The 72,089-nt window shown below is 41.8% G+C and overlaps 1 protein-coding gene and 1 non-coding gene across 4 annotated transcripts; both read right to left on the bottom strand.

Moving 5' to 3' along the window:
- Positions 1 to 30,139: 30,139 nt before the first annotated feature.
- MED6 (mediator complex subunit 6) lies at positions 30,140 to 50,259 on the bottom strand. Of its 3 annotated transcripts, none has more exons than XM_075531191.1 (8): positions 50,127 to 50,259; positions 41,345 to 41,504; positions 39,340 to 39,431; positions 36,583 to 36,665; positions 35,980 to 36,088; positions 33,417 to 33,532; positions 31,122 to 31,149; positions 30,140 to 30,560 (listed from the first exon to the last, which is right to left on the bottom strand). In XM_075531191.1, the coding sequence occupies exons 1-8, from the start codon at positions 50,146 to 50,148 to the stop codon at positions 30,430 to 30,432; spliced, it is 741 nt and encodes a 246-aa protein (XP_075387306.1). In that variant the 5' UTR covers positions 50,149 to 50,259; the 3' UTR covers positions 30,140 to 30,429. The 3 variants fall into 3 exon arrangements, with proteins under 3 accessions (XP_075387306.1, XP_075387307.1, XP_075387308.1); XM_075531192.1 differs by lacking the exon at positions 50,127 to 50,259 and adding an exon at positions 47,740 to 47,865; XM_075531193.1 differs by lacking the exon at positions 33,417 to 33,532.
- Positions 41,016 to 41,150, bottom strand: LOC142427109 (small nucleolar RNA SNORA13). The gene has a single exon (XR_012779934.1). It is a non-coding gene; the product is annotated as a small nucleolar RNA SNORA13 (small nucleolar RNA).
- Positions 50,260 to 72,089: the final 21,830 nt, after the last annotated feature.

Below are 72,089 nucleotides of genomic sequence, written 5' to 3'. Positions count from 1 at the left end.
AAGTCATTGATTTTGCAAATTCTATCATGTGATTTCCAGCTTAATTTCTCTCACCAAGACCATATTTTTCAACTACTATTTCCAGGTTTTTGCATTCCTATCACCAATAATTATAAATGCATCTTGATTGTATGTTTGATTAATATCAGACTGAAGTCATTTTTAGAATTCTGCTTCTGCATCCTTAGCTTTAGTGATTGGTATATAAATCGGAGTCATAGTTGGATTGATTAGATTCCCTGTGGATAGATATAATCTTATCACAGACAACATTGGACTTCAAAAGTAATCTTGAAATGTCCTTTTTGATGATGAATGTCATGCCATTCTTCTTGATTGTGTCTTTCCCAACAAAGTAAACCATATCTTTTTCTGATTCAAAATGGCCACTACCAGTTTATGTCAGTTCACTAATGCCTAGGATATATGAGGGGGTATCCCAAAAAAAGTTCCACTTGGAGGACCTTTCATAGTACACATTTTTCCCACTAAATGAGCATTGAACAACTTGCTCTGAGTTAATTCACTCAGTGGCATCTCCCAGGAAGATTCTCTCTGGTCACAGTGAATTTTTTTGTAAAAGCACTTTAGCTTGAACCTTGTTTTTTTTGTGATGGCCAATTTAAGAGAACAGAATGTGGCTGTGAAATTTTGTTTCCAGATCAGGAAAACTGCCACAGAAACTGTTGCGATGTTGAACACAGCTTACAGGGACAGTGCTATGGGGAAAATTCAAGTGTACGAGTGGTTTTCTCATTTAAAAAAATGGTGAAATGTCGATTGATGACAAATCTCATTCTGGATGTCCATCAACTTCCCGAACAGATGAAAATGTCAACTCAGTGCATTTGGAGTTTGTTCCATGAGGTCAGACTGTTAATCAAGCTTTCTATTTAGAGATTCTGAAAAGATTACATAATGGTATAAAAAAAGGCCTGATTTGTGGCAGACGGAGGTCTGGGTTTGCCACCACAACAATGCACCTGCTCATGCAGTCATCTCAATGGGGCCAGTTTTTGTTAAAAACCACTGTGCCTCTCTTTCCCCGTACACCTTACTCACCTGACCTCGTTCCGTGTGACTTCTTTTTGTTTCCACAAGTGTAGAGGAACATGAAAGGAGAGGGATTTGCTGACATAGAAGAGGTAAAGGGAAAAAATGAGGGAGGTGCTGTCAGCCATCCAACAAAAGAGTTTGAAAATTTTTTCCAAGAATGGAATTGTAGTTTCAACAAATGTATTGAGTGTAATGGAGAGTGCTTTGAAGGCAATAAGGTTGTTGTTGGTTTTTTTTTAAAATACATAACTTTGAATTTTAAAAGTTCCAGGGTTTGTTTGTTTGTTTGTTTGTTTGTTTGTTTGTTTGGTCGGGGGGTACACCTCATAGATCTTTATGCATCCCATTTTGGTTTTATTGTTTTTGTTTTTATTATACTTCTATTTGGATCTGTTTCATATGTCATACAATATAACCATTTAATTTTAAGAAGATGTGTGCAACCACCATGACAATTGATTCCAGAGCATTTTCTTCTTGTACTTATTGTCATTAGTTCCCCATCTCCTTCCATCCCTCCCTGCTAGATCCCTAGATGATTATCAGTTAGTACAGTTACTATCTCTATATAGATCCATGTATTCTGGGCTTCGTATACAGAATATACAGAATGCAAACAGAGAGAAAACAAACAAAAAACTCAATAACAATGACTACAGAAAACAGAAAAACCTCATTCAAAAAGAAAGCATAAAACATAAAAATGGAAATAACTTTAAAATGGGTCAAAAGGGAAACCAAATCTGCTACACTCAACATGTTTGATGACTTGCAATTTTCCTAGATGTACACCCCATATATTCCAAATTTCAATATTAGAAGACTTTTGTAGCTGTTTCTTCTCATTGTGAGTTATGCCTTCATTATCCAATGAAGGTCCTGGATGTCCTACTCCCAGAACTTTACTCCACTATTGTCATTATAGTCAACTGTAATTTGAGGAGACTGCTCTTCCTCAGTCATACCTTTAGATGGGGATTTCTACTCTCATAAAGAGTTATGACCTCAGAAATTCACAGAAGTGGTTCTCCCATGTCCTGCAGGGTTGCTGAAAGTTGACAGTGGGTTTCGTTTGGTTTTCTGACCTGAAGAGTTCTTTTTCTGACATTGGCATGTCTGGCCCTCTTCTTTAGTCCTTCAGTGTTGACAGTGTTTCCATGCCATCCCTATGGTTTTCAGTTGCTATTTCCTCCAAGTGGACAGCCTATTTCTCATCCAGCGTCCTTTTTTTTAGGCTGGGATCTCCACTGACCTGTTCAATTAGGTGACCCTGTTGGGATTTAGAATACCAGGGACACAGCTTCCAGCATCATAGTAACATACAAGCCACCACAGTACAACCAACCGAAAGACCTAAGCCAAGCTATTTTCAATTGCCTTGTATACATATGAAAGACAGACAACAAAAAACTCACTGTCAGAAGTAGATGCTTACTCATAGCGATTTAGCTATGCTTACTCCAATGCTTACTCATACTCAAATTCACTCCTGTGGATTTCTGAGACTAACTATTTACAGGAGTAGAAAGCCAAGTCTTTGTCCCTCCAAGCTGCTGGTGGTTTCACACTGCCTACCAAACGGATCACGGCCCAAGATGGGTGTAATCGTTATGCCACTGCGGCTCCTTGGAAAATGAGAAGGAAGACTAAAGAATTCTTGCTTTAGAATCATGATGCTGGCAAAGAATATGGAAAGTATTGTGGGCTTGTAGACTTCCAGAAGAATAAACAGATCTGTCTGGGAAGAAGTACAGCCAGAATGCTCCTTAGAAGACTGGATGGTGAGATTTTTGTCTCATATACTTTAAACATGTTATCAGGAGAGGCCAGTTCTTCAAAAGAGACATCATGCTCGGTAAAGTAAAGGCAAGCAAATAAGTGAACAGCCCTCAACAAGATAGACTGATGTAGTAGCTGCAACAATGGACTCAAACATAACAATTTTGAGGTTAGGACAGCACTGGCCAGTATTTCATTCTGTTGTAGATGGGGTCACTATGAGTCAGAACTGACTCTAGTGCACCTCTCAATAGAAACAACATCCTGGTTGGTAGGAATCCTAGTCATCACTTTATGTAGGCCCAGAGTCTCACACAGTGATTAATGTGCACACAGTGGATATTTATTGAATGAATGAATAAATAAATAAATAAATGGCCCCTGTCCTCAACTAAATGTCTCACTTCAGAGTATCATTGTAATTGTTTTTAAGTCAGAAAAATATAAGCCCAGTAAGTCTAATATTTATTGAGCCCCTGCAAGGTCTGTGCTGCTCACTGGAGAGGGATGAACAAAAGTGATTTCTACAATTCTCTTAGAGTTCACAACCCAATAGAGAACCATGACAAATTATATTTATAAGGTACACAAATACTAGGGCTTTTTTAAGTATGAATACTATATTACTTCAATCCTAATATGTTCTCAGCTGTAAGAGACACGATAGTTTCAATAATTACCCATTTTTTTTAAAAAGAAAGAAAATTACCATATTAACAATGAGAGCGAGAGAGTGGGTTCATGCTATTTCACATGCTATTCTGGATACCAAACTATGCATAGTGCTAAATGCCATGTGTGACTCACCAACAGAAGAAATAGTGGATTTCATGGACTTCTGTATGGCTCTAGTCATAGATGATTTGTACCACTCTTTTAATGAACAAAGAGTCATAACGGAGACCTCATACAACAAAGAGAAACATAAGCCCTCTCACCCCTTTGTCTCTCAAAGGTTTAAGTTCTAGATTGAGCTGCTTAGCAACAAGAATCTTTCAGTTCTACAGAAACAGAAACTAACTTTCATACCTACCTTGCTCTGACTCCACCATTTCTGTACATTATTTCTGACTTTATTTTTTGGTGAAGTAGAAGGTTGAGAAAATTAATGAAACCCTCAATAAACAAATTGACAATAGCTACAGCAATTAACTCAAGTCTATCAATGACCGTGATATTGTGTAGGATGGAGAAGCACTTAATTCTGTTATACATGAGGTCACATGAGTCAGCACCAGTACCACGACAACTAACAATATGTGCCCCTTACAGTGTACACTCCCTTATGTTTCATAATTTTGTTCATTCTATTGGCTTGTCCTAGACTATCTAATCACTTTTCACCATTGAATTCAATTATAGTAAATTTGTAATTCAAGATCAAATTTCACCCCCCACTATCATGATCCCAATTCTATTTTACAAATCTGGCTAGACCAGAGGATGTACATTGGTACAGAGAGCAACAGGAAACATAGGGAATCCAGGACAGATGACTCCTTCAGGACCAGTGGTGAGAGTGACAATGCCTAGAGGGTGGGGGGAATGTGAGGTAGAAAGGAGGAACTGATTACAAGAATCTATGTATAGCCTTCTCCCTGGGGGATAGACAGCAGAGAAGAGAGCGGGAGTGTAACATATGACAAAATAATAATAATTTATGAATTATGAAGGGTTCATAAGGTAGGGGGAAGTGGGGAGGGAGGGGGGAAATGAGCAGCCAATATTAAGGGATCAAGTAGAAAGCAAATGTTTTGAGAATGATGATGGCAACAAGAAGGTGAGAGGAGCAAGGGGAAACGGATCACAATGATCTACATAAAACTCCCTACCTGGGGGGGGGGGGCAGACAACAGAAAAGTGGGTGAAGGGAGATATCAGTCAGGTAAGACATGAAAAAATAATAACAATTTATAAATGATTAAGGGTTTGTGAGGGAGGGAGGGAGAAAGGGAGGGATAAGGAGGAGTAAATGAGGAGCTGATACCAAGGGCTCAAGTAGAAAGAAAATATTTAGAAAATAACCATGGCAACAAATGTATAAATGTGCTTGACACAATGGTTGCATGTATGGATTATGATAAGAACTGTATGAGCCTGCAATATTTTTTTAAAAGAACAAAACAGTAGGATTGAAGCAATGGAGTCAAGAATCAGTGATGTCAAAGACAAACCTCTTGATATCAAACTCCAAGAAAATCAAGCTACAAAAATGCCAGAAAAGACTAATAAAACCTTAGAATTCTAGGATACACTATCAAAAAGAACAACATACATTTTACAAACATCCTGGAGCAGAAATAAGAGATATTAACTACAAAGAATATAGTTGATGAAGTATTAAAGGATAGTTTTCCAGTTATATGACAGAACACACTATTCAAGCCCAGAGAACACCAATCAGAACTGATCTCAAAAGAAAATCAGCACAGCATACTAAAGTCAAACTTTCTTTTTTTTGTTTTGTTTTTGTTTTTAAACATTTTATTAGGGACTCATACAACTCTCATCACAATCCATGCACACATCAATTGTGTAAAACACATCTGTACATTCTTTGCCCTCATCATTTTCAAAGCATTTGCTCTCCACTTAAGCCCTTTGCATCAGGTCCTCTTTTTTTCCCCCTCCCTTCTTGTTCCCCCCTCCCTCATGAGCCCTTGATAATTCATAAATTATTATTTTGTCATATCTTGCCCTGTCCGATGTCTCCCTTCACCCCCTTTTCTGTTGTCCAACCCCCAGGGAGGAGGTCACATGTAGATCCTTGTAATCGGTTCCCTTTTTCCAACCCACTCACACCCCTGGTCCTGAAGGTATCATCCTCCCTGGATTCCCTGTGCCTACAGCTCCTATCTGCACCAGTGTACAACCTCTGCTCTATCCAGACTTGCAAGGTAGAATTCAGATCATGATAGTAGGCGGGGAGGAAGCATTTAGGAACTGGAGGAAAGCTGTATTTTTCATCGGTCCTGCATCGCACCCTGTAAAGTCAAACTTTCTAACACCAAAAAAAAAGGAAACAATCCTAAGAGCAGCACATGAATAAGAACAAACACATATAAAGGCTAATCAATTAGGGTAAGTTCAGATTTGCCTATCAAAACCATGCAGGCAAGATGGCAATGGACTGATATATTCAAAATTTTGAAAGAAAAAACTGTCAACCTAGACTCCTATATGTGGGAGTACCTCCCGCCACCCCACAAAAAAGGGAAAAGAGCTACACTGGGCGGAGCCTTCGTAGTACATCTCCTCCCCCTCCCCCCACTAAGCCAGCATAGGGCAACTCGAGTGGTGTCATCTGGGGAGAGTCACTCTGGTCACAGTAAATTTTTTTGTAAAAGCAGTTTTGCTTGAACCTCGATTTTGTGATGGCTGATTTAAGAGATCAGTGTGCGGCTGTCCAATTTTGTTCCCTGCTAGGGGGAAATGCCGCAGAAATTGTTGTGATGTTGAACACCACTTATAAGGACAGCGCTAGGGGGAAAACTCAAGTGTACGCGTGGTTTTCTCATTTCAAAAAAGGTGAAATGTCGATTGATGATAAACCTCATTCTGGATGTCTGTCAACTTCCCAAACAGGCGAAAATGTCGACTTGTAGTGTATTTGGAGTTGGTTCCACCAGGTCACACTGTTCATCAAGCTTTCTATTTAGAGGTTCTGAAAAGATAGCATAACTGTGTGTGACAAAAAAGGCCTGATTTATGGCAGATGGGGGCTGATTTAGCCACCATAACAATGCACCTTCACATGCAGCCATCTCAGTGCGCCAGTTTTTGGCAAAAAACAGTATGCCTCTCTTGCCCCACACACCATATTCACCTGACCTCACTCCATGAGACTTCCTTTTGTTTCCATGAGTTTAGAGGGACATCAAAGGACAGCAATTTGACAACGTAAAAGAGGTGAAGAAAAAAAATGAGGCGGTACGTCAGCCATCCAAACAGATGAGTTTGAAAAACATTTCCAAGAACAGAATTGCAGATTTGACAAATATATTAAGTTTAATGGAGAGTACTTTGAAGGTGATAAGGTTGCTTAGTTAAAAAAATTAAATATATAGATTTGGGGGGACTCCAGTTTTGGGGGGGTACCCCTTTGTATTCAGCAAAATTATCCCACAACTATGAGGGATACATAAAATCATTTTCAGATAAGGAATGTGGTAGTTACATAATTTTGGGTCAACTTGATATACAGAAGTGTGGAGTCTAACCTGTCAATCAGGTCACAGGCCTGATGGTACCTCGGTGTGCATGTGCCCTTAGCATAGGGAGGATCCTGGGAACCTCCTGTCTCTCTCTCTCTCTCTCTCTCACTCTCTCCCTCTCTCGCTCTCTCGCTCTTGCTCTCTCTCTGCCTTCGCCTTCACACCAGCAAGCCACTCTGAGCCCTGCCAGAGCCCAGGAGATGCATCTACCACCATTGGATCCATAAGACTTTGCCCCCACTGGCCGGTGATATTCCAGCATTTGATATCATTGCTTATGACTGAGTGAGTCTGAAGAGGGAGTTATGGATGAGTATCGAACTTATGGAGTTGAGTAGGATTGGACTGAGATGTTTTCCTGACATAAAAAGCTTCCTGATGTAAGGCTCTTTCTTACACATCTATGATGTCTGATTTGTTTCTCTAGTTAACCCAGCCTAAGACAAGGAAACACTAGGAGGAATTCATAAAAACAAAACTACTTTTACAAAGAATATTAAAAGGAATTATTTGGACAGAGAATCAATAACAACCAACAGTAAATTAAAATAATCAGAAAAGACATTATTATGGAGAAAATATACTACTTAATACACAAATAGAACTATACAAATAAAAATAAGGAAGCACAGATAGCAATTCAGCAATGAAGCCAAAAAAGAATAACAACAACAGAGGGAACAGTGTAGGTGGTTATCTATGTACTCGAGTATAAGCTGACCCAAATGTCAGCCGAGGCACCTAATTTAACCACAAAAACTGCATTAAAAATGTGCTGAAACAGCTCGGCTTATCTATAAGTATATAAGGTAATAGACATTGAGAAGATATCAGTCCATTCACAGAGACAGTAAATGGTGTTGAATTTGAAAAGAAAACCACAAAAACAAGCAATGTTATAGAAGCAGCTAAAACCACAACAAAACAAAAAGGAGGGAAATATTTTAAGCAAATTAAGCAATAATTAAAACTTAAAAAAACAAAGAGAGTTTCAATAAGACAACTTACAAACCAAAGGAACATAACACACAAAAAATCAAAACACAGATAATCACCTTAACCAACTAGAACAGAGAGTGGTCATGTAAGTGCCAGATAATAAGCACAGGCGCTCTCATGAGCAGTTACCAGAGAAGACCCACAAGAAGGGCGACCCTGCACTCCCACGCAGTGATAATCAAAGTTACTGCTCAGTAGACCCAAGGTTCTTAAAGGGGGAGAGCAGCACTGCCTGCCGACGCTGACGGACGCACCTTTACCACCCTCCAGCAACTCGCTGATTCACTGAGCCCCACTCCTCGCCCAAGAGCCAATTTTCCTGACCCCTGAGGCAAGCCAACTAGCCAAATCTCTTACCTCACTGGTCTCTATGAGAAAGCGCTGTGTGGGCAGCTTGGTTCAGACATAGTCAGTACTTAAGCTTAACATTTGCTTTGGAATTTATTTTCCCTTCCTCTTCCTTTCGTGTTTTGTTCTCTGGTGTCTTCCCCACACCCCCTATTTGGCACACCTACATGTGGCACGCATGTACAGCACCATCAAAGAACAGGTATCACCACCACACCAGCGTTTTTATTCACTATATTATTTTCCTCCGTTTTTGTACATCTGTCCAACTACAATAATCTCATTATATTTTTGGAGTTCTTTCCAACGTTCCCTTCCAGGGCAGCCTCCCCGCCCTGAGAATACCCATTCAACCCAGGCAAAACCAGGCAGTTCCTTAGATTCCAGCACACCCACCCCAACAGGGGTTTTTGTACCGCCTCCACCCCCAACCCCAGCCACTAAAAGCCACATGCCCACATTCACGCTGTCTTAGCAATAGAAATTAGCACCCACATCTAGGCCACACCCAAGTCTTTTGTCTATTTTGTCCCTCATCTCCCTGGACATCCACCTCTTTCTGCTGTTTTTTCTCATGAAATGTATTTCCAAGGGATTTATTAATTCTGATTATCCCCTCAAAAAACATTTTCCCATGATTTTTACAAATGTGCTGGCCTGTACAGAGAGCCTACGTTATTATCATTAGTTACTTTTATAGTTACTATTAGTTACTACCATTAGTTACTTTATTCTCACTCTTCTTCCTGCCCCTCCCGCACTTTGAGCACTTACCCATCGCTCCCCTTTTCTCCATTTCATCACCATGCATTTCCCAGCACCTACCCACTTCAATAAACAGAGACAAATGCCTCTTCATGAACATCGCACACACAACTAATAACCATGCCATCATGTCTACGAAACAGCAGTCAGCCACAATAAAACAAACAAACAAAAATCGAGAAAAACACAAGCGATGGGAAATCACCCAAACAAAATGAAGTACTGTGAAGATGAGGTCATGAAACGACAAGATTCAGAATTCAGAAAAACGATATTCAGGCTCTTTCGAGAGATGTGGGGAGATACATGAGAACACTGGAAGAAATTGAAAAACTCACCGGGTACATACACTAGACAAGATCACATGTGATGCCACAAGGCAAGCCATCAACAAGTTCAAAAGCATCTGAGATTATAGAATCCATTTCTCAGATCACAACGCTATAAAACTGGGAAGAACATGAACATAAAGGAAATACATAATGACTGAGCAACATACTACTTAAAAAGGAATGGGTAATAGATCAAATAGGGGATGAAATTAAGAAATTCCTTGAAACAAGTGACAATGATAAGGCATCACACCAGAACTTGGGGGGCAAAACAACAGCAGTTATCAGAGGTCAATTTATGTCAATCAACATTAAGCATGATGTCCTTCTCCAGAGACTGGTCCCTCTTGACAATATGTCCAAAGTATATAAGACAAAGGTTTGCCATCCTTGCCTCTAAGGAGCACTTTGGTTGAACTTCTTCCAACCATGATGTGCTTCTTCAGGGACTGGTCTCTCCTGACAATATGTTCAAAGTATATAAGAAAAATCCTTGCCATCTTTGCCTTCCAGGAACAGCTCTGGCCATACTTCTTTCAACACCAGTTTGTCCTTTAGCGGGCCATGTCCAATAATCTTCTTCAGCACAATTCAAATGTATGGCTTCTTCTTTGGTCTTCTTTATTCAATGTCCAACTTTCACATGTATATGAAGCAATTGAAAATACCACGGCTTGGGTCAGGCGCACCTTAGTGCTCAAAATAACATCTCTGCATTGCAGTGCTCTGAAGAGGTCTTTTGCAACAGATTTACCTAATGCCATGCATCTTTTGATCTCTTGACTGCTATTTCCATCGTCCTTAATTGTGAATCAAATGCAAAATCCTTCACAACTTAAACCTTTTCTCCATTTGTTTTATTAACTGTTCATAGATAGGAAGACTTAATATTGTGAAAGTATTAATACTACTCAAATCAATCTCCAAATACAATGCAATTTGGATCTAAATTCTAACTTAATTCTTTAAATATATGAAAAAACTAATTACTAATATTGTATGGAGAAGGAAGAGGTCCAGGATAGGCAAAGAATTTCTCAGAAAGAAGAACAAAGTAGGAGGTCTTGCGTTACCCAATCTCACTACCTGTTACGCAGTCACGGTTATCAAAACAGCCTGGTACTGGTATAATACATAGACAAATGGAACAAGATAGAAAAAAAACAGAAATAAAAGCATCCACATAGAGACCAGTGATTTTCAACAACAGATCAAATAACATTCAATGGGAAAGGGACACTATCTTGAACAAATGGTCCTAGAAAAACTGGATCTCTACATAAAAATGAAACAGAACCCATACCTCATATCATACACAAAAACTAACTTAAGACGGATCAGATACTAAATATAAAACCCCAGTGCTATCAGGATCATCAACAAGAAAATTGGGACAAACTTAAGGGCCCTGATGAAGGGCCTACATGCACCACCAAATATAGGAAAGGAACCACATACAGTGGAATACAAAATAACAGATGACTGCATCTATTAGAAATAAAATGTGTGCACATAAAAAAACTTCCTTTAAAAAAAATAAAGCCGACAGATTGGGGAAAATTTTTAGCAATAACATAACAGGTAGGGGACTTATTTCTAAAATCTATAGAATTCGTCAACATTTCAATAAGAAAAAAAACACACAAATAATCCAAATAAAAGTTGGGCAAAGGACGTGACTAAGCGGTTCACAAAGGATGCCTCTTGAATGGCTAACAGACACATGAGGAAATGCTCATGATCCCCAGCCATCTGGAGATGCAAATAAAAACAACAATGAGATGTCCTCTTATACCCACAATCACAGCCCAACTAAAAACAGAGACCATCTGGAGAGGGTGCTGAGAGATTTGAACTCTTAAATACTGCTGATGAGCTAATTACCCTGATACACTGCTGGTGGGTTGTAAATATGTACAACCATTATGGAAAGCAATATGGAGATACTTAAAACAACTGGTAATAATAGAAATATCATTAGGCCCAGCAATACCTTTGCTGGACATATACATAAGAGAACACAAATGGGCGTACGCTTTCCCATGTTCATTTCAGCACAGTTCAAAATAGCAAGATGCTGGAAATAGTCCAAATGCCCAGCAGTAGAAGAATGGATAAGGAAACTGTGATACACACAATAGAATACTATGCATCACTAAAAAACAGCAATGAAAACATGAAATACACCTCATGACACGGATGGAGTTGGAAACCATTATGCTGAGTGAGGTTAGTCAATTACAAAAGGACATATGTATGTGTCCACTACTATAGAGATAAACACCAAAATGAAGGCAGGCTTCTGCTCCCAGGTTATGTCTTTTAATCTGGTCTACCAAGCTGTGATAGGTAGGTTTATTGTGCCAACCTGGCCATTAGGAACATGTGGGATTAATAGGTCACAATTTGATGGGAGGGCAAAGAGATAAATGGCTCAGCAAGACCCACCCCCATCTCTCTTGCTCTCTGGTGCTCAGACCAGTGTGCAGCGGCTTTAGCTAGTTCTCTGCCTCAACTTGTGAACTATATGACCTGTAGAGTAGCTAATCCATGGATCCTGTTGCTGGAGCTTGAGGTTCCTCTGTGACCTGCTTCACCATGTTGCTGGTGTATACATTGCTTGAGCTTGAGGCTGGTGGATCCTGTCATCTTGCATTGCTTGAGTTTGATATCCCATCCCAGCCTGCTTTGCTAAGCTCCAGAGCTTCTGACTGTTGGTGACCTGCCCTGCTGTTTGCTTCCTGTGAACAGACTGCCTGCATTGCCTGAAGGAAGACTCAGCTGTCTGCTTCCTTGACCTTGGACCCAGTAGCCCTAGTGAGTTGAAGGACGTCGGTATATTAACTGTTCCATGGAAGTGAATTGAACTGAGCCCTCTGTACTGCTGTGTGGACTAATTAGCTGTTATATTCCTTTGTGCTGATAAATCTATCCATATACATATATATAATCATAAGTGTCCTGGTTTTGTTTCTCTAGAGAATCCTGCCTAGCATACAAGCAATAAAGTAGAGAGCTTGGGTATCCTACATGAACCATATCTCACTCGTTCTATATGCACCTCACTACAAAGAGAAGACCTCCCCTCAGATGGGATCAGTTTTTCAATATTGGGGAGAAGGAGAGGACAATTCAGTTGCTGCCATACAACCTTGTGCTAAAATCACCCCAAAGCAACAGGGACTCACTCATACTAAAGTGATAAGTGAGCTGTATTAGAAATTCAAGTCAAGATGTGTGGAGGGGACATGCATGTCTTGGAGACAAGGATGACATTTCTGTTCATAGGAAAATAGGGTGGGGAGTGGAGAATCCTCCCCGTGGGAAAAAACACAACAATACTGATATAGAACTTTACAAGGGGAGAATATATGAATATATCTGGTACTATGTTCCTAATTGGATACTTTGACCTAGTTTCCATCCAGCCATTGGTGACCCAATTCATGTACTGTAGATTTCTGGAACTTTTGACTCTGTTCTTACAAAGCACACATCTTTCATAGGCAACTCTAGAGGACTGGATGTGGAAACCCCACTAAGTGAACTGCGATTTACCTCAAACTCACCTGTAGCCCTTAGATTTAAAGCTCCCTAGTGTGAGAAGCAGATGACTACTATCCCAAGAGCATAGAACTGGTGGACATTGGACTTTGGTTCAGATCTCTTGCCTGGAATGTGCCCAAGTGATAGTGACCATGGACTACCATATACCGTGTATATACTCACGTATAAGATGACCCGAATATCAGCCGACGCACCTAATTTTACCACAAAAACTGCATTAAAACTGTGCTGGAAAACTTGGCTTATACATGAGTATATATGACACTTACTTTTTTAATGCCCACCTTGCTTTATTATGACATATACTAATCTGGTAGGCATGTTTCTGCCTTTGTGCTATTGAAAAAAAATTTTCTATTAACAATGTTGCCCTATCACGAACTCCCAGTGTTTGTGTAACGAGTGTCCCATCACTGAAGTTTAATTGATACATGACAGCAATTTACTATGTAATGTGGTTCACAGCTAGCCTATACTTGTACAATGCCCTTTTATCAACAATGTTTCAAATGATATACCATTGGTTAAACTAATGACACTCTCAATAGAATTACCTATGTCCCAGAGGAAGGACTGATAATGTTCTCTAACAAAATGATAACGATGTCTCTAAAATGAACCAGACATATATAAATGATAGATATATGAAGGAATTTTGGGCTTGCACTTAATTCGAACCCTAATCTGAGAACAATTACATGATCTTGTTTTATGCTTGACCTAATGAAGAAGTCATTGAAGATTTGGGTGCTTTAGCAAAGTGGGACAAAGAAACTATATGGTGCCCAACTATCTGTCAGAATAGCATGTAAGGTCTTAAAAGCTTGGCTTCAAATAAGTAGCCACCTAAGTGAGGCATGAACTAAGTCCACATGGAAGAAGCACACAGACCTCTGTGATACAAGGACTGTAAACAACAAAATCCAAATACTAAATATGGAATGGTATCGAGCTTAAATTGTGAACATCTGGTTTGCAGAAGGTTATGGATACCAGTAGAATCCCAAAATCCATTTGCAGGGTCCTGACATGGACTTAGCCTCTGGTGAAACTCCTCTGAGCATAGTCAAGGGGTCTGAATAGCCTTGTTTTCACACAGAAGACATTGTAAAGCTGATTGTGGCAGGTGTGATTAGACTAATATGGTATGCCGTGTAATTTGATCTCCCTTTTAATTTGTTAGTTTTTAATATTTTCTGCTTTCTTTTCAGCTAAGGATTTTCTCTATTTACTTTTTATTGTTGTCGGTTTTTTGTTTTGGTTGTTGTATTTGTATGCTTTTCTATATAAGAAATCCAGGTTAAGTAAATCTAAAGATACAGTGACCAGACTAATGGTTTCTTGGGGCACAGCAAGGGAGGTTGGGGGGACATGGGGAGCTAATAGCAAGGAGCACGAAAAAGAAGATCATGTTCCAGAATTGACTGTGGTGATGACTGTACAACTCTTCTTAATATGACTGGACTAGTAAACTGTATGATATGTCAATTATGTGCCAACAAACTGCTAAAATATATATATATAACAAAAGGACACCAATAAAACCATACTTATCAATAATAGCATTGAATGTAAATGGACGGAATTTACCAGTTAAGAGACAAAAGACTAACAGAATGGGTAAGAGACCATAAACCTTTAAGATACTGTTTTAAGAAATTCACCTTATATAAAAAGGCAAACAGACTAAATATCAAAGGATGGGGAAAATATACCAATCTAACGGCAGTCAAAAGAAAGCAAGAGTAGCAATGTTAATCTCTGACAAAATAGACATCAATGTAAAAGACATAATGAGACAAAGAACATCACTATATAATCATGAAAGCTTTAATTTAACTAGAAACCATAATTAAGACATATGCACCAAATGAAGACCTTCAAAATAGATTAATCAAAATCTTAGAAAAATGAAGAGACAAACAGACAATAATGTAAAACTAAGAGACTTCAACACACCACTTTTGAGCAGAGATCAATCAATTAGAAAGAAAGCCAGCAAAATTACAGTAAAATTAATCAACTTGATCTCTTAGACATATATAGAACTTGTCACTCAACAAAACACATCCTACTTTCTTTTCTAGAGCTCATAATATCTACTTCAGAATAGACCATATTTTAGGCCATAAAGCAAGCATCAATGAATTAAAAAACTTGGAGTTACTGAAAACTATTTTTTTCAGATCATAATGCTGTAAAATTATAAATCAATGATATGACACTCAACCAAAACCAAACAAACAAATACATGGAAGTTGAACAACATTTTACTTAAAAATCACTAAGTAATTGAAAAATTACTAATTAATAATTGAGTAAAGAACACAATCAAGAAATCCCTTGGGGAAAAAAAAGAAATCCCTTGAAACAAATTAAACAAAAATACAGCAGATCGAAATCTCTGGACACAGCAAATAGTACTCAGAGGGCAGCCTGTAGCAATAACTGTACACATCAAAAAGGTAGAAGTCATTTAAATAAATACCTTAATATGTCAACTACAACAACTGGAAAAAGAGCATAAAGCTAACTCAGACCGTAGAAGAAAAGGAATAATAAAGATTGGAGCAGAAATAAATGTATCAGAAAAATTTTAAACACATTATCTACTTAAATTACCACAGACTGATGTAGAAAATATCAACAAACCTGTAAAATGAGAAGAAATCTGATAATAAAAAATACCCAACATAACATTAAAAAAATTCAGAATCAGATGGTATAGTTGGGAGTTATACCAAGCATTTGGAAAACAATTAACACCAATCCTACATGAACTACTTCACAACATACAGACAGACAATATACTACACCAAACTAATTTTAAAGACATCACCAGAATTGAAAATTATAGATCAATCTCTCTGATGAATATAGAGGCCAAATTTTCAATAAAATTCTTATCAATAGAATTCAACAAAGCATCAAAAAAGTCACTAAAAAGTGGGAATCATACAAGATATGCAAGGGTGGTTTACTATTAGAAAAGCAATCAATATAATTCAATACATAAGATAAAGGATAAGAACCATATGAATATATCAATTGGTGCAGGATAGGTATTTTGATAATATTCAACATCCGTTCTTAATTTTTTTAATTTAATAAAATAGGAATAGGAGGGAAATTCCACAGTAACATAAAAGTCACATATGCTAAACCAATGGCCAGCATATCTCTTAACAGAGAAATTAAAAATATTCTCCCTTTGAATGGGAATCAGATAGGGTTGCTTTTATCATCATTCCTATTTCATTGATAGTCCTGGAAGGATTAGCCAGACTATAAGATATCAAACAGGTATTAAAGGCATACACATTGTCACAGAAGAAAAAAAGAAACTCTCTTTACTTTCAGGTGATATAATCTTACATATAGAAAACCCCAAAGATTAAATTAAAAATTGCTGGAACTAATTGAAAAATTTGGCAGCATAGCAGGTTGTAAGATCATGCAGAGAAATCAGCTGGATTATTGTTTATTAAAGAAGATGATACCGAAATTAATATTAAAAGATCAATACCATTTATAATAAATAACCAAGAGATAAAATATTTAGCAATAAATCTTATCAGAGAAATAAAAGACTTAGACAAAGGAAGTAATAAAACACTTCTAAAAAACCCAAAAGAGGCCTATACAAGTGGAACAAGCTCTCATAGACTAAATAGACTAACTATGGTGAAAAGGTCAGTATTATCAAAAACACCTGACAAATTCAGTGCCCTTCCAGATCTCAGCACATTTTTGAAAGAAATGGAAAAACCTATATGGAAAGGAAAGAAACCCAGGATAAAAAAAATACTATTCAAAACCAAAGCAAGAGGTCTTTCTCTTCCAGATTCTAAAACCTGTAATGTAGCCATGGTAACCAAAACAGCTTGGTACTGGTAGGCCAATGGATTAGAATTGTGAATCCAGGAGTACAACCACCTACCCACATACACCTGGATTTTGATAAAGGACTAAAACACATTAAGTGGGGTTGTGTTAGTCCAGGTCGACTAGAGAAACAAATTTATAGACACTTACATGTGTGTAAGAAAGAACTATATCAAAGAGCAATTGTACATTAAGAAAACGACCCAGTCCAATCCGGAGCAAGTCCGTAAGTCTGATATTACCCCATATGTCAATACTAGTCCATAAATTCCTCTTTAGACTCACAGAGCCATGGAATGATGCCAAATACAGGAAGATCACAGACCAGTGGGTAGAAGGTCTTGTGGATTCAGTGGTGGTAGAAGTATCTCAGCGCTGGCATGGGTTTCCACACGTCTCCTCCAGTTCCAGGGCTCTAGCGTAGCTCCATGTGTCTTGTCAACATGAATGTCTCTCAGGGAGTGAGCGTGTGCCCCACCTCCAGAGAGCTATTTATCTCCTTGGCACCTCCAAATGAGGTCATCAAGCTGCAACCTGATTGACAGGCGCTGAAGCCTGAAGTTCATTAAATGATCAGGAATAAAATTTGAGTGTACTTTGAAATCTTGTTTTGTTGAAAACATAAATTCTAGCTCAGGTAGAAGCTAATTTTTTTTTCATTCACTGGTTGAGTTTAAAGAATCATTAATAATTTCCTTAACATTTGGATGCAACGTTAAAACAAATAGCAAACAAATTATTAATAGATGCTGGCAGCCTGGGTAGTCTAGATAAGACAAATGATGAAATTAGCATTCTATAGAATGAATAATTATCTTTATGCCCATGAGGGCAAGGGAATCTCTGAGAACTTTCAGTACTTTCCTAGACCTAATGACTGGCTTCCACATCCAACAACAGAAACCAGTATCACTAGGTGAAACCTCTTAGAGCAAACATCTCTAACAGAGGTGAAATCTTTCAAGTGTCCTTTCCATGTCTCTTTTTTAATAATGTCCTTGGTATTTGCCTAGACATTTATGCGTTAAAATGTAGATTAGTGAAAAAAATGTAGATAAGTGAGGTGGGAGAATACTGTAATAAATAAAATTTTCTAGAGAAGGAAATTAATCTAAATTAACCTATGTCAGAAATATTGCTAGGTAATAATGAAAAAAGTGATTGCTAAGAAACTTTGAGACTGAGCACTCTTTGGAGGAGCATCTAATAACAATTAGTTATGTGAACCAATGTCACTTCAAAGACCTTCCCTGGAATATCATTGGCACTGCCAAGCACTGTGGGAATCTTCTTCTGCATCAGTTAAAAACACTTTCGTTTCTGCAGCTACCTTAAACTTTTCAAAAGCTCTTAAGTCTCCACTTACTATGTCACAGCCTAATTCTGTGCTTTTCAACTATGCATCACAAGCCAAGGGAGGGCAGGGGGAGGGTTTGTCATGAAATCATTTCAGGAGGCCACAAGTAAGCAAAGCACAATGAAGAAGGAAGATCAAAATAGTTTACATAGTTCATAGTACCACTTGGATATTTCCTATCACCACAGACGTTAGCACCAATATTGTTGGCACCTCTCATTATTTATTTGCTCAGTTCCATTACTACAAAATTATACTTTGGTTCATGCTACTGGGGCTGGGACTCTGAAGAACATATTTCTTCATTGTTAATTGGTTTCCGGTGAGGTTTACCAGTAAAAGCACGACACCAAAACAAAACAAAACCCACTGCCACCGATTCAATTCCAACTCATCGTAACCTTAAAGGACAAAGTAGAACTGCCACCGAGAGTTTCCAAGGTTGTGAATCTTGATCGATTTTCCCCCATGGAGTGACTGGTAGGTTCAAACTGCTAAGCTTTGATCTGGCAATCAAACATTTAGCCACAGTGCCATCCGGACTCCTAAGGGTACTACAGAGAGACTAACAGACAACGGGAGGAAATGCGATCTGTTACTTTGCTCGAGGTAGTTGGTTGATAAAACAATTTCCAAAGAGTTCCATCAAACCCTATTCAAGGTATGGGTGCCAGCTGCCCAGTACCCTTTTGGGGGAAATTTGAGAATTAGATCTACAAAGCCTTACTCAAAGCCTCTGGGAAACAGACAAGATAGTGCCTTTCTCAGAGGTCTCCGTAACCACTTCTATCAGGACCCTCTTAAAAACCCCTGGAAATCAGCACCGGGGAGCATTTCTTCCTCTGAGCTCTGATTCCTAGTTTTCCGAGGCCCCTCTTCCAAATCCGTATAGCACCAGCACCAACTCAGCATTGCCTCCTCGGAAGCAGAGCTATCAGTTCCACAAGATCCCTTTCTGAGACCTAAGTTACCAGTATCAGTGGGCAACTTTTTAAAAAAAATCATTTTATTGGGGGCTCATACAACTCTTATCACAATGCATACATACATCCATTGTGTCAAGCACATTTGTACATTTATTGCCATTATCATTCTCACAACATTTGCCTTTTGCTTGAGCCTTTGGTATCAGCTCCTTATTTTTCCCCCCTCCCTCTTCGCTCCCACTCCCTCATGAACCCTTGAAAATTTATAAATTATTATTATTTCATCATATCTTACATTGGCATCTCCCTTCACCCACTTTTCTATTGTCCATCCCCCAGGGAGGAGGTTATATATAGATCCTTGAAATCAGTTCCCCCTTTCCACCCCACGCTCCCTCCACCCTCCCGGTATCACCACTCAGCACTGGTCCTGAAGGGATCATCCACTTTGAGTTCCCCATGTTTCCAGTTCCTATCTGTACTAGTGTACATCCTCTGGTCCAGCCATATTTGTAAGGTAGAATTGGGATCATTTAGGAACTAGAGGAAAGTTGTATGTTTCATCGTTGCTACACTGCACCCTGATTAGCTCGTCTCCTCCCCGAGATCCTTCAGTACGGGTATGTCCAGTTGCCTACAGATGGGTCTCGGGTCCCCAACCTGCACTCCCTCATTCACAATTTGATTTTTTGTTCTTTGATGCCTGATAACTTATCCCTTTGGCACCTCAAGATCACACAGGCTGGTGTGCTTTTTCCATGTAAGCTTGTTGCTTCTGAGCTAGATGGCTACTTTTTATCTTCAAGTCTTTAAGACCCCAGATGCTATATCTTTTGATAGCTGGCACCATCAGCTTTCTTCACCATATTTGCTTATGCACCTATTTTGTCTTAAGTGATCCTGTTGGGAAGGTGAGCATCATGGAATTCCAGTTTAATAGAACAAAATATTCTTTCATTGAGGGAGTACTTGAGTGGAGGCCCAATGTCAGTGGGCAAATTTTTTCTCTTCTCTGATCCAAGGCCGTAATCAATGGGTTCCATGGTGAGCGTCTAGGTATGAAGACCACCAACCTCTTCCTTTTGTTTCCTCAGACTTAGAGGGACTGTAGCTGCTTTCAGTAAATCCTGCCTCTGTCTTACTAAGTGCTCCCATTTTCACCTTTTCAGCCCTCCAGTACTTTTCCACAAATTGTCTGTTAATTTCTTTTAACCAATAGAAATTTTTCTTTATTGGACTAAATAATGACGAGGACAGAACTTGGTACCAGGAGTGAATATATGGATAACAGGGAATTTGAGATTGGTTTGAGCATGTCCTTGGTCTTAAGCACCATGCTAAATGCCAGTTCAATGAGAAATGACAGGTAGTGGCATCACAATTAAGCTACCACTCTGCGGGGAATGGAGGGCCCCCAACAAATCATCACTGGTCCCGTAGGTGCAATGTATAGCGATAATAAGCAAAGGTTATAGTGAAGTCATAGAGAGGATGAGAGATAGAAGAGAGATTGAAGTAATGGAGTCAGACACAATTCATGGTAGCATGCTCACCTCAGCCCCGCTTGGGGGTCCTTGTGAGGAGAGCCCAGAGCAAGAGCAGGAGAGCCCAACTTTATTGCTAACCAAGGGTTATAACTTCTTAGTGGGGCGTGATTACAGGTAACCACACGTCATAGGAAGGGGCAGTACAATAGGCACGCACATCATAGGAAGGGGATGTACCATAGGCATAAGCGTAACAGGAAGGGGATGAGCTAAGGGTGTGCACATAGGAATGGGAGGGACTAGAGGTATACATGTGACAAGATGGCAGACCCTAGATTAATGATGGCGGCATAACCTTGGTCACCCTTGGGTGGGCTTGACCTCTCTGGGGTCTCCTACAAGGAAACAGACAACTACTATCCTTATCAGAAGGGAGTGGGCCCTACTTGTTGTGGGATAAACAGTGGTGTCTGCTTGCTCTGGATGGCTGATAACCCTTCGGGAGAATAACCCCTGACCTACTTCTGATGACCTCCGAGTGTATAGTTATTTGCCATGTGTAACAAGCAGCTAAGTTTGGGATACATTTGGGGGAGACAACTTGGGAGAAATCTTTCTGTTTCCCACAACCACTCAGTGTTGATTATGACGTAGTACCTATTTTAGCAATTGTGTACAGGGACCAGGTGACCGTGGGGAGGGAGGTATGGCTATATCTTCCTATGCTGGAAATTTTACACAATTAAGCCAATGTTATAAATTCTCAGCTCAGAGAATTTGTTATGGTGGACCTAAAAGAATCTCATTTCCTGTAGCCACACTTCAGGTGGTCTACGCGAGGAAAAATAAAAATGTGTGGTTTGCACAATTACAAAGTAAGTTAAGTATAAAGATTTGCCAAGACTCTCATGTGGAAGTTAGGGCATTGAGAATGAAAGGGGCCCTGGTATGTGGAATGAATAGTTCAATTTCACCATCTGAGAATCTAGACCTGCTTGAAAATCCCTGAACTTCCTTGCTAGTGAAAGAAGCCAGAGGTCCCCTACATGAGTTTAGCCACGGCTAGCCTAAGGGCCTGTGAGGACTTCTCCATTGTCTAGGATCTCTAGATGCAAACAAATCAGATGTCACCAGGCACTAGAGGAACAAGTTCAAAGTCTGAATTGAGAGTAAGTAACTTCTAATCCATCATAACTGCAATAGCTTACTGGTTTATATTGGCAGAGACCCAGGGAGTATATGAAGGAATGAATTCTAAAAGTGTTAGAATGTGGATGATAGACTAAACATTGAATCAGACTGATTTTATTAAAATGGGTATACATACCAAGAGACTGGATTGATTTTGCTAGCATAAACAGTTGAAGTAGATATCTACTCTTTACGTTCACATGGCTGACTAAGACAGGCACAATAGGGAATTATATTCAAAATGTCATGGCTTTGCTCATATAATGTGCAGAAAAATAAAAATCCAAAGACTTAGGAAATCAGAATACTGGATTATTATATGTGGCCTGCTCATAATGGGCTATAGGAATGCAGTGTTAATCAGAATATTTAGTCATGGAGGTCTTTAGGAAAGGCTTAGTGTCTATAATAGCCCCGTGAGTTAAAGAGATGGGTAGCTTACTTCAATGTGTATTTACTTGGCTTATAGAACAGAGAAAACAATAGGCTGGATGGACAAATTCTCACTAACAAAACAGAGTCACAACTTCTTACTCAGTTTCTAGACTAAATAAATTTAAAGATGACCCAGGTCCTTTGATTGGAGAGGAGACTGAGTCTCTTTGAGGAACGATACTGCAACACAATCTCAAGTATATGTTGAATATTCGCCAAAACTTAGGTTTCTGATAGTGATGGCACAGTGGAAAAAGTGAAATACTCAAGCCTATCAGTGATTACTCGATTTGTGTCTGAATGGATTCTAACTCCTGGAGACTCAAAAGGACCATTGTGACTTACTATTCCAACTAGAGGGAGGCCTGGTGGTTACTTTTCTTCTTCTTCCAACTAGAGCAGTGGTTGTCGACCTTCCTCATGCCACGGCCCTTTCAGACAGGTCCTCATGGCGCTGACCCCAACCATAACATTACTGTCGTTGCTACTTCATCGCTGTCATTTTGCTACTGTGATGAACCCGACGACCCCTGTGAGAGGGTCGTTCGACCCCCAAAGGTTCTGAACTAGAGGCTTATAGACTAAATGGACCTTGAGTCAAACTATGTTTCACAGTAAAAGCTCAACAGGTCAGTGGGCCTCACTAGGCGTATTACAACAGACTCTGAATTCTTAAGGGCAATACTTAAAAAGGGTGGGAGGCTACCTAAACTGAGTCCCCTTGGAGTTTTTTAATTCTCAAGACTACACAGTACGATTTAAGTGATTTATAATTGAAGTTCAAATTGTTCCTATAATATTTACTCTAGTTGTTGGCTACTTCTGCTCCTGAGCTTCTGTCCTCAATAAGCTGTAATTCTGTAGCCACATGTCAGTCTCTACAGTTTTCAAGGTAGTTTACCCAAAATTCTCCAATGAATCTAATAAGTGTTATTCATTTTCAGTTTTTTCATGTTTTGAATCTAAGGTAGATTCTACAATTGCTTGGTATGTTTTTATAGGTCCATTAGTTAAGTTTTATAAAAGTCATTTAATTTTCATTTTTTTAAATTAAAAGATCATTTTATTGGAGGCTCTTACAGCTCATAACAATCTATACATCAATTATATTGGGCATATTTGTACATATATTGCTATCATTTTCTAGACATTTACTTTCTATTGAGCCCTTAGTATCAGCTCCTCTTTTTCCCCTCCCTCCCCCGCACCCTCGTGACCCCTTGATAAATTATTATTTTTGTATCTTACATGGACCACTGTCTCCCTTCCCCCACAGTTTCTGTTGTCCCCCTGGGAGAGGTGTGTGTGTAGTTTTTGTGTCTATCACCACAATCAGTTTCCCCTTCCTCCCCACATTCCCCCTACACTTCTGGTATCACTACTCCAAATCCTGTTTCTGGATTCCATGTGTCATGAGCTCTTGTCTCTTATCTGTACCTGTGAACCTGCTCCGGTCTAGCTCACAGTGAAAGGCAGTGCCGGGGTCATGATAGTGGAGGGTGAAGAACCCTCAAGGAACCAGGGGAATACTGTGTTTCATTGGTGCTTTACCGCATGCTGATGGACTCATCCTTTCCCTGGGACCCCTCTGTGAGGGGATGTCCCATTGTCAACAGATGGACTTTGGGTCTATGTCCCGATGCCTATCTTTCTCAACAATATCTTTTCTTGTTTGTTTAGGGTCTACTGATGCCTATCATACAGTTCCGGTGAGACTTCATGATCACACAGGCTGATGTGCTTCTTCCATGTGGGCTTGTTGCTTCTCTGCTAGATGGCCACATGTTTAACTTCAAGCCTTTAAGACCCCAGACACTATAATCTTTAGATAGCTGGGCACCTTCTGCTTTCTTCACCACAGTTGCTTATGAACCAATTTTGTCTTCAATGATTGTGCCAGAAGGGTGAGCATCACAAAATATCAGTTTGTTAGAACACAGTGTTCTTGTATTGAGGAGGAACTTGAGCAGAGCCCCGAAGTTCATCCACTACTTCAGTGTACTGCATATAAATATATGTACATAGGCCAATACCTCTATGTTTATGAACTAATGTATTTACATACGGACACAACGATACTTACACCTCTATCCATAGCTTTGCTTCCTAGATCGTTCCTGTTTCCTTTTACCTTCCCCCTGCCCCACCATCACTTAGTAATTCCTCTCAGCTAGATTGCTGTTGCTCCAACACCCCCTGGTTCTCTACATCCTCCTCGTTGATTTTAATGCTCTAGTCGTTCCCCTGTCCATGGCATTGCTTGCTCACCGCTACCTCCCCCGCCCCCCTCACACTCCCCCTAGTCTCTCAGGGACTATTGGTCCCTTTGCTTTCTCCTCAAGCTTGCTTCCCATGCCTTCTTATCTAAGTAGGCAACCAACAATAACACGGACCAAACAAAAAAGAATGAAAATAAAACAAAACAAAAATACATAATTCCAGATCTGTCTGCTGACCTTTATAACTGTCTCCCCACTGGTCCTGGGGAGCTGCCCCTCCTAGCCTGGTCTATTTTGGGGACTCTTAAGGGACTATGTGGCTTGGCTTTGCTCCCGTTGCTGATCTGTTATGTTCCCTTCTTGGTTCGCTGCGGGGGGTTTAGACTGGATTCACTCCCCACCGTGAGTCCCCAGTATTGTCCTCTGACACGGTATGCTCCAGTGAGGGGACAACCTGTCTTGAGCTGTTGTTGGCCCTACAGTCTGCTCTGTGCCTTAGCAGACCCATGCAGGGATGTCCTCCTCCAGGCTTGTTGTGCTGTGGAGTCTAGACAGTCCCTTACTCTTTGTCCTTGGTTTGTTTCCATGTGGCCGTGGCATGCTGGCCCTTCTCCCCAACATGTAGGTTTTGTGTTGTCCTCTGTAGCACATACTTCTGGGGAGGGGGTCAGTTTGACTCTGATTGGGGCCAGCCCTGGAAGCCCAATCTTTTCATTTCTCCAGGTGGTTGCATTGCCCTCAAGGTTTGGGGTGCCATGCTGGGGTCTGAATGCACACTCCCAATTCTGTGGAGACCTAAACAATACTTCCCCACTGGATGGGTGAGTGCCCTGCTTCCCGGCTCATTTCTTATCTGACCGATCATTTACTGAGTGAAGTGTGTTGACAACTTTAACTAGATTTTGGACTTTCTCTCTTTGTAATCTCTCAAGTTTTGCTCTATGTCTGAGGTGCTTCCAAAAGTTTGATGAAAATACCTATTCCATTTTTCCAAGACCTTCTTGAAGTTTCCTCATATTTAAAGGCTATTTTTAAGTACATATGTAATAAGTCAGGTGTCCTGGTGGTGTAGTGGTTTCAAGTTGGGCTGTGACCTGCAAGGTAGGTAATTTGAAACCACCAGCTACTCCAATGGAGATGGGATAGTTTGGGAAATTCAAAGGGGGTAGTTAGTTCTACCCTGTCCTATAGGATCACTATGAGTCAGCATAGAATATTTTGGGTGTAGTATGTCCTGTTGAATTTCAGAATACTAAATATATCCTCTATCTCTGTTAATAATTCTGCCTCCCTCCCTCATACCCCATGGAGGGAAGTCGGCCTGTGTTCCCTTTGATTGCCAGCCTAAATATATGTGGGTTCCTACAGTGTAGAGGGTCTATGGTGTAGTGGTTTATTGTTGGGTTGTGAGCCACCTGGTCATCAGTTCAAAACCACCAGCAGCTCTGAGGGAGAAAGACTTGGCTTTGTACTTCCATAAAGTTAGTCTCGGAATCCCACAGTGGGGTCGCTATGAGTCAGCAAGGACTTGATGGCAGTGAGTTATAGCTAAGTGTATAGGAGGAAGACTATAGCCAAACCTAGGTACAGCGCCCAGCCAACAGAGGGATCATTATGGTGGGCTAATTGAAAACATGGTCAGAGAAACAAAGTAGGGTAGGAGGCAATAACCAAAGATAGATGACCGAGCCTTCAAGAGAACAACCATTAATTAGTGCATCATCTCCCTCTCCTGTGTGGCCCTAGCCTCTATTTAATGGTGGTCCTGTTGCACTGGAGACCCTGAACGTTGAAAACTGAGATCAGGAGCATTCAACTTCTAATTAAAATCCAGTGGGAAAGGGAGCTCTCACAGAAAGAGGAAGTGCTAAGCCTGGTCTGAGGACTCTGCTCATCTAAGATCTGGTAGAAAGTTACTGTTAGGTGCCAAGTCACAGAAACAGAACACTGCCCAGTCCCAAGCCACCCTCATAACCGTCGCTGTGCGTGGACCCATGATTGCAGCCATTGTGTCAATCTGTCCCATTGAAGGATTTCCTTTTTCACTGATCCTGTTTACCAAGTATGATGCCCTTTTCCAGGAACTAGTCCCTCCTAAAAACATGTTCAAAGTGTGAGATAGTTGTGTCACCCTTGCTTCTAAAGAGCATTCTGGATGCACTTTTTCCAACACAGGTTTGCTTTGTTCTTCTGTCAGTCCAGGGTATACCAAGTATTCTTGTTTTTCCTTATTCATCGTCTAGCTTTCACTTGCATAGGAGGTAATTGAAAATACCACGGCTTAGGTCAGGCCAGCCTTAATCTGCAAAGCGCCATCATTGCTTTTTAACACTTTTACAGATCTGCTCAAGTCATTTGATTTCTTGACTGCTGCTTCTATGGGCATTGATTGTGGCCCCAAGATTAAATCCCTGACATCTTCAATTATCTCCTCCCATTTATGGTGATGTTGCTTACAGGTTCACTTGTACAGAATTTTGTCTTCCTTTCATTCAGTTGTAATCTGTACGGAAAGCTGTAGACTGGTCTTCATTAGTACCCTGAGCCCATGTGTCATATAGCATATGGCAAACTAATAAATTTTCCTCCAATCTTGATGCTGCATTCTTCTTCATAAAGTCCGTAATACCCGGAAAATTCTCTTAAATTGTTGCATGTATCAAAGGTTTGGTCCCTTTATTATTCTATAATATCCTTTTACTGAAGCTTTTAAAACAATTCACCTGATGGAGGACAACTGTGCTGTTTCTAATTTTTGTTTGCTCTGAATAAACTGATACAAATACTCATGGTCTGATGTGTGTGTGAGAATAGGTTTTCTTTTATCTTGGATTGAGAACCAAGAGCATAATTTCTGAGTTATAAAGGGCAAATACAAAAGTATTAAGTCAAAGAAACCTTTATAAGATAATCACATCAAAATGTGAAGTTAATGTTTCTCAATATATCCTCTATCTAGGTCCATGCACTCCTGAAGGCAGTGTCTCCTCTCTTGAACCCATTTTCCAGAGAATTCCTCACTCTGATATAAATCAGGTAAAAATGCAGTTTGGGTTTCTTCAAGGGACTCAAATCATATTCCTTTGCAATGTTCTTTGAGGTTAGGGAACAAAAACAAATCTGAGAGGGGAAATATACAGGGCTGTTGAAGTGGATGACACACATAGATGACAAAATTGGGCTGCTGGATGTGGTCTTCCTTTATGACACATTTCATTATATTTTACTTTGTCTTCTCAAGGTACCCTTGGAAATTTTCTATCCAATTCTTTGACTTCATTTCTTCCATTTGCCTTAGCTATGCTACGATTAAGAGCTCGTTTCAGTCTCTTCTGACCTCCACTTTGATCTTTGCTTTCCTCCCTGTCTTTGTAATGACCTTGTGCTTTCTTCGTGTATTCTTGATATCATCCACAGCTCATCAGGTGTTCTGTCATTAGTGTTCAGTGCATTAAATTCATTCTTGAGGTGTTCTCGAAATTCAGGTTCGAATTTTGGCTCTTGTGAACTTGTTTTGAGTTTTCTACAGATTCAACCTCCACTTATTTAGGAGCAATTGATGGTCTGTTCCATAGTCAGCCCCTGGGCTGGTTTTAGCTGCCAACATTGAGCTTCTCCAGTGTCTCTTCTCACAGATAGTCAATTTTATGTCTGTACCTTTCATCTGGAGAAGTCCACATGTATAAGCCACCTTTTGTTGTTGAAATACGTATTTACCACAAAGAAGTCGTTGGTCTTGCAAAATTTATCATGCAGTCCCCAGCTTTATTTCTATCACCAAGACCATATTTTCCATCATCTTTATTTCCAGACTTTGCATTCCAATTGCCAATAGTTTTCAAAGCATCTTGATGCCTGTTTGATCAATTTCAGGCTTCAGAACTCGGTAACATTTTTTAATTTCAGCATCTCTCCTTTGAGAGGTTGATGTATCAATTTGAGAAATAGTTGTACTAACTGGATCTGATCTCCTTGTACGTGGGTAGATGTATGGATTGTTTTAAGAGCTGGAAGAACCCCCCAATCAAATGATATATTAAAAAATTAATACCTAGCATAAAAATGAGATCAGAGGAAATGTTTACAACAAAAATATAATAAAGTAACACTGTAAGTCCAGAATAATTTTAACCATAGTTTTAAATATATTTATATCTAGAAAAAGGAGGCTATCCTCACGCACACTCCTTCAACACAATAGCACCTTGCCCAGCTAAATGGTCATTCCATGATACCCACCAACCCGACATGATCACTGAAAACAGACATGTGCATAAGCAAACGTGGTGAAGAAAGCTGATGGAGCCCAGCTATCAGAAAGATATAGCATCTGAGGTCTTAAAGGTTTGAAGGCAAACAAGCAGCCATCTAGTTCAGAAGCAACAAAGCCCAAAGAGAAGAAGCACACGGCCTAAGTGAATACAAGGTGTTGAAGGGACAGGTAGCAGACACCAAAGAACAAAAACCATCATTATGTGATCACCTTCCTCACATAAACGCTGAAGACGAAAGTGTGCATAAGCAAGCGTGGTGAAGAAGGTTGATGGTGCCCGGCTATTGAGAGATATAGCATCTGGGGACTTAAAAGTAAACAAGCAGCCATGTAGCCCAGAAGGAACAAAGCCCACATGGAAGAAGCAGCACACCAACATGTGTGATCATGAAGGGCTGAGGGGACCAGGTTTCAAACAAAGGCGGGGGGGGGGGATCATCCCCGTGATGGGGGATGTGCGTGATGGGATCCAATGCCCATCTATAAACAGCTGGACATCCTTTCCAGAGGGGTAGTGGGGAGGAGATGGGTCACTCAGGGTTCAGTGTAGTAACAATGAAAACCTTCCTCTAGTTCTTGAACACTTCTTCCCCTCCAATTATCATGGTCCCAGTTCTACCTTGTGGACCTGGTTAGACCAGAGGATGCACAGCGGTACAGTAGGGATCTGGAAATGCAGGGAATCTAGGACGGATAAACCCCTCAGGACCAGCAGTGAGAGTGGCAACACTGGGAGGGAAGGGGGTGTTGAGGGGGAGAGCTGATCTCGGGAATCTGCATGTAGCCTCCTCTTTGGGGGATGGGCAACAGGGAGGTGGGTGAGGGAAGATGCAGGGCAGTATAAGATAAGATAAAATAATTATTTATAGACTATTAAGGGTTCATGAGGGAGGGGGGAAAAGGGTGGGAGGGGGAGGGGAAAAAAGGAAAATTAGCTGATTCCAGGAACCCAAGTGGAAGGCAAATTTTGAGAATGATGAGGGCAACGAATGTATAAGGGTGCTTTACTCAGTTGATGTATGTATGGATTGTGATAAGAGTTGTATGAGCCCCAATAAAATGATTTATTTAAAAATAAGAGGCTAAAACTTGACAAAACTTACAGTGTTCGTTGAGTGGTGGTCTTGGTGACTGGGTTACTCCTTTTCTTCATCTTTCAAATGATCAAGAACTGAATGTTTTAATAATGAGGAATATGTAACTAACAAAAAATTGACTAAGTTTGTTAAACTACTTTAATATCAATCCATGTGTTCATGAAACGTAGCCACAAATTTTCAAAAAGTACAGACCGGAGTCCCAAAAGTCCTGATAAAGAAATATATACAAATATCTTTATTGTGTTTTTAAACGTATATATTTTGGTACACAAGAGGGTGGGTAAGTTGATCAAGTCCAGTAGAGGAAGGGTTACCAAGAATGCATAAGAAATGTCCACACAGAAAACATGATGGGACTAACATCCTTTCTTTAAAAATAAGTATATTCCATACAAAGGAGAGAGCTGTGACGAAGTATGTTACAGCGTAGGGACCTGCCACAGCGCGGAGGGACGACTCAGCAGGAGGAGTCTTGCAGCGTCTCTGTGTCACATACTCACTGGAGCCTCATCCGCTTCTCAGGGGGCGCTCTGGCGCTCACTGCTTGTTGGACGCTCCTTGTGGTCTCCTTCTCCTCAGACCTCACAGCTTCTGGTGCAGGCTCGGCCTCTTTCTTTGTCTGATCCACTGCACATCAAATGCAGAGTTTTTTGGTGAGGGAATGAGGATCGAGGGGATGGGCAGTTAGGTAACAGTTCATCTGATGGTTTGGAGTCTTTCAAATTTTAAGTTTTAACGACTTACCTGTTTCATCTAGGATATGTATTTAGAATCCATTCACAAACATAAAAACTGCTAACTCAAGGTACTTTGTGAAACCAGACAAAGTTATAAGGCATTAAATAAAGCACTATGTGTACATGAAATATATGATCAACCTATTCCAGCTCACTGGACAGTTTAATGCTTGTTTTCAGTGGTGAAACAGAACACATTCTTCATACTGAGATAGGAACGAAAAAAACCTCTAGTCATTTTGGCATCTACATCCTTCTTTCAATACACTCTTCCCTCTCCCATTCGTCAGCATCACTAGCTGCCAAAGCACCACCTTTTGGTAACTCAACAGGTAAGAAAGATAATCTAAGAGGATAAATGAACACCGCTCATCTCAGTCTTAGTCAGTGCTGAGTGTAACATGTTATTGATCTTACGCCAAGTTTAATAAGAATATTAGATAAATCATACCTGGAACAGGCTTTTCTCCAGACTTTTGCTGTAATTGAAAAATATAGGAAGAATAAAAATTACAAAATGATAGTTTTATTTTTTTTATGGTTTATGAGTACTAGTTCCTCTTTGAAGTCATTTATAACAATTTGAATAAAGTTACGGTTTCAATAAGAATGATAAATTCAAGGAGGGAGAACTGCCAAACTGTTCATTTTATTCTTTCTGTATTTCAGAGTAGACACAATTCTAAAACGAGAATGCTTTACCCAAACCAGTTAAGTAGAATCCTATGAGAAAGAACAGTGGAGCCTCAAGACTCCTGAGGAAATCTGCTCAGAGGTTATGAGCTATAAGAATGGAGAATTAAGTTTTGAGGAAAGCCCTTGGCAATTGGCAAGACAGCACACTGCATGAGAGTAAAGATGACATGGGTTATTTTCCTATGAGCATAATATGCCTTCTGATGCTTGTACTACGGTAAAAAAAAACCTGATGGGGTGGAGAGCTGAGGAACCAGGACTAATCCTTGTTAGATACAGTAATTCTTTTACTTCGCTGGGCCCAGCAACTTCCCTTCCCCATTACCTACCACGGCCTACCCCGCCTTCACATTTAACTGATGATCATGCCTTCAATGTTAAACAAGTTTATTTAAAAAGATGTCTACACCATGAACTCCTTTACTAACTTTAAATAGTTCCCTGTCGTTTCAGAAAAAGACGTGACATATTCATTCCCATGATTAATGCTTTCATTGTTTTCTGAATTTCTAAATTTGTATACACTCCTTAAACTCTCTTGCATATTCCTATCACTAGAGACTACACAATTTTCTGACTCACATGTTCCAGATCATGCTGCCAAGCGCCACCTAGATTCCTCTAACTGTACACCCTGGGAACCACCAAACACGGAACAAGACCCAAAGAGAACCCTTACTTACCAAAGCTCCGACCAACAACGCCCAAGGTCTTTATCCTTAGGGGAATGCACGCTTTCAAGGTTGGCCCTTGGGTGATGTCTAGGGGATTCCATTTCAAGTGGGTTCTCACCATTCCCTAATAAGATGCAGCTGTTCCTAGACAGCTTACCTGAAGCGCTGCTTTCCTTGGGAAATATGAAATTCTGGTCATAGGTTAGGGAGCGCATGCCTACGTGACAACTGCTCCCCTCCAAAATGAAAACAGAAAAAGCTTGGCTGCCCAGGTTTCAGTGGACGTCCGACAGGACAACACACACTATGTGGCTTCATGCTCACTGCCTGCAGTGAGTGTCCTCTGTGTGACTCCTGGTAAGACGAGCACATAAGGAAGTCGACACATGGATTCCTTCGGACTCTGCCTATGTCGCTCCGCCTTTATGACCTACTTGTTTTTCTTACTATGTTACTGTTATCAATTTTAGTCATGAGTCCAACTCTGTATTCAGAAGGCAGAAGAGGAGGTCTATCAAGATACACAAAATTCTCTTTATCTAAATTCATCCTTAAAAAGTATACATAAGTGCACATGGCATAGTGGTTAAGTATTTGGCTGCTAACCGTAAGGTCAGCAGTCCAAAACCACCACCTGCTCTGAGAAGAAGGACAAGGCTTTCTACTCGTATAAAGAATTACAGTCTTGGAAACCCACAGGGTCTACAATGCCCCATGAGTCCTCTATCAGTCAAAAGTGACATGATGGCAGTGAGTTTAATTGACTATGTATGTACACAATACTATACAAGTTCATAAGAATGGAAACTAACCATGAATAATCTACTCACATATTCTAACTCATACCTAATTTCAAATTTCATTCAGTGGACTGATAGGTACATTTGCTATTATTACTTGACACCTCCCCCAAAAGAATAATACAAAATTTCTATCACTTAAATACCCATAAAACTCTATTCCTAATCCCTCCATTTATTATACCATGGCCTCTTTTTTAAACAGTCTGTTCTTGTTAGTTACCAACATTTTAACTAGTCCTATCACTTAACGAGATCTACTACATTAGCTAAGTACCGTAAAATGAGCATGAAGTCTCAGGTTGTAGCGTTCACACGCTTTCGGAGGAGCGCATTACCTACTATACAGTCCCCAGAGGAGTGTTTGTGAAGCATCAGTGAAGACACAGAGAGCAAGGCAGCGCTCCCGCGAACTCTCTCCTTCTCGACGTTCGCTGCTGAGATCTTTACTTCAGCTACTAAAGATCGACAATGTTCGGGCCACACTTGGAATATTCCCAGTTACAAATGAGTAAACATGTTGCCATGAAGTGTTCAGTAAATTAAAAAATAAGCACACATTTTCCTTCTCATTACCTGCACAAATCTAGGTGGGAACTTTTGTCGAAGGTCTAAGAGTAAAGCATCCACACGTTGTCTCTGGAAAATAGAGCTTGGTTCTTCCTTTCTTTTGGCTTTAGGTCTGACTCTATCTGTTAAAACATGAAGTTCAATCAAAACAGCTCATGCTGAGGGAGAATAGTCTTATATTTTTATAGATCTTTTATCTATTATTGACATACCCCAAAATCATTTTAGTAGATGCTATTCCCGCAAATACAACATTTGTAAGAAATGTTCACACTCGCCATCTTAAATAAACTGAACATTCTAATATTTAATATGTTTACATGTTTTTGAAGATACTTTTCTTTTACTATGTAAACATGGATAGATAGTTCACAGCTGAAGTTTCTCATAATCACCCAAACCACAATTCAGATTATTAGTTTAAAATTTAACTTTCATATAAAGTAGCACATAAATTATATTTTCCCCAAATCCTACTCATACAAAGAGAAGATGCAAACTTTTCAAGCTCAAGACACCATAATCTACTAAGACCGCACTTCACTGGGAAAACAGACAAGACAAGAGACCAGGAAGACAAGAGAGAACATGAAAGAGAAATGTGGGAAATAATCGCATGAGATTTGCCTTTAGAAAAAAGTACAGTGGAGAGCCTGTCTCTACAAGTAAATAAAGGGATATAAATAAATTTTACACCAGGGGTGTGAGGGGCGATGCTGGGAGAGTGGAGGGCGAGTGGGTTGGAAAGGGGGAACTGATTACAAGGATCCACATGTGACCTCCTCCCTGGGAGACGGACGGCAGAGAAGGCGGGAAAGGGAGACTCCGGCTAGGGCAAGATATGACAAAATAACAATCTATGGATTATCAAGGGCTCATGAGGGAGGGGGGAGCGGGGAGGGAGGGGAAAAAAAAAGAGGACCTGATGCAAAGGGCTTAAGTGGAGAGCAAATGCTTTGAAAATGATTAGGGCAAAGAATGTACGGATGTGCTTTATACAATTGATGTATGTATATGTATGGATTGTGATAAGAGTTGTATGAGCCCCTAATAAAATGTAAAAATAGATAGATAGATAGATTTTACTTGAAATATTTCATTAGGAAAAGGACAAATAGGTCTTGAGCCAGTTTAATTCAACGTAAGCAAACTCTCCATATCAAACTGTACTGGTTATCATTAAGAATAAAATTTCACTGGTCTGAATCCTATTCAAGGCTTCCTTGCCCTCCAGGAATTTACTCTGATTTGCAATTTCTTACATAAATAAATCCTACTATTGGGGTTTCTGCAAGTCGTTTTCCTGGTAAAATATGGTGAACAAGCAGCAGAATAGCACAAATGGAAACGAAGGCACCTGAAGAAAACAGGTCACCTGGTGACAAGGCTCTAACAGCAAGGCCCCTCGTTTGAAGAATAGGATAGAGGATTTCACGTTCCAAGATGATGCAACATCATCAAATGACTTAATGTCCTCAAGGTGACTTCTTTGGTTTTCAAATTTTTTTACAGAGGTCCATTGCTGCCCATGTTCCCAATGCAACATGCCGTTTGATGTGTCGACCACTGCTTCCATGGGCAAGGATGATGGATCTGAGTGCAACGGAATCCTTGACCGAGAGGACCGATTATCTATGCACACTTTCATATGTAAGCACATTATTTGCCCCCAAAAGTAATTTTGCTCCCGTAGAACTTGTACAAGCCCGACAAAAGGAAACTGCATGGTTTCACACTGCAGATGCTGGTGTCACGGTTCTATCCTTTCACCAAACTTACTCAATCTGTATGCTGAAGTACAAGGCACACGGCATCCAGGTCACGAGTAGCTCGCGATACAGATGGCACAACCTGGTTTCCTCTAAGTGAAGAGGGCCTGAAGCATGTACTACAACCTTGACAGAAAGACAGCCCAAAGCTTTACAATTGGACCAATAAGCAATATCATGATAAATGGAGAAAGATTGCAACTGTCAAAGATGTCATTAACACACACGGAAGCAGTAGTCAGGAAATCAAAGGACTTACTGCACTGGGCAAATCTCAAAGATGTCCCTTTGAGGACTGAGGTGTACCTACCTAAGCCAGGGTGTTTTCAATCACCTCACAATGTTGGTGGAGGATATTGAATATACCAGACTGGAAGAAGTACAGGCAAGAAGAGAAGATGGGAAGATTTCATCTCATGTAGGTTAACAGGTGACTGGGACAGACCAGTCCCTGAAGAAGAGCATTAGGCTTAGCAGAGGTCAATGAAAGAGAACAAGGCCCTCAAGGAGATGGGCTCAGAGCCTGGCTGGGTCGTTGTGAACTGGAACAAACTCGACAGCACCTACCAGGGGTCTTCTTACCAAGGAGCCCCGGTGGCACAGTGGTCACGCACTTAAGTGCCAACCAAAAGGTAGGAGAGTTCCAACCTACCAGCTGCTCCACAGGAGACAGGTAGCCGTCCGCAGAGTCCCAGCCTTGGAAACCCTAGGGGGCAATTCCGCTGCCAAGTAAGGTTGGCATGAGTTGGGATGTACTTGATGGCAATGGGCTTGGTTGTTGGGCTTTGTGTCTTACCTACCTTGCTCGTCATGATCTTTAAAATGCCACCAATACCCTTTGGAGGGATGATACCGACAGTAGGACATAGCTTCATCAAAAGCTGACTGAATGCCATGCACTGCAGTGAGCTTATAAAAACAAAACAAAACAAAGCATGAATTTCTCATTAGGTTCACCAAAATTTCCATAGTAAATGCTCAAAATCATCTAGATCAACATGCCCTGTTTCTCAGAACCTAAACTATTACCTAGCCGGGATTGTGGCACCTATTTTTATCCCTGAACTGACACAAAATAAACAATGTTCATCACATTCACATAGTAAACCCTATACACGCTGGGCTGCTCTAGGTAGTCAGCAGTTTGAAACCACCAGCAGCTCTGTGGGGGAAAGATGAGGCTTTCTCCTCCCATGAAGAGTTAACGTCTCAGAAACCCACCAGTTCTGCCCTGTCCGATATTGCTGAATTGGAATCCACTCAAGGACAGAGGGGTTGGTTTTGAGTTTTATACTAATTTCCAGAAAATAAAGGAGTTTCTGTTTAAATTCTTAGAAACAAAGGACCTCAAATGAAAGATTTGTTTGTTTATTTGTTTGTTTGAAGAACAGAAAGACACTTACCACTCTAGAATTTATAACCGAGCCCAAGTCTGGTGCCTGATAAATCACTCCAGCAATGATGTAGTAATCGGCTAGCGGGATGACTAGATAATCGGGGGAAAAGAATTTAGGAACACAGCTGTAAATCCAAGTCTTGCTCCAGTAAAGGCAGTCTACTTTGCCACAGTAAACCTTAGAGTTTGGTAATGCCCGTTGTTGTCCTCTGATGGGAACATTGCCACACCTACTTATTTACTATTACTGATGGATACATTGGTACTAGTTGATGGAGACCCACAAAGTCTAAGGTATTTGCCCTGGCAGCTCTGTCAGGTAAGTGTTGGACGGCTAGTTGCAAGGTCGGCAATTCAAGCCCACCGGCCCCTCTGCTGGAGAAAGATAAGAATGCCCACTCCTGTGAAAATGTAAGTCTCTGAAATCCAAGGGACAGCTGTACCCTGCCCTATAGGATGACTATGAGTTGATTATGATTCAATGGCCTTGGTTTGCTGTGTACATAATAATCCTTAGAGAAGCCCTAGTGGCACAGTGGTTAAAGCACCCAGCTGCTAACATTAAGACCAGCAGTTCAAATCTACTAGGCATTCCAAGTCTGGCAATGGGTCTGTTTTGGTTTCTGTTAGTTCCCATATTGCTGTTTCTCTGAGTCTGCCTGAAGTTCACTCACTACTAGCTTCTTCAAGAAGAGCTCTCACGGGAACAATATTCCTGGATTTGTATATGTTCATAAGAGCATGTCTATGCCCTTTTTACCTGAAAGTCAGTTCAGAGGGACTTACATCCTATCTGAATTGTTTTTTCCTTGAGTTATCTTTTCCTACTTTCTTTTAACATAACGTATCAGTCAAAAAGTCTAATGATAAAAATTTTCCCCCTGTAAACAACATGTTCTTTACTTCCTAATTTCTTCTAGCAAGTTCTGTTTGCTTGTTTTGTTCCTTTAAGGTCACATCATTTAATGAGGCAGGGTTCATGAACTCTTTTCTAACTCGCATTGTTTTTGTTCTGGGTTAAACATACGTCTGTGGTAGTCTGTCTTCTGCACTCTCTTGGCTCAATTCCATCATTGCAGCCATTTTCACTCCAGTCCCAACAGTTGCCTCTCAGCATCCTGATACAGAATAGCTGTGAGGGAACTTTTCAGAGTCCATAAGGGCCGGACTGAAAGCCCTTCCTACTACTGAGACCTTTCAGCTGACCTGATTTAAGAGGGAAAAAGCCGTAACAGTTTCAGCAGTATTTCTCAACTAGTCTGTAGTGTTTCCTAGTAAGAGTTGATACTGTTGAACGGTGCTACTGAGTAGGTTCCGGCTCATAGCAACCCTAAGGTACAAGTGAACGAAACACTGCCTGGTCCTGCACCATCCGAAAAATTGTTATGTGTAAGCCCACTGCTACAGCCACTGTGTCAATCCATCTTCCTGTCTTTCACCGCCCTGCTCCTTTACCAAGCATGTCTTTTCCAGAGACTGGTCTCATTTACCATGTCCAACATATGAGAGACAAAATAAGTAGCTATTGCCTATGTCAGAGTTCAACTGTTTCCAGATCCAGCAGGCACTACTGTGTTGCTTTCCTTTGTTTTCTGTCCTGACGCATGGTCTGTCCTCATCCACTTAAATTGTGGGTTATTTTTCATCTTTTTAAAAAAATTTATTAATTGGGAGTAAGTCACATATCATATCATTCCATAGTGCAATCACATCAAGAAGACTTACACAATTGCTACCACATCTATATCCGAACATTCTTTTTCTTTCTGGCTTCCTTGACACCATCTTCCTTTTACCCCCAACCACCACTGCACCCCACCCCCAAAAACCTTATTCTACTCACTGCCCCTATAGGTTTACCAATCCTGGGTTTCACAGACCGAAATACAGAAAAACCTACAGCACAACTTCAAGAGGGTGACCTCCAATGACATAACACCTCTGAGCAATGCCCTAAGATGAACAAACAAAAATACAGAAAATGTTGAAAACCAGATCAGGTCCAGCATGCATCTGAGAGGGGCATCAACTGACCACCTTTTAACTGTTTTTGAGTAATAAAACTATGCTCCCACTGTTACCTTCCCCCCCCCCCCTGTAATCTTTATAAAATTCCCAGGCACCTGCTTTTTAAGAGCCATATGGTATGCCCCTGTATGGACCTATCCGTCTGTTTCACCAGACTTCTGTTGATGGCCATGCAAATTATTTCCTATCTTTTCCTGAAGAGAATAATTCAGAGATTCGTACCTGCAGAAATGTCATGTTCAGTGATTTCTTGCTCAGACAGCAAGTACACCCACCTGAGAAACATCTTATTCCGTAACCTCCCACCTACCTGCAGATAACCCTAGTTCCCAGAATTAGCCAAATCACACATTCCCACCCACAAATGTACCCTCCGTGACTAGTCCTCTACAACCCTGCTAGTCTGTACAGAAAAGCCTTTGACTCCGATCAGAGGCCCCTCTCTGGTTTCCTCAATAAACCTGTCTCGCGCCATGAGTTTCCCCATCTGTCTTTCCAACTACTGAGTATATTCTAACAGATGTTATAAGCAATGCTGCAATGAACAATGTCCTCCTATATAAATCTTTTCAAAATATGTAGGCTACCTTGTGCAGTTGCATTACACTCAGAGTGAAAGCATTATGTCAAATGACAAGTGTTATTTTAAATTTGATTAGGTCCTGACATTGACAACATTTTTAGAAACATCCGCCTCATGACTAGCCCTCACCTCCACCTGAAGTTCACGTTTTACCTTGAGTGGGGGACTGCCGCTGCTGCTTCCGAATAATAAAGAGAATGGGTTCTTGAGCATGTAAAAGGATGTATTCCACTCCAACCATCTGACTGAAAACAGAACACAGGCACCCAGAGGTTTAGGAAAGCCCTGTAAATAATTCTACGCAACATTCAAATTACTACACAACATAAAAGAATAGCAACACGGCAAAATGTATGAAAACTGTCTAGGTTTGTTGTTAAGGAGCTCCAGTGAATCAGTGGCCCAAATGATTGCAGTGGAAACCCAACAGCCGGTCCATGAAAGAAAGGAGCGGCCACGAGCCGTCAAGCATTTCAGCCACGGAAACCCCACGGGACCGCTCTGCTCTCCTTTGAGGGTTGGTGGGTTGGGACTCTTGGCAACAGGTTTTTTTGTTTTGTTTTGAAGGCTTGCTGTTGAAAACTGACCAGGCTGTCAAACTGCAACAACAAATTGTTTTCACAAGAATTCGTCATCCACTACACATGGGGCTGCTAACCACAAGGTCAGCAGTTTGAGGTGGTCTCCTCCTGTGACGATGTGCAGGCTGGGAGACTCTCAGGGGCAGTGCTACTTTGCTCCTGGGTGCCTATGAGTCAGCCTTGACTTGATGGCAGCAGAAGGAAACTAATAATGGTGTCTCTGAGGTGAACCAGAGACATAGCTACACCACAGATGCATGAATGGATGTTGGGCTTGCACTTAACTCTAGCCCCAATCCAGGAACAATTAGTACCTATGACATGGCCCTGCTCCACGCTGGCCCTCATGAAGAGATCACTGAAGATATGGATGTTACAACACAGTGTTGTGAAGAAACCAGATGGTGCCTGGCTATCGGCAAGAATATAGAATCTGGAGTCTTAAAGGCTTGTTTTCAAACAAGCAGCCATCTACTAAGCCCACGTTTGTTCCAAGGATTGAAGATCAATAAAATCCACATTTGAAGGCAGGAATGGGATTAGAGCTTAAATTGTGAAAACCTGGTTTGTAGAAAGCTATGGATGACAGGGGGATCCTAAAATCCATTTTCAGGGTCCACACACAGATTAAACTTCCAGTGAATCCCCTCTGGTCATCGTTCAGGGTTGTAACAACCCTGTTGTCAGATAGAGAGCACTGTAAAGTTGATTATGTCAGACACAGGTCAAAATATACTGTCTTATCACATGATTGCCCTTTTGCTATTTCAGTGAAATTAAAAAAAAAAGTGATGGGGAAATTCACATAGATTGAGGCCCTGGTTAATCCTCTCTGACCCTGGACCAGGAACGTGAACAGCCTTACTATTAGAATGCACTGCAAAGTGGATTGTTGCAGGTGCAGTTAGGTTAAAATTTAGCACCCTATCATTATGATGCATTTAGTTTTCAATATTTTCTGCTCTTTCACTTACAGTTTTTATGTTTTTCTTTGTTACTGTTGTTAGTTTTTGTTTCTGCTTTGGGTTATTTATCTTTAAAATGTTTTTCAGTATATTAAAATCCAGGAGAGGTAAATCTAGAGACAGGACCTGGATTAATGGTTCCTTGAGGGTACGGCAGAGGAAGATGGGGAGGAATGGGAAGTTGAGTACAAGAATGGAGATATTGTCCTAAAGATCACTCATCAGATGCACATTTAACCTCCTACTTATAGATTCCACTCGACAGTGGACATTTTATTTTTTTAACTGTTCCTTATGCAGCTCTGATGCCAAAGAAACCGAACTCAAAGGCAGAACGTGGCTGCCAGGGTGTTTAATTTGTGCCTTTTTTGACACCACGTTCACTAGTTTCCGAAAGCGAACGGGCAACACAAAGGCCGGGACAGTGGAAATTTTTACATGAAATTTTTAGAACAAGATTTTCTCAGTTCCAACGAATTAATAACGAATAATTCTTTCACATCATCTTTGTATAAATCCAGTTCTTCCAAAAGTTCTACTGTGTATTTCATGAAAAACAAACTGGATCATTCACTGTAAAATTCTAATTGGCAAGTTCTTAAGACAACTTACTTTAAATGTTCTAATGTTAGTCTCTGCATTTTGACCATTTCATTATTACATGTCCTGTCATAAAAAGGGTTACTTCTTTCTGAGAAGTAGTCCAAGACACTATTGTTGTTCAAAATGGGGATCCACGTACTGTCGACCCAGGAGATGCCCAGCAGGTTATCTACAGGAGGAAAAAAAAAGATAAATAATGAGAAAAGGGAAAGAATTCAATCCAACAAACATTAGGCATCTAATGTACTAGATGCTATGGACATAAAGATGACACGAACCCTAACTTGCATACACTTGGTCTTCTAGAAGAAGCAAGCACGCAAGAAAGCAACCACAGCGTATCATGCTAAATGCGCTAAGACAGGGCTAAGCGTGCTGTTCGGGAATAGAGGAAAGAGCAGAATGCACTGCCTGGGGCGCAGGGTTTATTTTTCAAAGGGTGTGGAAGGGGTGGGATTTAGAGCTCTATCTTAAGACTAAACAGAAGTTCACATGATTCCGAGCACATCCAGACATAAGGAATTACACGACTATACGGCTTGACTAGAGAATACTTTGGCGTAAGTAAAGAGGTGACATTGTGATAGTTGGGTGCTATCAAGTACGCAGTTTCTAAATCCCTCCTGGTCCCGTGTCATCCGCACAAGTGTCCCTATGTTTGATCTCATTGCTGCAGCTCCTTTGTCAATCCATTTCACTGAGGGTCTTCTCTTTTGTCCCTGAGCCTCCACCTTATCAAGCATGATGTCCTTCTCTACGGCCTGGTCCTTCGAATGTCATATGCAAAGAAAACGAGGTGAAGCCGTGTCACCCCCACTTCTAAAGATCATGGTTATATCTTTCCAAGACAGACTTATTTTCCAGCAGTCTAAGGTATAGTCATTACTTTTTACCACCATCACTATTCAAATTTATCAATACTTCTTTGGCTTTCCTTACTCATGACGATCCAGCCTTTTCACACACACGTGAAGTGATTGAAAATACCAATGACTTGGGGACTCCAGGAAGATGGCCGCCAGACAGGTAACTCACGCCCGGAGTTCCGAGGACATCGATGTACACTGGCATGGATAGGAACTGGAAATACGGGGAATCCAGGACAGATGAGCCCCTGAAGAACAGTGGTGAGAGCGACGATATGGGGAGGGTGGAGGGAGGGTGAGGGAGAAAGGGGGTACAGATGACAAGGTCTACATGTAACCTCCTCCCTGGAGGACGGACAGCGGAGAACTGGATGAGGGAGACGTCGGATGGTGTAAGATAGGATAAAATAATAATTATTTATAAATTATCAAGGGTTGGGGGGGGAGAAGGGAGGGAGGGGAAAAATGAGGAGCTGATACCAAGGGCTCAAGTAGAAATCAGGTGTTTTGAGAATGAGGATGGCAACATATGTACAAATGTGCTGGACACAAATGATGGATGTACAGATTGTGAAAAGAGTTGTATGAGCCCCTAATAAAATGATTTAAAAAAAGAAAATCCCAGTGACTTAAGTCAGGTATACTTTAGTGCTGAGACTGACATCTTTATCTTTGCTTTTCCACACTTTAAAGAGGTCTTTTGCAGCAAGTTTGTCCAGTGCAATATGTCTTTTGATTTCTTGACGACGCTTTTGTGAGTGTTGTGAATCCAAGTGAAATGAAACCTTGACAGTTTTAATCTGTCCTCCGTTGCTTCCTGGTCCGGTTGCAAGAATTCTTGTTTTCTTTACGCCGAGTCATAATATGCACTGAAGGCTATAGATAGTCTTTGATCCTCATCAGCACGCGCTTAAAGTCCTCTTCTCTTTCAATGAGCATGTCATCTGCATACTGCAGGTTGTTAGTGATGCTTCCTCCAATCCAGAATGCTATTCTTCCCTCTACAGTCCAGCTTCTCAGATGGGTATTGTTGCTGTTGGTGCCACTGAGTCGGCTCCAACCCTACGCACAATAGAATGGAGCACTGCATGACTTTGCGCCATCTCACAATGGTTCCTGTGCCTGAGTCCACTGAGTCGGCTCCAACCCTACGCACGCATGAACAGAATTAAGCGTTCTGGGCCCATCAGCCTTCAATTTGTTACAATCCATAGTGTAAACAATCTACCTTTGTCTAATCAATAAAACACAAGTATCTATCTTCCTGGTGTTCTCTGCTTTCAGCAGATTCATCTGACATTAGTAATGGATCTTGTTCGTTCCAGGTCCTCTTCAGAATCCAGCTTGAATTTCTAGCAATTATCTGATGATGTATAGCTGTAATTGTTTTACCCTCAGCAAACCTTTATGAGTGTGATGTTAATGTTATTGTTTGATAATTTCTGTATTATGCAGAATCACCTGTCATTAGAAGTGGCACAAACATGGAGCTCTTCCAGACAAGCTGGCCAGGTAGTTGTCTTCCACATTTCTTGACATAAACCAGTCAATATTTCTAACATTACATGTATTCGCTGAAGTGTTTCCATTGTAATTCTAACCATTCCGTGAACCTTATTTTCCATCAATGTTGTCAGCATAGCTTGGACTTCTTCCTTCAATACCATCAGTTATTGATTACATGCTACCCCCTGCAATGACTGCGTATCAATCAGTTCTTTTGGGTAAATTGATTCTGTGTTCCTTCCATCTTCTGATGTTTCCTGTATCATTCAATATTTTGCTCATAGACGCTTTTCAATCTTGCGAATGTCAAAGTTTGAATTTTTCTTCAGTTCTTTTAACTTCTGAAATGCTGAGAGTGTTCTTCCCTTTTGGTTTTCTAACTTACGGTCTTTGTACATTTTATTATACTATGTCTTCTCAAGTTACCTTTGGAAATCTTCTCTTCAACTCTTTTATTTCAGCATGTCTTCCATTTACTATGTTCAAGAGCAGGCTTCAGAGTTTTTTTCTGACATCCATTTCATCTTTTCTTTTTCCTTTTTAATGACCTTTTGCTTTCCTTACGTACGATGACCTTAATGGGTTCTTTGGTCAGTAGTGTTGTTCAAGTCATCATATATATTCTGAAAATGGTCTTTAAGATGGTCTTTATGGTCCATCTTGGGATAGAGTCAAGTTCATACTTTGGCTTTCATGAACAAGTTTTAATTTTCAACTTCACGTTGGACTTGCATCAAGCCATTGTTGGTCTTCCAGTTCACTCGACCTTGTTCTGGCCGATGACATCAAGCTTCCCCATTGTCTTTTTTGCACAGCTGTCGTTGATTTGATTCCCATGTAGTCCATCCAGCAGGTTGTGTATAATCACTATGTTGTTGAAAACAGCAGCTGCCATGAGCATTTTGGCAAAATTCTATCATGCAATCTCCAATGTCATTTCTCCAAGGCCATATTTTCCAGTACTGACCCACTGTTTCCAAAGATCGCAACGATGGCACAGAACCAAGCACAGCCATGAAGATGGCAAAAAACCAGGCATTATGCTGCCTCAAACACATCCAGAAAAGAAAGCAACTAAGGACTTGTGGGAAAAGACACAATTTACAGAACATCTGTACATGTAATCCAGTAATGCACATGCAATCTAAAAGATGTACATGCAGTCTAATAAAACTTTTGGAAGCATTTTCATATAACAGAAGGTTGCCCAGTTCTCCGCCCTCTTCATGATCACTGTGTACTGCCCATGCCTATTGTCATTCTTAAGCTTTTATCAAATGCCACCTGGACAAGGGTCTCCTCTTATGAATCCTACCCATGTGTCTTCTCCAATCCTATGCAGTCTTACTAATGCTACTCTTGAAAAATATAAAATTAATATGTCCCCCCTTAGGTAAACCGACAGTGCATAGCTAGTCTAAAAAGATAATTATCTAGCCACAATTATCCATCATGTAGCAGGACAGAACAAGGAAAAGGACTTGGATTTCGGCAATTCCAAAACTTAGGGCTAGTTAATCTCATCAATAGTTGATGTTCCTCATCTACAAGGTGGGCGTTGCAGTAATATTCACACACTACATCATGTGTGCTGAATGCCTGGTACTGTTCTGACTCACAGCAACTCTGCCAACCTCACAACTGTTGTGTTTGAGCCCACCGTTGCAGCCATTTTATTAATCTGCTTCGTCCAGGGTCTTCCTCTTTCTTACAGAGCCGCTACTCTACCAAGCAGGCTGTCCTTTTCCAGGGACCAGTCTCTCGGGAAAACCTGTTGAAAAGTATGAGAGATGACATCTCGTCATCCTTGCTTCTAAGGGATATTTTGGTTGTACTTCTTCCTGGACAGATTTGTCCATTCTTCTGGCTGCCCAAAGTACTTGCAAAATTCTTCACCAGCACCATAATTCAAGCGTATCCTTTTTTTCTTTTGCAGTATCCTTATCCAGTGTCCAACTTTCACCTGCACAGGAGGCTATTGAAAATACCATGGTTTGGGCCAGTACATCTTGGTGTTCCAGAGGACAGCCTTGTTCTCCAGCATTAAAGAGGTCCGGTACAGCAGGATGTTGCTGGATTCCCGGAGCATGCTTCCATGAGCACTGATTGTGGATCCAAGCAAGATGAAATCCTCATCAATTTCAGTCTTTTCTCTGCTTATCATGGTGCTATTCTATTGGTCCAGTTGCGAGCACTTTGGTTTTCTTCACATTGAGCTGCAAGCTACACTGCAGGTTGTCGTTCACGCGCTTCATCAGTAAATGCTTCAAGTTCTCCTCCCTTTCAGCAAGCCAGGTTGTGTCATCTGTATACTGCAGTGTGTTAGTAAGACTTCCTCCACCTGATGCTTCAATCTCCTTCATCTAGACCAACTTCTTAGATCATTTCCTCGGCGTACAAATTAATTAAGTACGGGGAAAGGAGACACTCCTTGTCTGTTTGTCACACTGTGGTGGCTTACATGAGTCTGCGAAGTTGGAGAATATGGCACCAGTATTTCAGTGGTTACAGGGTTACCCAGGGTAAAGAGGTTTCAGCAAAGCTTCCAGATTAAGAACAGACTACAGTCTGTCCACTTTTGAGGGACTGAAACAAACTCCTACCATCGAGTCACTGCGGACTCACAGCGACCCTACTGAACAGGGTAGAACTTGCCCATCTGAGTTTCCGAGACTGTAACTCTATATGGGAGTAGAAAGCCCAGGCTTGAAGGAGCAGCCACTGAAGATAGCAGCATGCTTAGCACGATGTAAGAACCCAACAAAGATAGCTATGGTGACGTGCTGCTACTACCTGGAAAGTATTAAGACCAAGTTGCTTCAACAAAAGTTGTGCTAGTTTATACCTCTTTTCCTTTATTTAGCTAGTTAGTTTAGTTTATATTTCCAATAGAGGACCCTTTCATTCTCATGAGGGTCCCAGTTTCTACTTCTGTAAAGTCTCAGAAATCATGTAGGTTCTACTCGATCTAATACAGTTGCTATGAGCCAGACATAGCACTCCATGGCAGTGAGTTCATATTGTTTATTTTAAATGTCATTATCTCTGGAAAGCCTTTCCCTACTTTCCAAGACAGAAATAATAGTTTCTTCATATTTTCATAGCAGTTTTTATATACTGTCATCTCCCATCATATCATAACATAACCCCCACAGGCCAATGTTCTCCCTTTAAAATATGAGTTTTTTGAGAACTAAATCTGTTCCTTACTCACCAGGATGTCCTAGGGCCTGTTACATAACAATCGAGCACAAGACCTGATATATAATAATCAACAAATGTTTACTTCATCCCTGATGGAAAGGACAAAGGACAAGTAAGGTATGATAATTACCTCTACTGGTCATAGATTTCCATCAATCCATTTAGACAGCCACCGGTATATAAGAATGTTCATTTACAAAATGATAAATTAAGATTAAGGATGGGGGAGGGCAGGGTCATAGCTGTGAAAACAACAAAACTATCAGTCCCATTTAAGAGATTTGTGACCGCACCCTATAAAGCCAAGCAGCCACCAACTACTTATCATCATCTCTATTGATACTCCCTAATCTAAGCTAACATAAAAATGTTACCCATTACAAACATAGCCACCTAAGCCAGGGATGGGGGCGACAGCAGGGAACACAAAGGCTCAGATAATTATGGAGGGAGGGAGGGAGGGAACAAAAGGAAAGAGATGGTCTCCTAACTGGTCTAATGCCACCCTCCCACTCCTACACTTAGTTCTTAGCATCCAAGAAACCTGTAAAAAAACGTACAACTCAAAATTCTCCAGTGGCTCTCCGTTTTAGAGAAGAAAAGCCAAAAACCCTATAAAACCCATTGCCATGGCGTCAGTCCTAACTCATAGCAACTAGAGGACTGAGTAGAACTGCCTCTGTAAGGTTTTCAAAACTGTCCTGCTTACAGCAGCAAACTGCCACATCTTTGTCCCACATAACGACTGAAGGGTTGGAGCCACTGACACGCCAGTTAGCTACGGAGAACTAACCACTGCACCCCCCCACCAGTCTTTCAATAACCTACCATAGTCACACACCTCTTACTTCTCTGGCATTTGCTTCTTGCTTCCTTTCTCCATTCTAGTCCTACGGGCCTCCTTACTACTCCTGCAACACAAGAGTCCTTCCAGGGAGCCTACCAAATGTACACAAAAGGCTGTGAAAGGAGAATAATGGGGAGCAATCAATTAATGTGGGAGTGGGGAAGGGGCATTAAAACTGATTGTGATGATGGATATACTCTTTCAAAAGTGATTTACCATATATACTCAAGTATAAGGTGACCCAAATATCAGCCAAGGCACCTAATTTTACCACAAAAATTGCATAAAAAAACTCAGCTTATACACAAGTATATACGGTAACGATAGAAGTGTGACTCTTATATCAAGTTGACACTGAATCAGGAAGACCGCAGGATTGATGCACCTGGATTATGGTGCTGACAGAGAATACTGAAAGAACCGTGGACTGCCAGAAGAATAAACATCTGTTTGGGGAGGACACACAGCCAGAATGCTCCTTAAAAGCATGAGTAGCCAGACTTCATTTCACATGCTTTGGATGAGTTATCAGGAGCCACCATTCCCGGAAAAGGACATCATGCAGCAAAAAGAGGAAGACCCATCACCACATGGATGGACACATGGCTGTGGCAACAGGCCCAAACATCAGAGCCACTATGAGGACGGTCCAGGACCAGGCGCTGTTTCATTCTGTTGTCCAGAGGGTCGCCGAGTTTGAAACCACTTGATGGCACCTCACAACAGCATTCTCTACAGTTGAGTGTTTTATACAAATATACGTGGACCTGTGGAAACCACTACCAAGAGTCACATTTACTTTCTCCCACTTTTTCTTGAGCTTCTATGACCTCTTCCTCCCTGCCTGATTTGCTCGAATTAAGTTTCTCATGCTTCAGATATTTTAAAAATTGCCCTATTTCCTCTTCAGAATCTCAGAGCACAATTTCTAGCTCTGCCCCCAGCCCCATTCCCCCTTTGAAAAAATCAGACTCCCTGAAATGTGTGTGTGTGTGTGTGTGTTTAAAGGAAATGAGATGCCACCTGATGCTAATTCAAGATCGGGTAGCAGCCATTAAAGGGGTTAATTAACCCGTTACACTGGAGTCCATCAAAAATGTTCTGACACCCTACAAGACAGAACAGAACAGAACCACCTTATTGGGTTGCCAAGACAGTAATGTTTATGGAAGCAGATTGGAAGGCTGTTCTCCCATAGAGTGGCTGGTGGATTCTAACTGCCAACCTCTTACTTAGCAGCCAGGCACTTTACAGGAGCTCCACTAAGGCCTCCGTGCCTCCTAACTAAGGAACATCATCTCTACTTATTTATGCAATGATTCAACAAATATGTGAGGCCTTCTACATGGTAACAGGTAGGATCGGTCCCTAGAAGACATCATGCTTAATAAATGAGGGCAGAGAAAAAGAGGAAGATCCACTGTGAAGGAGTGACACAGTGGCTACAACAGGGGTTCAAACACAGACATGATTGTGACAATGGCACAGAACCAGTGTTCCATTCTGCTGGACATACCATGGCTAAGACAGGAACCGTTTAGTTGGCACCTTAACATTGGATCCGTGGGTAAAAAGAAATGCCCTTGCTTTCAATAACCGTTGGGTGTTAGATGGGAGGTATCAGATGGAAATGCAAGTAAACAAACAAAGCATCTGCTAGTATACATCTAGGGCTTCCTACATAGGGAGCCTTAGAACACAAAGTCCAGATGGTAGCTACAAGCCAAGTTAAAAGGGGTGAAGCAAATAAAGACCCACCCTTCATTTCAAATAATATATGCCCTACAAAGTTACAAAGTTATAGTGTAGTGTTGCCTGATTGCTTCCTTCAAATCTCTTCACTTCCACACTGCAGATATCTTGCTCCAAACAAATAAAACACAGACACTGCCATCGAATCCATCCTGACTCCGCGAACCTACTACAGGGCAGACAGTATGCCTTCGGGATTTCTGAAGCTGTGGTTACGCGTTGGGCTGAGATTCTAAAGGTGAGCAGTTCGAACATCAGTCGCTCCGAGAGAGAAACACGGTAAGGAGTTGCAGTCTCGGAAACCTGCGGCAGATGTGTCCTTATGGATGCCGGTGAGTTTGGGACAGAACTCTCACGTGATCAGAGCGACTGGCGGCTGAGAACTGCAGACCTTTCGAGAGAAGCCCAGAGCGTAACCTACTATGCCTGCAGGGCTCCTACGCCCTCAAAATCCGACAGGCACTGCAAAAAACCGACGACAACCTTTGGCGAGAAACCGCTCAGCTGCGATGAAAAGACGTCAGGAAGGAGTTGAAGGTGAGCCCTCAAGATCTATAAAACCTCAACCCAAGGCAAAGACATTTAGAGAGCCAAACATAACGGCGGCACCGGTTACCTCTGATGTCCACGGCCGCCATAATTCCAAAAGCGCTCACAGCTTCTCCTTCCGGTGCCGTGTACGCGCAAACGCCGTGACGACAAAGGAAGTCGACTGCAGCTCCTATGGATGCGAGGGAAAAAAAGAGCCGGCGAGGGAGAGGCGGGGCGAAGAGGGCGGGGCAAGGCCGGAAAGGGGCGGGGCGGGGCAGGAGGCTGGTGCTGCTCTGCGCCGTGGTTGGTTCAGAAAGGGCCGGAAAGGGGCGGGGCAGGAGCTACTGCTGCTCTGCGCCGTGGTTGGTTCAGAAAGAGCTGGCGTGGGAGAGGCGGGGCGAAAAGGGCGGGACAATGCCGGAAAGGGGCGGGGCGGGGCAGGAAGCTGCTGCTGCTCTGCGCCGTGGTTGGTTCAGAAAGAGCCGGCGTGAGAGAGGCGGGGGACGAGGGCGGGGCAAGTCCGGAAAGGGGCGGGGCAGGAGGCGACTGCTCTGCGCCCGGGTGGGTTCAGAACGAAACCCCGCCCAATTCCGGCCAGCTTCACAATTGTTCTTCTAGGTGTGCCCGTCGTTGGTGGAGGGGGAATGGGCGGAGAGGACTTGGAAATAGCTGGGACGAGAGGGGTGGAGCTAGAACCTGCGAGCCCGGCTGGGGGCAAAGGGGCGGAGCCAACATGAGCTGGGCGGGTGGAGCGTTTTAAAAGAGAAAAGTGGGCGGGAAAGAGAGGAAAGGGGTTGAGGACTGGATGGGGATTGGGATGAGGGATGCTGGCTGGGCATCCCTGGAACCAACGTCCAAAGACAAACCCTGCGTGCTAACCGGAAGGTTCCCGGTGACATGAATTGGCACAGTGACTGCAACAGTGAGCTCAAATTAAACAATTGTTAGTGTTTCATTGTCCTGTATGTCTGGGCGCTAAGAGAACAGACTGTACAGCACCTAACAACAACATTGCAAAATACAGAGTCCTGCTAGTGGTTGAAGTTTGGCGCCGACGGTCCGTCCTGACTCCTAGCGACCCTGCATACAAAGGAACACAATACCACCCAGTCCTGCGTCATTCTCACAATTTGTTCACCTGTTTGAGCCAATTGTTGCAGCCACCGAGTCCATCCTCTGACCCAGTGCCTTCCTCTTCCGCTGCCCTAGTAGAGCCGCACTCCTCGTGGTCTGCAGTTCGGCAGTTTGCGGAAGAATGACTGGGCTGTCTGCCACGGTAAACAGTTCCAGTCTCAGAAACCCACGGGCGTGGGGGGGGGGGGGGTTCTCTATGAGTCAGCATCGAGTCGGTGGCAGTCAGTTTGCGTTTGAGTAGAGTAGTGGGTTAAGCTTTGGGCTACTAACTTCAAGGTTAGCTGTTGCAACGAACCAGCGAGGAAGATGAGGCTACTTGGTCCAGGAGAGACTGAAGTAGCAATTCTACTCTACCCTATGACCCTTCTAAATACACACACACACACACACACACACATACACACCAGCCCTGATGGCAGAATGGTTAAGCACTTGGATGGTTAAACTCGATGTTTCCAATCCAGCTTTTGCTCTGTGTGAGAAAGATGGGTGTGGAGAGGAGGGGAGGAAGGGGGAACCTATTCCAATGATCGACACATAACACCCACCCCAGGGGGAGGAACAACAGAAACCATGGGGACAGTGGTTGGTGAAAATAATAATTTATAATTTATCAATGGGTCCCAGGGGGGAGGTTGGAAAAAAGAGGAGCTAATATCAAGGGCTCAACAGAAAGTAGATATTTACAAATATGCTTGATACAATTTAGGTATAGATTGTTATAAGACCTGTAAGCTCCCAACAACATGATCTCTTAATTAAAAAATAAAATGAAAAGATTGGCAGTGTTGGGAACCTACTGAGGGAAGTCCTGTTTGATTCTATAGGGTCACTATGAGTGTAATAGAGTTGTAATGCGTTTCACTGCGGGAAGAAGAAACAAAATGAAACATTGCTAGTGAGTTCATTCTGACTCAAAGTTAACTGTCCCGTGAGATTTTTCATTTCTGGGCCTTTCTTCTGCTCACCACGGTAAGGGTGTCAACTGCCCACTTTGGATGAGTTGTTCGGTGCTGGGGAGTTGGTTCCAGCTCCCAGCCAACCTGTGCACACAGAATGAAGCATTGCAGGGTCTAGCACCATCCTCACAAACATCGTTACATTTCAATCCATGTTGCAGCCACTATGTCAATCTATATCGAGGGTCTTCCTCTTTTTACCAACCCTCTAGTTAACTGGTATTTTTTCTCCGGAATTGGTTCTTCCTGATAATGTTGCCTGCCGCGACTCCGTGATAATAATAGAAACTCGGAGTTGATTAAGTCTGGGAACCGTTCGTGAAGTTAAGAGCTTCGCAAGGGAAGTTCAATGTGGGCTAAAAAGCAACATAACAGTGGCTCTCCAGGAGGGCTAAAGGACCTGGTGAATCTTTGTATGCTTATGGGAGTCTTATGTATTCATTATTCCACCACTTGTCTGTCAGTGTACATGGTGGCTTGTGTGTTGCTGTGACGCTGGAAGCTCTGTCACTGGCATTTCAAATTCCAGCAGGGTCGCCCAACGTGAACAGGTTTCAGCCAAGCTTCCAGACTAGGAACAGACTACAAAGAAGGACCGGGCTGCCCGCTTCAAAGGAAAGAGCCACTGAAAACATGATGCATAACTTCAAAACATTGACAGCTACTGAAGGCCCTAAGAATGTAATCAGACCATTGTCAGAGATAGTGCCAGAGGATGGGCCTCTCAGGTCCAAGGGCACAGAAATTGTGACTAAAGAGGACCTGATTTATTGGAATGAAGAAATCATTCCAGGGTTACGTTGGGCAGGTCAAGCCTATGGGAGGGGGCCTTCTAGAGCTTCATTTGTCGATGGGGCACAGCTCAAGCCAAGGAGAAACAGCTGCAAAAATCTGCTAACGCTCAAAACTTGGAATGTGGGAAGTAAGAATCTAGGAAAATTGGAAGTGGTCAAAAATGAATAAAGATGAACACATAAAGATCGATATCCTAGGCATTAGTGAGCAGAAGTGGACTGGTGTTGGCCATTTTGAATCAGAAAATCACATGAATGACTACTAGGAATAACACACTCAGAAGGAATGATGTGGCATTGTCAAAAAGCACATTAGAAAATCCATCATGCAGTACTATGTTGTCTGATAGGATTATGCCCATCTGACTTTGAGGAAGTCCAATCAATACAACTATTATTCATATTTATACATCAACCGCAAAAGCTCGTGATGAGGAAATCAAAGAATTCTATCAATGACATCAGTTGAAAAGTGATCAAACATGCACTAAAGGTGCATTGATATTTATTGGTGATTAGAATGCAAAAGTTGGAAAAAAGAAAGAAACAGTAGTTTGAAAATATGATCTTTGTGAAAGAAATAAAGCTGGAGATCGCATCGCAAAACCAATAACTTGTTCACAGCAAATGTCTTTTTCAACAACACAAAAGGAGACTATGTATCTGGACTTCCCCTGATGGAATACACAGAAATAAAACGGACTAAATCTGCATGAAGAGACAATGGAGAAGCTCAATATTCACAGGTAAAACCAGACCAGGGGCTGACTGGAGCAGACCATCATGTGCTCATATGCAAGTTCAGGTTAAAGCTAAATAAAATTAAAACAAGTCCATGAGAACCAAAATACGATCCTGAATTTCAAGAACATCTGAGGATTTGACACATTAAACACTAACAACAGACAACCTGATGAGGTGTGGGAGGACATTAAGTCTATCATTCATGAAGAAAGCAAAAGATCATTAAAGACAGGAAAGGAAGAAAGTGGATGTCAGAGACTCTGAAACTTGCTCTGAACTATAGAGTCGCTGAAGAAAGTGGAAGAAAAGAGAAAGTCAAGGAGCTGGATAGAATATGTCTAAGGGCAGCTCGAGAAGATAAAAGACAAATATTATAATGAAATGTGTAAAGAACAAGAATTAGGAAATCGAAAGAAAAGCACATACTCAGCATATCTTTTCGTTTCTCCCTAAGGGATAAATTACTTTTATCTTACACAAATTGCTTCTAATGGAAAGCTACATCGCTTATTTTAGGAGACGGGAGTAACCTTAATATCAATATTGGAATTAGTCAACTCATAAAATCACATACAAAAATATCAAATAAAATGTTTGCATATCATACTTTATATATAGTATACATTATAATTGAAAAGTTAGTCTAGAAATATGTAGATATTTCTTTTTCTTAAAATCATTTAATTGGGAGCTCATACAGCTCTTATCACAATTCATATCTCCATCCATCGTGTCAAGCATATTTGTACATTTGTTGCCATCAACATTTTCAAAACATTTTTTTCTACTTGAGCCCTTTGTATTAGCTCCTCATTTTTCTCCTCCCTCCCCCACTTTCCCTCCCTCATGAACCCTTGACACTTTATAAATTATTATTTTTTCATATCTGACACTGATGGATGTCTCCCACTCCTCTGTTGTCTAACCCCCTGGGAGGGGGTTATATGTAGATCATTGTCATCGGTTCCCCGTTTTTCCCCCTTAACTCCCTGGTATCGCTACTCTCATTATTGGTCCTGAGGAGTTTATCTGTCCTGGATTCCCTATGTTTTCACCTTTTATCTGTACCAGTGTACGTGCTCTGGTCTAGCCAGATTTGTAAGGTACAATTGGGGTCATGATAGTGGTGGTGGGGGGGAGGTGGAGAAACATTAAAGAACTAGAGGAAAGTTGTATGTTTCATGGGTGCTGTACTGCACCCTGACTGGCTCTTCTCTTCCTTGTGACCCTTCTGTCAAGGGATGTCCAATTGTCTGCAGATGGGCTTTGGGTCTCCTCCACAGGCCCCTTCATTCACATTGATATGATTGTTTTTGTTCTGGGTCTTTGATACCTGATCCCATTAACACCTCATGATCACACAGGCTGGTGTGCTTCTTCCATGTGGGTTTTGTTGCTTCTCAGCTAGATGGTGCTTGCTTATCTTCAAGCCCATAGCATTTCACCCCAGTGTGGTGGGGTCAGATCAGGCACAATTCCCACACTGTGCCTCCAGTGTTGTCCCTTGTAGTGTCATGGGTCAGTGAGGAACGTCTTGTCTCATGGTGAGGCTGGCCCTTTGGTCTTCTCTGTGCCCATTGGCTGCTCTGTGCAGGAATACCATCCTCGCGGCTTGGTGGGCCAGAATGTGCTCCACTCTCTCTCACTCCCAACATGATCACTGAAAACAAATTGGGTGCATCAGTAAATGTGGTGAAGAAAGTGGATGATGTGTACAACTAGATGTGCATCAAGCCCTGCCGAACCATCTGGTGATCCCTTGGATTGCCAGGAAGGGTAAACATACACAGAGGATCCTTCCAATATAAACATGGCTAAAATCATAGTCATGGTACCTACCCTTTCAGTGAAATTAAGACATGCTCTATCAGCTAAAATTGTAGTAAAAGTATTGATTCTTTCAGAAAATCAAATAACTTAAATGGGTAAAAATTTCAAAGACAGAAGAACTCCAACTTCCATCCCACCTAAAATTCAACTTTACACACACACACACACACACACACACACACACACACACACACACACCCATGTTGACACTTTCTTGTTACTTTCTGAATTCAGCCTTTTCTAGTTCTCCTCTTGTTAGAGCTTTCTTGGATGTGCCTCATCACACTGTTTCATCCCACTACTTTCTGGGGCACACCTGGTCCTTCACCTTATCTCAATAACAGACCAACATTAAGTGAAACAAACATTGTCCTTTGCTTCCAAGGAGTATTCTGGCTCCAGTGCAAATTGTTCGTAGGACCTAGCCATTCTCTTTTGCACCTGCCTCATGGGTGGGAATGGGACAGGACCTAGAGTAAATCTGAGTGATTGGCTTCTAACCGATTAAATGCATGGAAAGTGTAAACCCATTCAAGTATTTCGATGTCTCTGTGGGTTATCACCATGAGTGGCAATGGACTCCGCAGCAACTGGTTTGCTGTTTTGCTTTGTCTTGGTGGCAAAAAAATTTTTACATGAGGGGAAGTGCCAGTGAATAAAGATATTACAAAGATTAAGGAAAGGGTATAGTCTCCTGGTCTCAGAGCAACAGCCTAGTGGGTAGATTTCAGGAAGTCTAGGGTAGGTCTCAAGGCTCCCAAAACAGAATGATTCTGCAGCATGGGGAAGTATTAGGGAGCCATAGAAGGGCCTCAGAAGGATTTCAAATGCCATAGTACCTCATAAAAGCAAAATGATGATGATATCTGTAAACAAGACGCAGCTTCGGAGAAGAAGACTCTAAAATTTGAAGGCAACTTGGCTTCCTGAAGTAACCTACAAAGAAGAGGGATGGGTGCCTATTCTGAAGCCAAGGGCAAGAAGTGAGGTGAATTTGCTGGAATTTTCCAGCTCATGAACTGGAAGTTCAATATATTAGAAGTGGAATGAAATGACATTGCTTATACATTTGAATTTTTTAACTGAGATTTTCTTATTACCCACCCCCAAATGTGTGTAATACATGACCTAGCAAAAAGACACCCAGAGAGCAGAGTTTTTAAATAATTTTCCAGGAGGAAATAATTTAGGAGGTCCTAGTTGGAAAGCCAGGAACACTGTGTCCAATAAACAGAAATATGATGCATCAGGCTTTTTGTTTTATTTTGTTAGTTGTGCTTTCTTTCTTAAGGGAGAAATACATCAGGAAGGATAGGGAGAGAATTGAGCTGGAGATGATAAAACATAGTCTGAGCATGGTAAACCAGCAACCTGGGAACTCACCCTTGGACTTGTAGGCAATGGAAGAAATGTAATTCTTCCATTTTAGAAAGATCGCTTGAAGAGGCTGCAGGTGTTTTATAAGACTCAAAGCAGGGGGAGCAGCAAACTAAAGGATGAGTAGCTACACTAATGCAGAAGCAGTGGTGCCTAAGGTGAGAGAAGAGTTAAGGATTTGTAAGTGATAAAATCAAGAGGAAATGAGTGACTAATAGATTTAAACTGAGGAGGGAGCGAGGGGAACAAAAGATGATTCTGAGGGTTTGGCTTTGTAAAACTAGGGTCCAGGAATCCAGTTAGAGAAAACAAAGGACAGCAAGCAAAGGGATATGATGAAGGTGGTGTTTTTTTAACATGTCTGTACTGTGTCCAAAGTGTCCGTACAACCTGTAGACTAGAATGTCTTCACATTTGGCCTATTGATATTTGGGACCAGGTCGCTAGTTGCTGGGGTGGGGTTGGGAGAGGGCAAACCTGTGCACTGGAACGGCCAAAGAAGCATTTCCAGACAGTGTCCCATTTAATTGGAGGCCAAACACCTCCAGCTGAGAACCACTGCTGTATACAGAAGCAGGAAGTCCTAAGCAGAAGTGTTTCAGGAAGAAAGAAGTGCTCTACAAGTAGGTGAAATAAGGTAAGCGCTAAGAAGCAAGTATTGGATTTGCCAAATAGAATGCCCTTCACAAGAATACTTTCTGGGGTGGAGAAAACAACGGGACTGACATCGTGTGCTCACCTCCCCGATATGATCGCTGAAGACAAATGGGTGCATAAGCAAATGTGGAGAAGAAAGCTGATGGTGCCCAGCTATCAAAAGATATAGCGTCTGGGGTTATAAAGGCTTGAAGGTAAACAAGCGGCCATCTAGCTCAGAAGCAACAAAGCCCACATGGAAGAAACACACCAGCCTGTGCGATCATGAAGTGTCAAAGGGATCAGGTATGAGGCATCATCAGAACAAAAAAACCCCATATCATTGTGAATGAGGGGGGTAGTGCCGAGTGGAGACCCAAAGCCCATCTGTAGGAAACTGAACGACGAGCCAGTCAGGGTGCGATGTAGCAATGATGAAACATACAACTTTCCTCTAGTTCCTAAATGCTGCCTCTCCCTACCCCCCCCCCCCCCGCCACTATCATGATCCCAATTCTACCTTACAAATCTGGCTGGACCAGAGGATGTACACTGCTATAGATAAGAACTGGAAACACCAGGAATCCAGGGCGGATGATCCCTTCAGGACCAGTGGTGTGAGTGGCAATACTGGAAGGGTGGAGAGAGGGTGGGAAAGTGGGAACTGATTACAAGGATCTACATATAGCCTCCTCCCTGGGGGGTGGACAACAGAAAAGTAGGCAGATGTCAGACCGTGTAAGATATGACAAAATAATGATTTGTAAATTATCAAGAGTTCCTGTGGGGGGGGGGAGCGGGGAGGGAGGGTAAAAGGAGGAGCTGATGCCAGGGGCTTAGCTGGAGAACAAATGTTTGAGAATGATGAGGGTAATGAATACAAATATGCTTTACACAATTGATGTATGTATGGATTGTGGGAAGAGTTGTATGAGGCCCTAATAAAAAGATTTAAAACAAACAAACAAACAAACAAAATCAAGTGGGGCTGCTCACAGAAAGGTAAGCACTTTGAACTGACTGGCTGCTCCCTGGAAGGCGGCTGAAGCTTTTTGCTCGCATGAAGATTGACAGCCTTAGGAAAACAGAAGAGCAGTTCTCTGTCCTTCAGGGTCACATTGATTTGGAACCAACTTGAAGGCACCAAGTTTTGAGTTTTGTGAAATGTTTAGGCAGGTTCTTTACCCAAATGTTGATGGACTTGTTTGCCTTTTCATACTACGCTGTAGGGGTTGTTTGTAGATACCAGTTATCGGGCCCTGGTCTGATACACGGTTCTCAGACACTTTCTTCTGTTCAATAGGTTGTCTCTTCACTTTGTGGTTAAAATGCTTTGATACTTTTTTTAAAATAAAAGAAAAAACAATACTTTCTGGGGAATGATGGAGGCAGAAGCCAGAAGACAGTACATTCAGGAATCATGAGGGGTGGCCTCCAGAAGCTTGACGGGACAGAGCGGCCAACACTAGAGCGCTAGCTGGCAGCAGGTGCAGGATTGACTGAGATGAGAAGATGTTGACAGGTGAGAGACTCAAGAGAGATGTTGACAGGTGAGAGACTCAAGAGAGAAGTTGACAGGTGAGAGACTCAAGAGAGAAGTTGACAGGTGAGAGACTCAAGAGAGAAGTTGACAGGTGAGAGACTCAAGAGAGAGGATCTTCAATCGTTGATCAGTTCATGACTCATCATAACACCTCCGATGTATGTGCAGCATCTGGTAACACAGCTACTAACGGAAAGGTGGCTTCTGCCCAGAGCTTGGAAGAAAGGTCTGATTGTAAACGTTCCCCCCCACCCCCACCCCCACCCCAAATCAACACACAGTTCTGCTCTGGCTCGCACAGGGTCACCAGGAGCCAAAATGGACTTGTTGGCGACTGGTTTTGTTTTGCTTTTGTTTTGTGTTTTCACATGCCTTGTTCAGCCCTCATTACAGTTGATAAGGCAGTAAACAGACAGAGCCCCTCCCCTCGAGGAGTCAACACGTCGGATGGCAAACACAAACAGCAAACAAGTACACAAAGAAATGAAAGCATTCTAGTAACAAATAGCAAGGGACGCTGTATTAGCGAACAACTGGAAGAAACCACTTAGGACAGAATGGTCAGGATGGGCCTCTTGGGGTGAGGCAGGTGAGGAGCTGGAGCGCACACATTCCGGGCAGAGAAGCAACAGGCTCTGAGGTGGGAAAGGGCTGGGTCTAGCTGCATAAGTATGGGAAAATGGTGGGAGGAGAGACCGTAAATGAAGGCAGAGACCCAATCATAGAAAACTTGTGAATAATTTACTTGTTATTCAAAGCAAATGGATAGCTATTAAAGCACCTTGTGGCAATGAATGTTACAAAAGCATTAGTCCAAATAGAAGTTTGTTTACAGATATCAAAAATATTGGCTGTATAGATGGGGCCACTTACTGTGGGTTAGGAACTACATTAAGCCCTTTGATAAATTATCCAGTTCCCTCCCAACTCTATGAAGCTGAACCTATTATCACCCCCATTTTTCAAAAGAGGAGACAGAGTGAGATAAACGGACAAGTTGGCTGCTTACCAACTTTTGATCCTTCTTGGGGAGGCAGTTAAATTGCATTTTCCACCAATACTACCCCCTGCATTGAGGTAGTTCGGGAGCTGGTTCTCATCAGTAATCAGTGCCACCTCTAGAACAATGCAGTTAAACACATGTGTGTTGGCTCTACCTTCTCTCTCTGCACCCAGCAGCTAGAGGCCAGAGATCTTAAGCTCATAGATCAAAATGGGAGAACCCAGGCAGGGTCTCTGAATGACTGACCACAAGGTGCTAGCCACCCCGCTTATCTACAGTGGGCTTGATAAAAAGCAAGGTAAAAAGGTTTATTGTGTAAAGTGTAAATCAATCTGTGTGTGTGTGTCTCTCATGCACACACACACAACTTATCTATGCTCTATCTCTTTGATATCATCAGTAATCCTGATATACTCTAATCCCTTTTCTGTATTTATGTGCAAACAATTGTAATTGTTTCCCTCACATACACCTTTGTCTCAAGGCTTCGTGATTTGGGAAAGTAAAATATTTTCATATACAAGCGTGAGAGTGCAAGGGAAGGAGAAAAGCAAGCTTTTCAGTAAAGGGCTTGAACTAATTTCTGATTGGTTAAAGAACGGATGCTTATGGATCATTTTAATGTGTGAAATTCACCTTCCTCCGGGAACTTATCCTCCAAATAAACAGCTTTTCCTAACACACGCTCCATTTAAATACCGACACTCTGCTCAGCGCTTCTCGAACACTTTCTCCACTATTCTCAATGTACACGCTTCATGTCATCCTACTTCTGTACCTGTGGGACACAGAAAGGTTTTTCCCCAGGTTGTCCCATAACATGTGCCAAACCTAAGAACACATGGTCGTGGACTGTACACTTGGAGGTCAACCGCTTAGAGGTTATCAACCTGAGGGTATCAGCCAACTAGAGTAATCAGACCCTATTATCTGTCCCACCCTAGGTGGGTCTGCTCCCTACTAATAAGGATAGTGGGTTATTCCCCTGAAGGAGAGCCCAAAGACAAGGTCATGCCAACTCAAGGAGGGGTGGGGGTGGAGGTTAGGCTGCCAGCTTGACTTTAGAGTCCACCCATCTTGTCACATGTGTACCCCTAGAGCCGCCCCTTCCTATTGCATCCCCTAGCTCATCCCGTTCGGATTGTGTGTATGCCTATTATATAAACCCTTCCTGTTATAATGTAATTAGGGGGACTTGCACATCCCCAAAAATGAATATAAAATGTGATTGGAAATATATTCTCTATCTCTGAGAGGGCTGCTGAGATCATGGCCATCTGGGACATGAGCAATTGCATGCCCTATCTTGTCTGATGTCTCTAATTTTACTCCTTAATTACACAACTGCCCTTTGGACCCGTTTGATTGTGGGGGCTGGTACCCAATATACCCATAGCAATATAAGTCCTTCCTTAGAGGAACACCTCGATAATTCCAGGGTCTGAATTCAGACTCTTTTCTAAAAAGATATTCTCTAGATCACAAATTACATAAGAACATAGCCATGTCTGTGTTTGCTTGATGTTACTTACCAAGTCAATCCTTGGCGGCATGTCTTCTATATAGTAGATCCCCAATTAATGTCTGTTGAATGAATGAAGACCTGAAATAATGGATGGAATGGAAAGGAATTGGTTAATTGATATAGACTAATAGAAAGTTTGTGTTCTTTAAATTTTGTATTGCTCTTGTTGGGTGCTGTTGAGTCCTTTCTGATTCATATTGACAAAGTGCACAACAGAACAGAAGACTGCACTGTCCTGTACCTGCCTCACAATTGTTGTTATGCTTGGCCCCGTTGCAGCTGCTGTGTCAGTCCATCTGGCTGAGGGTCTGCCTCCTTTTTAACGACCCCGGTGGTGTAGTGGTTATGGACTGAACTGCAATCCCCATGATCTGCAGTTTGAAACCACCAGCAGCTACTCAGGAGAAACTGGACTCTCTGCTCCAGTAAACAGCTACAGGCTCAGAAACCCACAAGGGGTCACTATGGAGTCACCACTGGCTGAGAGACTTTACCAATGAGCTTCTGATCCTGCAGGAGACAAAGTCTCACCCTCTTTGCTTCTAAGCAATCCTGCTAAACCAAGATAGATGTATTTGTTCTATGGAAGTCCATGTTCGTTTCGATCTTCTGTCCCAACACCATAACGCAAATGTATCAATTCTTCTTTGGTCTTCCTTCCTTACTGCCCAACTTTCAAATACCTATGAGATGACTGAGCACCCCCTCGCTGGTTTCAAGTGCACATCAGTCCTCAAAGGGGCATCTTTGCTCTTGCGCTTTAAAGAGCGCTTCGGAAGCAGATTTGCCCGATGCAATATATCATCATTTGAGTCCTGGATTATGGATCCAAGTAAAAAATGAAGTCTTTGATGACGCCCATCCTTCTTGGGTTTATCATGCTATTTTCTATTGGGTCAGTTGTGTGGAGCTTTGCTTCCTTTACATTGAGTTCATCGTGAGCGACCCTGCTGGTATTGTAAATACCAGTGTCATTCCTCCAACCCCACAGCAATATGCAAGCCACTGGAATATGACAAAGGGACAGATTAGCGGTGGCTACACCTTCATGGGTACGCCTTTGATCTTGACTGAACACTGTTGCCAGGGTAATTCTTCTTTTAAACGTGGTGGTATTAAAAGGGCATGGTGACAGCATCTGATGTCCACTAATTTTACCAGGAGAGGGAAAATCAACAGCCTCGCACTATTACTATGAGGTTGAGGCCAGACCCTACCTTTGGGGATTTTTCTAACCAAGTCTGACAGGTATTGCCCTTTCCACACACTGTCTACTTCTCTTCTGTGCTGTATAATTCAGTGCAATGGCCGCTGCACAGGTTTTGTTAGGTGCTATTGAGCGAGTTCAGACTCATAGTGACTCTATGTGCCGCAGAACGAAACACTGCCCGGTCCTGTGCCGTCCTCACAAGTGTCCATCCATCTTTTTGTGTGTGTGTGTGTCCATCCATCTTGTTGAAGGTATTTGTCTTCGTTTTTGTTTTTTTTTTGCTTTTTCTTTTTATTTATTTTAAAAGAAAGCATTTTAATAGGGCATCTTACATATATTATAACAAACCATGCATCGTTATCTCAAGTGGACATGTACAATGATTGACATCAACAATTTCTAAACATTATCTTTCTTCTTGATCCCTTTGATATCGGCTCCTCTTTTCCCCTCCCTCCACCACTCTATCACCCTGCAAACTCTTAATATATTATGTAGTCTTATCATTATCTATACACATCTTACACTGCCCGTTCTATCCCTTCACCTGCTATCCTGGTGTCCTTCCCCTGGGGGTGAGGGGGATTCTGCCATCATTGCCATCCATCTCCCCTCCTTCCCTTCCTCCCTCTTCCCAATCCCCTAGCCTCCTAGAATCGTTTCTCCCATTACTGTTTTGGGTGGGTGGGTGGGGAATATTCGTTTTTGCTGCCTCTCTACCAAATATGATGTCCTTTTATAGGGACCGTTCTCTCCTGATAATATGTTCAAAGTACATAAGGAGTCTCACCATCCTTCCTTCTAGGAGCAGCCTGGCTCTACTACTTCCAGGCTAGACCTGTTTGCTCTCTTGGCAATCCATGGTACCTTAGTGTTGCTCACCAGCAATGGAATTAACATGCATCAATTCTTCTGTAGTCGTTGAAAATGCCTGGCTTGCAGGGCTCCTTAGTCCTCAGAGGCACATCCTTGCTTTTCAACTCTTGAAAGAGGGTTTGTGCAGCACATTTGTCGTTTGATCTTTTGACTCTCTGCTTTTGTGAGCACTGGTTGTAAGTCCAAGAAAGATGAAATTCTTTCTCAATCTCTTCTCTAGCACGGTGTGACCTATTGGTCCAGTTATGAGGCTTTTTATTTTGCTTACATTAAGCAGTAATTCATATAGAAGGCTGCAATCCGTGTACACGGTATATATACACAGGAAATGAAACACTCACTGAACTTATACATGACTGGGGCTATGTCAACAACATTAAAAGATTTTTAAAATTGTTCCACTATAGGCTTGAGTAAGCACTGGTGACATAGTGGGTTACGTATTGGGTTGCTAAATCACCAGGTCAGCAGTTTGAATCCACCAGCCCAACTGAAACAAAAAGATGAGGATTTCTATTCCTAGAAAGATATACAGCCTCAGAAAGATTTACAGTTTCGAAAATTGCTATGTGGGCAGTTCTGCCCTGCCCTCTAGCATCACTATGAGTCAGAATTGACTCAATGGCAACGGGATGAGTCTGAGTTGAGTTCATATTCTAATCTGGTCTGATCTTACTTGCTGAATAGGGGCCTCCTGAAGCCTGCTATTTGTTGTGAAGCAATTCTATCTGCTAAGCTCGTCTAGATTCGTGATATTCCAGACAGCTACTTGGGAGACATTTGAGAGAGGTAATTCAGAGAAGGTGGGAATGATAGTTACATGGTTTGTTGAAAACAAACAAACACCGCTTTTTAACTGTGTGGAGTAGGATCATGTTTAAACTCCCCTCCCTTGTAACTGTCACAAAGACACACTCTCACTAATTCCAATTCATCATTGCAAAATAAGGCTTTGTCCCAGAGAAGAACCTAGCCTAGACTAGAATGGTTCTCTAAATGTAAATTACGATGGTTGCCAGTGATTTTTAAAAAGTCTCAGCTTTGAATTCAAACCAAGAGAAGTTGCTGTCATCTCAAACTCCTCTGCACCCTCCCCACCCCTTGTTAAAGAAAGCACGTGAGTGTGGTTCTAACGGGGCCCTTGTTAGCTGCCATATAGTTGGCCTCATTTCACTGGACTCCACTAAACCAATGATCAGGAAGGCGGCGCAGGGTCAGGAAAGGTTCCTTTCTGTTGTACAGAAAGCCACCACGAGCCAGAGCCAACGCAACCGCGACCTAACCACACCAGTAATCCAGTACCTACTACGCTCAGAAACTCAATGAGAATTCAGACGTGAATTCTGGTGGTTAGTCCTCCCCAGAGTTTTATGAAGCAGTGACAGCTGTCTCCGTTTTTAAGACAGGAAAGCTGAAGACTCGAGAAGATATCCTCCCTGAAGGCCATGCAGGTGATAAATAGCAGAGGCGGACTTCAAAGAGGCCTGATGGCATACTCCTCCTCGTCATTGCTGCACTTTGGTGTTCCTCTCCCCGTCCTTGTCTCAATCTAGCACGTACTCAAAGACTCAAGGCTTTGTTCCTGGACCTCCGCACGTATCTCATTTTATTTCGTAGACATCAAACCCGTCAAGTCGATGCTGACTCATAGTGGTCCTGCACCTTGTTTCCAAGACTGTGAAACGTGAGGGGCTCAGACAACCTCATCTTTCTCACAAGGAGTGGCTGACGGGCTCAAACCACTGGCTAGGACCGCAGTCTAATGCCTAACCCCAGGTCCCACTAGAGTTCCCATATATTGAATTGTTAAGATTTTTGTCTTAAATAATCATATATTCATAGTAGAATAGATACTGTTGGAAAGCTTATAGTCTACTCTAACAAGTTCTTTGTCTACTCTCAGCTCCAGCGGTGGCAGCGGTGGAAGAGGCATGTAAAAGTCGTCATCGGCTGACGTGGGGCAAAGCTAAAACAGAGAGTTCAGGGAATGGGCCTGCATCTTGGCTCCCTATCCACAGCTTAGGGGGGCCCGAGACATCCCTATGCAATGGAAGGTCCTTTTACCAGCAGGAACCTCTCTCCACATCACCTCCCGCTCGCTCGCGGGGCATGAGGCTGGCGGGGTTTCTTTCTCCAGGCACAGAGGGAGTTCAAGAAGCTCAGATTGACTAGCACAAAAATAAAACAAGACAATACTTCTCCGATCTCTGGATTTTTCTGGGTTTCTTTTAAACTGAAAAAGATTGGTAATGTAGGTATTGAAAACATGAGTATGATGGTCCCCAAGCTCTCGGAGCTAATGGGCTAGACTTGGAAATCAGCCATTGGCTACATTGTTGTACTTGCCTTCAGCTCTCTGACAGGCCTCAATCCCCCAGAGACTCAGACCTTAGTGCTGCCCTTCCAGGCACACATGCGATTTTATCTGAACTCCGGGCCTTCCCCCTTCCCTCCAACATCACAGCCTATCTGTTTGTAAGCTTCTCTCTCGGGTGGAGGTGGCCCTGACAGCACTGGCTATTTTCCAACTGAACCGCACCAATGTCAAGTTAAACCTGGCTCATAGAGACCCTGTCAGACAGAGGAGAACTTCTCCATAGGGTTTCCAAGGCCGGAAATCTTCCTAGATGCTGACTGCCTTATCGTCCTCAGGTGGAGCTGCTGGGGGTTCCAACTACTGACTTTTTGGTTAGCAGCTAAGGCCGGGCCACTAGGCTTCCTGAAATCAAGGAATAGCCAACCCAAGACATGCAATACCTTCTCAGCACATAAAGGAACTTGCTGAAGGTAGAGCAAATGCATTAATTATAATGCAATTTAGTTGATAGAAATAGGAAATAAAGATTAGGAGAGAAAAAGGAAGGAGGTAAAGAAGGAAAATCAATAAACACTCTCACTGTTGTATCACAAGTGCTTTCATGTGTTTTTCTCTTAATGTTCGCCTTTAGTAGCCTCCTTAATACCCACCAAATTTAAAAAAACAACAACCAGAAAGCCCTGTATTGGGGGTGGGTGGTCTTGAAAGGTCAGATATATTACACTTCCACTTGTAAGATTATTTGGTACATATATGTGAACTAAGTGGGAACAAAGCTGTACGTTTCTCACTGAATGCTTTCGCTCTGTCCCTGCAACCTTTGTGCCCAAATAGCTATTTCTCAGGTAGGTCCACACCCCAGCCCGGGGCTTAGCGATAAAGCCTCTACAGTCTGTGGGAGTGTGAAGCCGAATGTAAGGAAAGAAAGTAAATAATAGATGATTGGCTTCACTGATGACAGATTGTTGCAGCACCAGCAAAGTCTGCAGCAGTTCAGATGCAATCCGGCAGCTCTGCAAAGATCTTGGGTGTCAGAAAAGGGAGGAGAACATCCGGGCAACTTCAGCCGCTCTGTGATTACAAAACCACATTTTACCATTGTTAGAGGGTCACCACACAACCCCAGCCTCTGTGACAGTCAGGAGTATGAGTTGAACTGCATTGGGAACAGCCGTCTGCTCAAAAAGAACTTTCTCACTTGGCTTGATATGTCCCCATTTCATCATCACAGTGCGATAGTTTCGCAGTTTTGACATCATACGATGGGCGTCCCCCCTCAAAAAAATGTAATTGCACTGGGCAGAGAGGAGTTTCATAGTGTGCATTTTTCCTGCTAAGCGAGTATGTGTTTCTCCCACTAGGTGAGCATCAAGCAACTCATTCTTAGTGCACCTAGTGGTGTCGCCTGGGAAGGTTCTCTCTGGTCACAGTGAATTTTTTAATAAAAACAGTTTTTCTTGAACATTGCTTCTTTGTGATGGCGCGTTTAAGAGATAACGTGCAGCTGTGAAATTTTGTTTTCTGCTAGGGAAAATGCCACAGAAACTGTTGTGATGTTGAACACAGCTTACAAGGACAGCGCTATGGGAAACACTCAAAGTGTATGAGCAGTTTTCTTATTTCAAAAGAGGTGAAATGGCAAACTTCGTTATGGACGTCCATCAACTTCCCTAATGTACAAAAATGTCGGCTTGTAGTGCATTTGAGGTTGAATCATATTGTACCAGTTGGGTTCACAAATGGAACTGATTTGGGCATACAATAGATTCATTAGAAAGCTATAGATTATGTCACAGAATCATCGAGTAGGCTGATGTATTCATTTCATAGGGCTGTAACAAATTACCACAATCTGGCTGGCTTATAAGAACAAATTGATTATCTTGTTGATATGGAGACTGAGAATCTGGATTCCGGACACTGGAAGAGTTATGTTCTCCCTAAAGGCTCTCTAGGAGAACATCTTGTGCTGTCTCTCTTAACTTCTGGTACTCGTAACCATTCCTTGGCTTGTAGCTGCATCTTCAGTTGGCTGCCATCCCTCTTTGTCTCTTCTTTTTCATAAGCAACTACTCAGATAAGATGAGAGCCTCGGTGCTGTAGTTGTTACATGTTGGACTGCTAACCGCAAGGTTAGAAGTTTGAAGCCACCAGCTACTCTAAGGAAGAAAGATGAGGCTTTCTACTCCCTTAAAGAGTTGTCTGTAGAAAAATTGGACACCTCCCCACAGAAGGGTCACAAGGAAGGGACAAGCCAACCAGAGTGCAGTATAGCATGGACACAACACACAACATTCCTCTAGTTCTTTAATGCTTCCTCAACCCCCAAACCCCACATCATGACCCATGTTTTACCTTACAAATCTGGCTAGACCAGAGCATGTACACTGGTACAGATAAGAGCTCTCAACACAGGGAATCCAGTACAGCAAACCCTCAGGACCAACAATGAAAGTAGCACTCCCATGGGGGTAGGAAGATGGTGGGGGGAGAAGGGGGAACCAGTAGAAATGATCAACGTTTACCCACACCCCACCCTACCCAGGAGGTCAAACAACAGAAACATGGGTGAAGGGAGACAGTGGACGGTGTAAACTATGAAAATAAAAAGAATTTATAAATTATCAAGGGTTCACTAGGGTGGGAAGGTGGGGGAGGGAGGGGAAAAAGAGAAGCTGATACCAAGGGCTCAAGTAGAAAGAAAATATTTGAGAAATGATGATGGTGACATATGTACAAATGTGCTTGATTATTATAAGAGCTGTAAGAGCCCCCAATAAAAATGTTTTTTTTTTTTTAATAAAGAAAGAAGGAGTAGGGGGAAAAAAGACTTAAGGGCTTGGAAACCCACAGGGATGGTTCTACAGAGTCGTATGGGGCTGCTGTGAGTTTGGATTTTGAGTTTTTACTCCAGCATGACCTCACGCTGACCACATCTTAAAGACCTTATTTCCCAGCAAGGTCATGTTCAAAGGTACCAATGGTTAAGGCATCTTTTTTAGGAGATAATATTTGGGAATACAATTCAATCTATAACAACTGAATAACTAGATTCAGGGCCACATAGGCAGGGAGGATGCCCAAATCACCCCATTAAGTAAATCTGCAGTGAGTGCAGCATAGGACAGAGATTGATAGAATAGTCTTATAGGGAATTCCTACCATCAAGTTAGCCTCAAATAAATGCTTTCAAATCAATGATATTTTAACACCATTATATTAGGAAATATTTTCCATTTTAAAATGAGAAAACTGCATTTATAGAAAAACAAACAAAATTACTGGAATTTTGAACATACAGGAAAGTTTAAATTCCTTTCTATGCTCTGAATTTCTTCTGAATTAAAAAAAAACATTTTATTAGGGGCTCATACAACTCTGATCACAATCCATACATATACATACATCAATTATATAAAGCACATCTGCACATTCCCTGCCCCAATCATTCTCAAAGCATTTGCTCTCCACTTAAGCCCCTTGCATCAGCTCCTCTTTTTCCCCCCTCCCTCCCCACTCCCCCCTCCCTCATGTGCCCTTGGTAATTTATACATTGTTATTTTGTCATATATTGCCCTAGCCGGAGTCTCCCTTCCCCCCGCTTCTCTGCCATCCATCTCCCAGGTAGGAGGTAACATGTAGATCCTTCTAATCGGTTCCCTCTTTCCAACCCACTCACCCTCCCCTCTCCCAGCATCGCCCCTCACACCCTTGGTCCTGAAGGTATCATCCACCCTGGATTCCCTGTGCCTCCAGCCCCCATATGCACCAGTGTAAAACCTCTGCCCTATCCAGTCCTGCAAGGTAGAATTCAGATCATGGTAGTTGGGGGGAGGAAGCATCCAGGATCTGGGGGAAAGCTGTGCTCTTCATCGGTACTATCTCACACCCTGACTGACCCATCTCCTCTCCTAAACCCCTCTATGAGGGGATCTCCAGTGACCGACACTTGAGCCTTGGGTCTCTACTCTGCTCATCCCCCTTCATTCAATATGGTATATATATATATATATATATATATATATATATATATATATATATATATATATATATATATATATATATATACACACATACCTATATATATCTTCTTTTTTTTTTTTGCATGATGCCTTATATCTGGTCCCTTTGGCACCTTGTGAGCACACTGGCTGGTGTGCTTCTTCCATGTGGGCTTTTTTGCTTCTGAGCTAGATGGCCGCTTGTTCACCTTCAAGCCTTTAAGATCCCAGACACTATCTCTTTTGATAGCCGGGCACCATCAGCTTTCTTCGCCACATTTGCTTATGCACCCATTTGTCTTCTGAATTTTTTAATAAAAATGCATGCCTTTTGAAGGTGAGAAAGATTGCACAATTTGAAGAGCAGAAATTGATGTCACTGAATTATACATATATAATGTGCTAAGCTGGTATGTGTTGTGTCGTGCATAGTCTCAAGAACAACAAAATGAAATTTAAAACTTTAAGCACAAGACTTCTTACAGCATTATGATCACTGGACAGTGCATTGGCTTTATTTTCTAGATGCACACCATAGATGCAGTTCTAGCTCTAGCACGTGGCTAAATATAATAAATAATACAATGCCTGCTTCTCTTGTGAGGTGGCACCACCCACAATGCCCCCAGTGCCTCTTACCTCCTGGTATTCCCGCATCATATCAGTATCTGTGTGACTAATAGACTACATCAAGCGTGCTGTATATCACTTCCAAGATTAGGTTATACAAGAGTATGGCTCTCTTAAATCTCTCACTCTGGAAGAAGCTAGCTACCACGTAGTGAAGCTTATGAAGATGCCTACATGGTAAAGTACTAAGATATACAGCCAATAGCCAGTAAGGAGAAGAGGCCTGCCATCAATGATGGGAGTAGTTCTGGAACAGGAAATGTCCTCAGTAGAATCTTCAGAGAACTTTAGTCCTTCCTGGTCAATAGCATGACTACAACTACCTCATGCAAAGTCAAGTCAAAGCCAATCAACAAAAAATTCCCATAGAAACAAAGAGGTAATAAATGTTGTTTTAAATTGGCAACTATTAATGTTATTTGTTACTTAGCAATAAATATCCAATACACCTCCCTAGCACATCTTCCAGAAAAATAAGGTAGTGGCTTCCATGTATGGTTCAGAAAAATCTGTTAAAATGTTAAATGACTTTCAATAAAAGTCCCAGTTCACGGTTTCAGAGGTTCATATAAAATTATGAGAAACAAGACAATGACAAAACCCCCTACCAATTCAAAGAACCTGACAGACCACCAGCAGAGCAGGGCTCAGCCATTGGCCAGAGGAGCTGCTCCTCGCTAGGTAGAATTTGAAATTAGAAAGATTTCATTGGCCCCAAAGAGCTCATCCTACTAAGCTATCATTGCAGCTTAATTTTATTGAATCTTCCAGGATCAAACATTTAAGAGTGGAGGGAGGCAAAAGACATTTATAGAGGTATAAGTATAAGCATGTACATATGTAAATACATTACTATATAATGATATGGTTATAGGTCTATGTACATATATTTATAAGTTAAGTATCAAGATAGCAGATAGACATTGGGCTTCAACTCAAGTCCTTCCTCAATGCAAGAACACTTTGTTCTAATAACCCAGCATTCTGTGATATTCACCTTTCCGACACGATCACTGAAGACAAGTGGATGTATAAGCTAATGTGGTGAAGAAAGCTGATGGTCCCTGGTTATTACAAGATACAGCATCTGGAGTCTTAAAGGCTTGAAGCTAAACAAGCGGCCATCTAGCAGGGAGCAGCAAAGCTCACATGGAAGAAGCACACCAGCCTGTGTGATTGTGAGGTGTCAATAAGATCAGGTATAAGGCATCAAAAGACCCAAAACAAATAATTGTATCGAGTGAACAAGGGGCATCGGAGTGGAGACCCAAAGCCCATGCATAGACAATTGGACATCCCCTCACAGAAAGGTCACAAGGAACAGATGAGCCAGCCAGTTACAGTAGAGCACCGACAAAACACACAACGTTCCTCTAGTTCTTTAATGCTTCCTCTCCCCCACTATCATGACCCCAGTCCTACCTTACAAATCTGGCTAGACCAGAGCATGTACACAGGTATACAGATAA

Source organism: Tenrec ecaudatus, chromosome 14 (genome assembly GCF_050624435.1).
Source record: "Tenrec ecaudatus isolate mTenEca1 chromosome 14, mTenEca1.hap1, whole genome shotgun sequence".
Taxonomy (NCBI): Eukaryota; Metazoa; Chordata; class Mammalia; order Afrosoricida; family Tenrecidae; genus Tenrec; species Tenrec ecaudatus.
This window is presented reverse-complemented; position numbering and strand designations above follow the sequence as displayed.

Coding starts and splice junctions, on each gene's coding strand:
- MED6 (XM_075531191.1), bottom strand. CDS start 50,148: ATGGCGGCCGTGGACATCAGAG. Junction 41,505..50,126: donor GGCGGCCGTGGACATCAGAG/GTAACCGGTGCC, acceptor TTCCTCCTGTAG/ATAACCTGCTGGGCATCTCC. Junction 33,533..35,979: donor TAAAGATCATGACGAGCAAG/GTAGGTAAGACA, acceptor ATGTTTTAACAG/ATAGAGTCAGACCTAAAGCC.